The sequence below is a fragment of the Nicotiana sylvestris genome, chromosome 10 (assembly GCF_000393655.2).
Source record: "Nicotiana sylvestris chromosome 10, ASM39365v2, whole genome shotgun sequence".
Lineage (NCBI taxonomy): Eukaryota > Viridiplantae > Streptophyta > Magnoliopsida > Solanales > Solanaceae > Nicotiana > Nicotiana sylvestris.
The window spans coordinates 131,526,096-131,598,184 of NC_091066.1; the positions used below are offsets into that span (position 1 = coordinate 131,526,096).

General features: G+C 35.9%; 2 protein-coding genes and 1 pseudogene across 2 annotated transcripts; 2 read left to right on the forward strand and 1 right to left on the reverse strand.

The window, feature by feature from the left end:
• The first annotated feature begins 18,666 nt into the window (after positions 1–18,666).
• Positions 18,667–34,639, forward strand: LOC104241332 (protein FAR1-RELATED SEQUENCE 11-like; annotated as a pseudogene).
• Positions 34,640–36,939: 2,300 nt separating this feature from the next.
• On the forward strand, positions 36,940–47,459 carry LOC104241330 (threonine--tRNA ligase, mitochondrial 1). Its single transcript, XM_009796273.2, has 20 exons — positions 36,940–37,254; positions 38,106–38,343; positions 38,476–38,535; positions 39,116–39,205; positions 39,902–39,976; positions 40,081–40,209; positions 40,294–40,383; positions 41,161–41,249; positions 41,327–41,423; positions 42,340–42,426; positions 43,356–43,440; positions 43,924–44,018; positions 44,213–44,245; positions 44,323–44,409; positions 44,710–44,802; positions 45,277–45,369; positions 45,503–45,724; positions 45,837–45,908; positions 46,563–46,634; positions 47,141–47,459. Exons 1-20 carry the CDS (start codon positions 36,980–36,982, stop codon positions 47,234–47,236), a joined length of 2,178 nt encoding a protein of 725 aa, XP_009794575.1. The 5' UTR covers positions 36,940–36,979; the 3' UTR covers positions 47,237–47,459.
• A 1,411-nt stretch (positions 47,460–48,870) lies between these two features.
• LOC104241328 (protein RICE SALT SENSITIVE 3-like) lies at positions 48,871–51,294 on the reverse strand. Its single transcript, XM_009796272.2, has 7 exons — positions 50,909–51,294; positions 50,719–50,772; positions 50,482–50,640; positions 50,247–50,352; positions 50,101–50,142; positions 49,953–50,009; positions 48,871–49,582 (listed from the first exon to the last, which is right to left on the reverse strand). The coding sequence occupies exons 1-7, from the start codon at positions 51,043–51,045 to the stop codon at positions 49,001–49,003; spliced, it is 1,137 nt and encodes a 378-aa protein (XP_009794574.1). The 5' UTR covers positions 51,046–51,294; the 3' UTR covers positions 48,871–49,000.
• Positions 51,295–72,089: the final 20,795 nt, after the last annotated feature.

Consider the following 72,089-nt stretch of genomic DNA (forward strand, 5'->3'; position numbering starts at 1 on the left):
ATTTTTAAAACACTTTTAAACCTATGTGCATTTTAACTTTAAAACTACTTTTAATTATTTTAAGGAAGATTTCAACGTCATCTAAAACATGACTTTGAACCACACCACATGAAATGCACCCGCAATCCACGATATATTTTATTTAACGTTGTTACAATTTGGATTTGGGTCGCATGAAATGCACACCCGAGTTTAAGGAAATTAATTATTAAAATAACGCGCCTAAAGCGACTACGCATTTTTAACTTTGCGAGGGCCATGGAAAATTCACTAAATGGCGCACCTCGATTTCTAAAGAGCAAACACATCAATTAACTGAGGGTCGTGCATTTGAAATTTTGTTTGTCACGGCACACCTCGATTCCAATTTTTAAAGAGGAAAATAACTAAATTAAACTATGTGAAGAGCTTCTAATCCTAATGTGAGTTCTAATCCTAATGTGAGAGTTTCAAACTCAATATTAAAAATCATATGCTAGCAGAACACGACATTAAGCTGAACATATTAGAAGAGCACAGGCAGGTAATGGCCCATCGTCCAACCAGCCATTCTGCCATTAGGCAAAAGGACACAAATGGGCTCTCATATGAAGCCCAAACTGAAATATTCCCAGCGGGGAAAATCGGCATCACTGGGCCCGTACTATAGCCCAATTCGTTACTTTAGCGTTAATCGTTGCAGGAAAACACATTGTCATGAGAATTCAACCTTGGACCATTAGCTATTAACAACTTGTTCAGATTGTCTTTATGGAGAAAGGAGCATCACATGAACAGGGGGTGGAAATTTAAATGACGATTTAAGCAACAATGCATTGACTGACTTTGAAACTCTCAATCAAGAAATACCCAAGACCTCACACCACAGATGCTTACAGGAATGTTGAATCAGAACAAATCGGCTTATGCTAATTAAGTAACTAATCTAAAACATGGTTTTAAAAGGCATTTATGCAGAAGAAAAGAGACAACACTACCATTTTCACAATTTAAGAAATACAGAAGAGCGTTGACTGCTAATACATGCAGTAATAGCTATATCAACCAACATGCTCAATAGTAGTTCTTCAAGATTTTACATCTATTGTTTAATCAGTAGCAAATCCCAACAACCATAATAAACAGTGGCTTAAACTTTACTTCTATTACAAGAAACTCCTGGCATGCATATGTTCAACCTCAGGCTCATGCCCTTACAGAATCAAGTCAAGGATACTAACATGCATAATCTAAGATTTACGTGCATCATAATACAAAAAAACAGAAGAAACAGAAGAAATAAACTGAAAGAGCAACTTGTATCCAAAGTATTTTCTGTTTGAAGTGTAGATTCACATCTTTACATGTGGTTTGTAGTTCTAGAAGATATCTGGAAATGAAAGAAAAAGAAGAAGTGAGGGATCAGCAGTAGCGAATAGCAGAAATCAGAAGCAATGCAACAGTATTAATAAGCTGAGACCAATCCTAGCTTCAAACCAATTCCAAGCAGATTCGAACCCAGTTTCTAAACCTCAAACTCAAATTAAAATAGTATCCCAAACACAAATTTAGCTCGAAATCAGCTTTTAACAACCAAATTAAACCATCTTCAACCCTATTGAATCAGAATTTGTTTCAGAAATTGAAGACCTTGATGAAATTCATTGGAACAGTGATTGTATTGGAATTTTCAGTCGTTGTTTATTATCTAGATCTCATCTTTCCTCCAGTCTGCCTTGAATATCAAGGTAGAGTGCCTTTATAGGCAAGACATTTAGGGTAGCCCTAATGATTCAATTTTGCACCTAAAACTTTTTCCAATTCTCATTTTAGCTTAGGAGCCCTTATCCAATTTTCCTTTTTGTTTAACTACCCCTAGTTCAAATTTCAGTTTATTAGGCAGTCCCCCTCCCTAGCTTCCTATAATCTTCCCAATTCTATTACGCATAGATTCCCTTCCCCAATTTCCTAAACTACCCCTCGAAACTCTGTTAATTAGCCCCCCCCCCCAGGAACACAAATGGGTTATGGGTCAAGTTGACCCATAACTAGGTTAACGGGCTGCCCTTCTTTTGCAAATGGGTCAGACCTAGAGCCCAAACAGCTAAATAAACTCAACCCAATCAGTAACAAAAGAAAACACAAACGATTTCCAAAACCTAAACTAACTGACTGATTAACTAACACAAACAGGCAAGGAATCAGCTAAATTATTAAATCAGAATATCCTAATTATACTAACGAAGCTAACATAAAAAGGGAGATACTCAGAAACATAACTATAACATTGATAAAAACTCGACAAGAAAACATTAGTAAGTTTTCAACCAGAGAAAAGGAGAAGCAAAGAAGAGGGATGAAAAGTGAATAAAAACCATGAATGGACACAAAGATAGATAGAAACTCACCAATCAAACTCGAAGTTACACTTGATGCCCTAATTCACACGAAACTGATGTTAATCACTTGTTCTCTGTTAAGAACAAACGAACAGCATCAGTTTTGTAGTGAATCAACCTTTTAGTCATGAAAAACAAAGGCTTGAGTCGATGCATGCCACCAGATTCGACAGGAATTGGTTTTGAACTTTTAGGGCTCGAACTCGGATTTAAAATTCAAGACGTTCTAGCAAGAGTCGAGGGAAACGGAGTGGGGATTTGGAACAAGGGGTTCATGGTGGTTATGTGGTGTAAATCTAGGGCGGTTTGGGAACGGCGCCGTCGGCAACCAGCGGTGGAAACTAGGGCGGCGTCTCTAGGGTTTGGTTAGAGACGAAGAGACTGATGGGGTTCTGAGGGGGGGTCCATTTCAGACACTAATATATTTACTGGTGCCTAGTTCAAAGCCGTTGGATCACATGAGATAAACGGCTGTGATGGAAAGAAAGGAAACGGCGTTGTTTGGTTACAGTGGGGCTTGGATCGGGTTAAAGAGTGGACTTGGGGCTCAGTTTGAACGGGCGTTTGGGCCTATAAAATTTAAGCCAAAAATGGCCCAAACCAAGCTTCATATTCAATTTCCTTCTTTTCCCTTCTTTTCCAAAATATTTTTTTTTTAATACTTTTCTTTTTTCCAAAATTAGGAATTAAAACCTAAATTAAATCCTAATATAAATTATCCTACCATATTGAATTAATTAATTCTAACTAATAATTACCACAATTAATTAAAAACCAATTTAGAAAAATTACCAAAGTTCCAAAATTAAAATTAAAAAGTGCAAAAATAAACTATTTTTGTGATTTTTCATTTTATAAAACAACTAATTTGCTAATTAGTCTAACAAATGTAAAATTAAATCCTAAATACAAATGCATCATATTTTTGTATTTTTCATTAATTAGACAAAGTTAACATGCGCAGACAAATGCAAACAATTAACGAAAAATGCGACAAAATCTACAAAATTGCAAATAATGGAAAAATTATTTTATTTTGAATTTGTGGGAGTAATTCATATAGGGCAAAAATCACGTGTTCACACTTCTCAAGCACAAGTTGACCACCATTCCTATCTTTACCGCACCTAATTGGAGCTTACCCTTTGAGCTCATGTGTGATGCGAGCGATATTGCGATTGGGGCGGTTTTTGGTCAAAGAGTGAATAAAATGTTTCATCCGGTATACTATGCGAGCAAGACAATGAATGATGCTCAAGTGAACTTCACAGTGATTGAAAAGAACTTTTGGTTATTGTGTTTGCCATGGAGAAATTTCGGCTGTATCTTATGGGTGCCAAGGTCATAGTCCATACCGATTATGCTGCACTCCGGCACTTGATGACGAAGAAGGATTCTAAAGCTAGACTGATGCGATGGGTCTTGTTACTTCAAGAGTTTGATTTGGAGATTGTGGATCGGAAGGGTAGTGAAAACCAAGTGGCGAATCACTTGTCCCACTTGAAGGAGGAGGGGAGGCCTCGTGATGGCCTAGAGATCAATGATTCATTTCTCGACGAACAACTCCTTTCGGTGTCGGTGAATGGTATGTCATGGTTTGCAGACGTTGCTAATTTCCTTGTGACTGGTATAATCTCGTGTGAGCTCTCTTCTAACCAAAGGAAAAAGCTCAAATGGAATAGTTTGGATTTCTATTGGGATGAGCCGTACTTGTTTAAGATTTGCACGGATGGTGTGATCCGAAGGTGTGTCCCGGAGGAAGAGCAATTGAGTATCCTGGAGGCTTGTCATTCCTCTCCCTATCGTGGCCATCATGGCGGGGTGAGGAGGACTTCCAAAGTTCTTAGTTGTGGGTTTTATTGGCCAACTTTGTACAAAGATGCAAGTGAACTTATGAAGAGGTGTGAGGAATGTCAAAGAGCAGGTGGAATTTCGAAGAAAGATGAGATGCCTCTCAATACCATCCTTGAAGTTGATATTTTTGATGTATGGGGCATTGATTTTATCGGCCCGTTTGTTAGCTCGTGTAGGAACACATACATTCTTGTGATGGTCGACTATGTTTCAAAATGGGTTGAAGCCGTGGCTTTACCCAACAATGAGGCCCGAAGTGTTGTTGCATTTATCAAGAAGAGCATTTTTACAAGGTTTGGCACTCCACATGCAATCATAAGTGATAGGGGGTCTCATTTCTGCAATAGAGCTTTTGACATTTTGCTTGCAAAGTATGGTGTCAACCACAAAGTTTCTACTTCTTATCATCCTCAAGCGAGTGGCCAAGTTGAAGTCTCAAATTGGGAAATCAAGAGCATATTGTCAAAAATGGTCAATGCAAATAGGACCGACGGGTCAAAGAAGTTGGATGATGCTCTATGGGCTTATAGGACTGCTTACAAGACTCCGATTGGTATGTCTCCGTATCGGTTGGTGTTTGGAAAAGCATGCCATCTACCGGTTGAGTTAGAGCACAAGGCCATGTGGGCTTTGAGGAAGCTGAATCTTGAATGGGATGTGGTAGCAAATCTTCGTGTGGAACAGCTTAATGAACTTGATAAATTCCGATTCCATGCCTACTCCAGTTCGTCCTTGTACAAGGACAAGATGAAGTACCTTCATGATAAATATGCTCGTGGTAAGGAGTTCAAAGTGGGGGATTTGGTTCTCTTGTTCAAATTTCGGTTACGTCTGTTTCCGGGAAAGCTTAAGTCAAAATGGAGTGGGCCTTTTGAAGTGGTGTTTATGACTCCGTTTGGTGCACTTGACTTGAAGAACAAAAATGGGAAAGTTTTCAGAGTGAATGGGCACAGGGTCAAGCACTACTTGGGCAAGATTGATCACAGCAATGTTGTGGCACTTCTTCATCTCAAGTGATTTGATGGTAACCTGTGTCGTGCCGCGACGTTAAATCAGGCACTTCTTGGGAGGCAACACATGTGTCATTCTTCTTGTTTTTCTTTGATTTTTATTGTAGTGTAGGATTTATTTTTGGACTGACTGGTGGTGAGATGTTGTAGGATTGTGTTGATGCATTGCAGGAACAAGTTGGAAAATTCTCACTCTCTAAAGTTGGCAATGCAGACCGCACTCATTTTGTGCGGCCACAAAGGCCTTTGTGCGGGGGCAAGAAATCAATACAGATTGCAGAAGTGATTTGACAAAAGTAGGGAGTCTCTGAAGTTTTCCACCTTGGACGCATTACATTTTGTGCGGTCCGTGGTGGTCCATTGCGGCCGCATTGCATTTTGTGCGGTTCGCAGTGGTCAACTTGCCAGTGCCTCATGGTTTTGAGCACCGCGGACCGCGGTGCCATTTTGTGTGGTCCGCGGTGGGTGGGTGAGCTGGGGTTGAGAACCTTTTTCTATAAATAGGACCTGAGGCCCTACATTTAAACTTTTCGATCCTTTTCATCTCAGAAGCATAAAAATCACTATTCATCATCATTGCACGAAATTAACTGCTAAGTCTCTTCAATCTTCAGTAAATCTCATTCTGGTAACTTTAACTCCTTCTTAATTGTTTAATTTTATTATTTTCTTTGAATTTTTGTTTTTCTTAGTTCTTCTTCCTTCCCTTCCAGTTTTTCTTTCAATCTTGTAGCTTAGGTTAGTTAAATACTGTTTTAATTAGGACTAGGTAGTTAAAACACTAGGGCAACACTTAGGGAATCATTAATAGGTGAATAATTGGACTAAAAATGAACAAAACATGAACCCTAGGTTGGTATTGCTGCTAGGCACTCAGTGCAGACCGCGGTGGATTTTGTGCGGTCCGCGGTGCCTCTGTGTGGTCCACAATGCTATTTTGTGCGGACCGCAATGGACAAAGTTCTTAATGCTGACATTTGAGGACCGCGACCGCAATGGATTTTGTGCGGTCTGCGGTGCCTCAATGAGGAACGCAATGCCTTTTTGTGCGGTCCGCGGTGCATAGATTTAGAGAGTGAGTAGTCTGAACCCCACCTCTGTACGGACCACAATGAATTTTGTGCGGTCCGTGGTAGCCTCTTTGCGACCGCACCTCATTTTGTGCGGTCTGCATTCTGCAACATTTAAACTATTTGCAACAAATTTGTCAGCAACTTTGCACTTCATTATTTCTACTGATACTAACAAAGCATAACTAAATGTTGTTTGCAGACAATGGTAAAATCTCGAGGCAAAGGTGGTAAACAATCAGGAAGAGGAGAGTCCTCCCGGGGTAAGGGACAAGGAATGCTAAGGTTGACCCTACAAGTTCGACAAAACATAAAGAATATAAGGAGGATCATAAGAGTTGCTGACAGAGGCATTAACCAGTTGGGGAGTGAGTATGAGCCTTCCCGGGAGGCATCTTCAAGCTCCGTGCCAGAGTATGTTCCTGACTGGCCGGAGAGGAACAAGTTGAGGGATACACCTCCAGGCTCTCCCACTACCCAAGCATCAGTGCGTATATCTTCTGAGTCGTCTGAGGGCTCAGCTGCCGGCAGTGGAAATGAATACTCTACCTCTCCTACAGCTTCACTATCCGGAGAGGGTCCAGTAGTAGAAGATGGGGAAGAAGTAGAAGGGGGTGAGCCCTTAGTAGGTGGGGTAGAGAGGACTAGAAATCTGGAGGCATGGCAGGACCGGTTTGTAAGTGAGATTGCCTACCACAAGTTCAGAGAGTGGTGGCCCGAGAGAAAATTGATACCTGAGTGTAAAATCATCACCCAGGACCTTTTGCCTCACAACCCCAATGTGTTGAGTCAATTCAGAGATAGTGCTGGATAGGACTACTTCATAGGCCATGTAGAGGACGCCAATGAGCATTTGGTGAAAGAGTTCTACACTAATGTGGCCCACGTCAAAAGGGGTACTACAGTTACCAAAGTGCAGAATTTAAAGGTGAAATTTGATGGCATGACCATAAATGACTACATGGGCTTCACAGAGGAGGATGGGTCCTTATACTTGGAGAAGATGAAATTGGGTGAAGAAGCCCGTCTTTGGTTGGCGGAGTACTTGGCAATCCCAGGTACCACCCCCGAGGTTGACTGCAGGAGTGAAGATATTGAGAAGAACTTTGAAATTTGAGGCTAAGGGGTGGGAGACATTTGTGTGCAGCAGGCTAGACCCCACCACCCATGACAACTCATTCCCTATTCACGGCAATTTTGGTAGCATCTATCATGGCAGGGTACCCGATTAACGTCGGGAATGTGATGTCCCGGGTTATTACAAGGGTAGTGAATGAAGGTGATAGATCTTATCCCTTCCCTAACTTCTTGACCATGTACTTGGAGGATTTAGATGTGGAGAAGCGCAAATTTGATATGAAAGTGAAGGCAAAGGCATATTTCTCATGGTACAGCCTGCAGGGTGATGACAACCCTAAGGGCAAGCACTTTAAGGGCAAAGCCACTACTTCAACTGGCCAGTCTGAAGAGCCAGTAGTGGCAGTGGCTCCTACTCAGCCTCCTTCCACCTCAGCAGATATGGCCCCAGGTCCTTCCACTTCTACAGTTTCAAAGATACCCTCCTCCACTACATACCCATTGACTGCCCACCGCTTGAGCTAGGCCCTCGCCAGCATCCACAATTGGATGCAGACAGCTACTTCTAAGTTGTCTATACTATCTACCATGGTGGCAGCTCAGTCAACACCTCCTCCTCCATAGGTCCTACGGTCCATTAAGAAAACACTCTCAAGGATCTTATGGACAACCAAAAGAAGATCCTAGAGAACCAGAAATTGCTTACGGATGTTGTTGATTCATATGGAAAAGCACTCAAGGAACTTGCTAGGGAGGGGAAGAAAATGAGGAAGACTCGGGCTTCAAAATAGTCGGTGAAGGAGCTAAGGGTCGAGGTTGAGAGATTGAAGGTGGATCGTATGTCTTTAGATTTGCTATTGCGTGACCCAGCACCAGTAGCCCAGCCCCAGCCAGAGCAGGAGTCCGAGAGGCCTCCCAAGAGGAAGAGGGTGATCACCTGGTCTGACGATGCAGTTATTCAGTTGGAGGACCCGCAGGAAGGTTCCTCCAGCCAGCCCTAGGATTTAGCCCGGGACTCAGTCCAGGTCTAGGACCAGATCCCAGCAAAGCCACAGATCATAGAGAGCTAGTCACAGGTTCCCAAGCAGACAGAGGACCCAGGGACCCAGACTCAGAATCCCATGTAGACGGAGGGCCCATAGGGAGTTTCTTTTTCCTCTCTCCTCTATTTTTGTGCTTATTTTGGTTAGTTGGCATTGAGGACAATGTCAGCTTTCATTTGAGGGGGTAGCCCTATTTAGATATTTGGATGACTGTACATATGACAATATATTATGATTTCTTTCCTTTTTATCTTTGGTATGTATATAATTTTAGCATTTCATTGTACTTTTAGTACTTTTTACTTTGGGTTTGTATATAAAAGCTACGTTCTTATGTAAATATTCATTCCCCCTATTGTATATTCGATTAAATCCCCTCTTGTACATATTCATTTTACTTTCCGCATTTTCCTTTCTTAGCTTCTTATTTTATGATTTGTAGCTTCTTGTTTTGAGTTTTTGCAATAAGCCTTTGGTTTTCTTAATGCCACGGTTCTTTCCAAAGGTGGAATTTGTGTGAATCGGGTGGCTCTTCCCGATGATGGATAGCATGACAACCTTCTTAAGAGTTTGAGTCTGTTTTCCTTTTTGCTTTTTAGTAGTTAGTTGGTAAGGGTTCCTCAAGAAAAGCTTCACTTGGACCTAACACATTTGTCTTTGATCCTATGGTAAAAAACAAATCGTTGTGTTTAGGTGGTGAAAGTTGTGACCTTGAGACTCTTGTGTTGGCCGATAATCATCAAGTGGTTATTCGGGACCATTGTGTGCTCAAATATTATCTAAGGTTGTTGTGGGCCCCCGACTCTATGTTTTTAGCAATCTCATAGCTTGAGTGGTGAGAACTTGAATTGCAAGTCCAAGTCCCGAGCCACTGGTCTAGGATTTGCCTTGAATGTTTGTCTAGGCGAAATCCTAAGTGTAATTTGACTTGAGACATGATTATAGGCTCTCCTTGATCCGGATGATAGTTTGAACACTTCTATAGCCTACCAATGATAAAATCCCTAGCCAACCCTTTTGAGCCTTAGACCTTTTTCCTTCAAGAACCACGATACAAGCCTTTACCCGTTCTAAAGATACCCTCTCTTGGCACCCGATCTTTCCTTAGCACATGGCAAAAGTATAAATTTGGGGGGAGAGACGAGGATTGCAACAAAGTGGTAAAAATGTACAAAGTGAAGAAAAGAAAAGACAATGAAAAAGAAAGAAAAGCAAAAAGACAAAAAGAATATTCAATGTAGAAAAGAATGAAGGGATTCAATAAAAGCAAAGAATTAAAGGTGTCTCTCTAACCCCTTAGAAAGAAGTGAAATGACTTAAAAAGTTAAGTGAATGCGTGCCAAAATGAAGCAAAAGAAGTGCTAAAGGGAAGATGGAACCTACCTAGACCAAACATTTCCTACCCTAAACCAAAAGCCTTCACTATGTCTCCACAAAAGCCCTATATGATCTTGAGTTGAATGAAGCTTACATTAGTGGTGACTTACATAAGGGGCAAGAATATTGTACTTAGAGCCAGACTTGTGACTTTTCCTTGAGAGAGATTAGTGTATTTCCATTAACCTCGTTCCGAGTGCTACTATCCTAAAGGTGAGGTTTTCTTAGGGAGAGTCGAGGATGTGTGAGTTTGGGTTCCACAATGACCAACGTAATAGAAAGAGTTTCTTTGATGTGTTGAGTCAACTCTTGAGGCTCTTGTATCGCACTAAATCCATGATGTTTAAAAGAGGGAATGTTGTTAATGATTCATTTGAATTGAGGGAAATTGTTAGTCCTAATTGATGCTAGATGAGGTCACTTTAGGTCGGCTGAATTTTCTTGGATTTACTCTTAAGGGGTGGGTCTTATTTTGTTTGCTTGAGGACAAGCAAAAGCTTAAGTTTGGGGGAGTTGATAACTAGAGATATGATGCATTTTACCCTCCTTCTTGCTTAAGTTCTGATTAGAAATGTGTACAAAATAGTCTCAAAGGCTCACATGTTGTACTTGATTGCAGGGTTTGGTTAACAAGGTGACAATTTATCAAAACTGGATCAAAAATGAGTGAAACATGCACAAGTACCAAGAACAAGGCCAAGCTCAGTATAACAGGACTAGAGCGGGCGCACACTATTTTGTGTGGTCCGCAAAGAGGAGGTTCAGAGAGTGTTCATTTCAGGCAGCCAAGCAATGCGTCCGCAAAGTATTTTGTGCGGACCGCATTGACTTCATTGTGGCCGCACTCGACTTTGTGCGGTCCGCAAATCCCAAGATCAGAGAGTTTCCAAGTTGGAGGAATATGTCCAGTGCGGTCCGCGGTCCATTTTGTGCGGACCGCAATAGAAGCCACCGCGGTCGCGGTGCATTTTGTGCGGCCCGTGGTGGCCAACTTCAGATAGTAGATTATTTCAGCCAAGAGCCTTAGTGTGGGCGCACTCGGTTTTGTGCGGTCCGCACTAGCCCCACAAGGGTATTTTTGTCCAAAATATTTGGCTAGTATAAATAGTTTCTTTTCCCATTTTTAGGTCATCAGTTGTGTTTTGACGATTAGCTGTTCTCGTGAACAGTACTTATTTTCTATTTTGAGTAATTTTAGCTTAGTTTCATTATTGAATCTTCAAGTTTTATCTAGTAATTAAATATAATGGGTTTTTCTTCATTTATTTCTTTATTTTCTTCTATAATCATGAGTAGCTAGACACATTAGCTAGGGTTGTAGCTCAACCCTAGTGTGGGTAATTGATTGGTCTTGTGTTTTAAGACTTGATTGTATATGGGTGTTTGATATTTGGACTAATTAAGGGTTTTAATGTGGAATTAGTGGATGCAAACACTAGTTTATGCCTAGTTGACTTTGGCTCTTCTTGAGAAAGAGAGCCTAGTTGACTTTGGCTCTTCTTGAGAAAGAGAGCCTAAGTCTATGAAATTGGTCCAACAAGGAATTGGGGTGTATTCAAGAGATTGATAGCCCCAATTAAAGAGTTAAACCTAGAGATAGTAATATCCGACTTGAACCTCAATTGCTTGCACAAATTATCATACCCAATTGGTCTTGAGAAAGTCAATTAGGGCAAAATCACTCAAACTACCGAGAGGTGTAGAGTGAGTAGAATCGTGCAATGGTTATATCATAATCCCCAAATTTGACAATCTAGCCTTAGACTCGAGAATCCGTCAATTATCCACCTAGGAGAAAGTCACTTCCCTATTGCATTTTACCTATTTAGAAAACCTTCAATAGTTTACTCTTAGCTTCACTTAGCCTAATTTAGCATCTTAGTAGTATAAAATTAGAAGTAATATCAAAACCAATTATGAATAGAAGTGCAATTAGGAACAATTACGCAACTCCAATTTAGATAGAAACTCAACTCCAATCTCTAGCTCCTTGTGGAAATCGATCCCTACCTTCTTGGGTAAAAGTTGTTTCGACCACTCTTGCTACTTTGTATTAGTACAGGGTTGGCTTCGATCAATGAGTACAATAGGATTTCAGCATGTCAATCTGCTAAGGAGATTTGGGAAGCTCTCCAAATAGCTTATGAAGGGACAACACAAGTAAAGCAGTCAAAGATTAACATGTTAACCACAGAGTATGAGCTTTTCAGGATGAAGGACAATGAGTCTATTCAGGATATGCACACTCGCTTCACATCTATCATCAATGAGCTTCACTCTCTGGGAGAGATCATCCCCATGAACAAACTTGTTAGGATGATACTTAGTGTATTACTTGGTTCCTGGGAAAGAAAAGTAAATGCTATCACAGAGGCAATGGGTCTGCAGAAGCTAACCATTGATGAACTTGTGGCAATTTGAAGACTTATTAAATGAAGAAGAAGAAGAATGATAATGAGAGAAGATATCCCAAAAGGGAAAAGAACCTGGTTCTCAAGATGGATAACAATGACTTAGGTGGTGAAGATGCTAATATGGCCTACCTCACAAAAAGGTTTCAGAAAATTGTTCGCAGAAATAGAGGTATTCCAAAAAAGGGCAGCTCCAACAAGACAAAAGGTTATGACCTATGTCATAAGTGCAGTAAGCCAGGACATTTCATCAAGGATTTCCCTTTCCTCAAGCAAGATTTTACAAAACACAACATAGACAAAGCAGCAAAGAGGAACTCGATTCCTGACAAATGATTCAAGAGAAAAGATGTTGCTGACAATGTTGTGAAACAAGCTCTTGCTGCATGGGGAGACTCTTCCAATGAATCTGAAAAAGATGATGATCAAGGTGACAGCTCCATGATGGCAGTGGAAAGTGAAGCAGCTGAGTATGACTCAGTCTTTGCACTGATGGCAAAATCTGACGATGATAAAAATGACGATGATGATGATGAGCTAAACTTTCTAGATGTTCAAAGAAATCTAAAGTCTTATTCTCCGAGAAAACTCTTGTCTTTGGCAAATGTTTTAATTGATGATTGTCATAGTCTTATAAATGATAAAGATGTGTTAACTGTGGAACTAGAAGAAGTAGAACATAAGAGAGATGACTTAGTAGTCGTTGTGGTAGATTTAAAGAAACCATTGAGATTTTAAAGAAGGAAAAAATGACTTAATTGAAAAAATTACAAACATAGAACATGAGAAATATGATCTATTAGTTGTTGTGGTCGATCTAAAAGAGACCATTGAGTGTGTTAAAAAGGAGAAAGAAGTTTTAACTGAGAAGGTTGCTAACATTGAGCACGAGAGAGATGATTTATTAGTAGTCGTTGTAGACCTAAAAACACAATTGAGCAACTAAGAAGGGAAAGTAGGCCTAGGAACACTCAAAAAGGAAAGGAGGTTGCAAGTGAGGCACACCTTAGGCTTGAAAATGAGTTATAATCAGTGAAATCTAGTATTGTGCTAAGCTTGAGAAAAAACAGACAACTTCAGGAAGATAAGGCAAAGTGAAGAGTGATTTAGAAAAATCACTTAAGTGGACCTGGTCCTTTGATGCAATAATTGCTATATATATAAACAATAGGGGAAAAGGCATAAAATCGGGTTCCAAAGAGAAAAGACTCCCTACAACCCTCGTAGAAAGTACGTTAATGTACCTGATAACTGGCTCTACACTCACTGTGGTAACACTGGGCACTTTAAGAAAACCTGTAAGGCTAGATATCAATCTCAATAGAAAAATAAAGTTTTTGCTGAAAAAGTAACTACTGTTAGGGAACCTGGTGCCTCATATAAAAAATGTGTGATGCTTGCTTGGATCAAAAGAGCCCTCATTCACCCTTTTCCTTATGACAAGGGACCAAAATTTGTTTGGGTTCCTAAGTCTAACTCTTGATTTCCTTGTGTAGGAAGAAGTGAAAGGGAGCAGCAAACGGCTGCTCGAAGCATATGACTGGAAGTACAAATGATTTCCTTTCACTGAAGGACCTGGGAAGGGGTGTACCCTTTGGAAATGGCAAGAAGGGATACATTCTGGGAGTTGGAAGGATTGGAAGTCTCTCTCTCACTCAATTGAAAATGTGTACTATGGGAACGGGTTGAAGTACAACTTGCTGAGTGTTTCCCAAATTTGTAACAAGGAAAACAAAATGAAATTTGTATCAAAGATATGCACAGTCACTAATCTTGTGACTGGTGAAGTGGTATTAGTAGCCAAAAGATACAAAAATATCTATGTTGCTGACTTTGAGTCCTTGCAAAATGGGGATCTCACCTGTTTGAGTTCTATTGATGATGATGCTGAATTATGGCATAGAAGGCTGGGTCATGCAAGTTTTACGTTGCTGAACAAATTGGTTAAGAAGGACCTGGTTCGTGATTTGCCTAAGTCAAGTCTCAAGGATCACAAGGTGTGTGATTCATGTGTAAAAAGAAAGCAAGTCAGATCCTCTTTCAAGCCCAAAAAGGAAGTTAGTACCTCAAGGCCCCTTGATCTCCTCCATATGGATCTATGTGGAACTATGAGGGTGCCAAGTAGGAAAGAAGTACATTTTCGTTATAGTGGACGACTATTCCAAATTCACATGGACTCTATTTCTCAGAATCGAGGATGAAACCTTTCAAGTATTTTGTGGCATTTGTGAAGAAGATCCAGATGTATATGAGCCATAATGTAGTATGTATCAGGTCTGACCATGGGACATAATTTGACAATGCCAAATTCGACGAGTTCTGTGTTAAAAATGGCATCACTCACAAATTTTCAGCTCCAAGAACACCTCAACAAAATGGTGTTGTGGAGAGGAAGAACAGGACTCTTGAAGACATGGCAAGAACAATATTAATTGACAGTGGTGAATGGTAAACAGGTGCATGATCAGGTCCCTTCTGAACAAAACGCCATATGAACTGGTGAATGGAAGGAAGACCAAGCTGACATATTTAAGGACATTTGGCTATAAATATTTTGTTCTCAACAATGGCAAGGAAGCACTTGGAAAATTTGATGCCAAAAGTGATGAAGGAATCTTTCTGGGCTATTCATCACAAAGCAAAGCCTACAAAATATACAACAAAAGAACTCAATATGTTGAGAAAAGTATACACGTAATCTTCAATGAATCTCACCACTCATGTGGAAAGGATTCAAATGATAAAAGTGATCAAGATGGAGAACAGTCAATTGTCCCTAGTGAAGTCATTGACATGGCAAATGGAAATGCTAATATGATGAGCCACGTCGAGGAATCAAATGTGGATGGTGCTACCATATCTCCAATTGATGCAGAGGAACCTAGTCCCTCAATCACAACAGTTGAAGCTGAGAACAGAGCTGTCATGTTGTCCAAGGCACCCCACATGCTAAGATGAGAAGCAACCAAGGATCACAGTCAGAAATACCTGGACGTTCTCACAATGAGATTCTGGTGTCTAACTGGATGCACAAAAGTTCACACCCTCTTGAAAACATAATCACTCTTCTAGATTCAGGAATTCAAACCAGATCAAAGACAAGAAACTCACTTGCCTTCTCTGCCTTTCTCCCTTAAATTGGGCCCAAAAATATTAAGGAAGCATTGAAAGATGTAGACAAGATTACAACTATGCAAGAAGAACTCCATCAATTTGAGAGAAACAATATATGGCACCTGGTTCCACGACCTGCTGACCGAACCATTATTGGAACCAGGCGGATATTCAGAAACAAACTTGATGAGTTTGGAAACACAACAAGGAACAAGTCAAGGCTAGTAGTTCAAGGCTACAATTAGGAAGAATCAATTGACTATGAGGAAACTTTTGCTCCAGTTGCTCAAATGGAGGCCATCATAATCCTTATTGCCTTTGCATCTCATATGGAATTCAAATTGTTTCAAATGGATGTCAAAAGTACATTTCTGAATGGTTTTCTAAAAGAAGAAGTTTTCGTCAAGCAACCACCTGAATTTGAGAATCATGAGCATCCTGAGCATGTCTTTAAACTTGAAAATGCTTTATATGGGCTAAAGCAGGCTCCTCGCATGTCAAAATTTCTTCTCGAAAATGTCTTTACAAAAGGAAAAATTGACAACGCCCTTTTTCTAAAGAAATGAGGGAGGAACCTACTCATTGTGCAACTCTATGTTGATGATATCATTTTTGGAGCAACGAATGATTCTCTGTGTGAGGAATTTGCAAAACTCATAGGGAGTGATTTTGAAATGAGCATGATGTGGGAATCAAATTTCTTCTTGGGTTTACAAGTGAAGCAACTCCTAAAGGGGCAATGATAAGTAGATTTGACATGGAAGGATAAAAAATAATTGACACTCCCAATGCCATAGCCACTCGTCTGGACATGGATGAACCTGGTTCCTCTGTGAATGAGACCATGTATAGAGGTATCATAAGGTCACTCCTGTATCTCACTGCAAGCAGACCAGATATTGTTTTTAGTATGTGACTTTGTGCTAGGTTTCAATCTAATCCAAAGGAATCTCATCTGAAGGTAGCCAAGAGAATCTCGAGATATCTCAAAGGAACATAGGACCTGGTTCTCTACTATGACTCAGGAGATAATTTTTATTTAATTAGGTATGTCGATGTTGATTATGCTAGCTATCTGGTAGACAGGAAAAGTACTTCTGGCATGGCACATTTTCTGAGTTCATGTCTGATTTCATAGGTTACAAGAAAACAAAATTTAGTGGCCCTCTCAACTGTAAAAGATGAATATGTGGTGGTTGCCTCTTGCTGTGCTCAATCGTTGTGTATTAAACAGCAACTGGAAGATTTTGGTGTATTTTCTGATTGTGTGCCCTTACTATGTGACAATACCAGTGCTCTTAATATGGCCAAGAATCCAGTCCAACATAAGAGAACAAAGCACATTGATATGCGACATCATTTTCTCAGAGACAATGTTAAAATAGGCTTTATCTTCATGAAATTTTGCAGAACAGAAGATCAAATTGTAGACATATTCACCAAAGTACTAAGTAGAGAGCACTTTGACAAGAATCGCTTGGCACTAGGGTTGATAAAATCAAGCTAAAGGTCTGGTCCCTCGATGATTGGCTATGAAAGAAATGTACAGTAAAATAGCTAAAAAGTATTTTCTGGCAAAGTCTAGCTCATCTCTATACCGTTACAGGTAGACACATATGATGATTACAGAGCAAACAAGTAGCAAATACATTGCACGTTGGCAAAGGATGAGGCTTACACTTGCAAAATCTGTTAGGGAACCTGGTTCCCTTGACACAGGTTAGTAGTTCCTCTGTACTCTCATGCACAATTTTTAAACGGCTGAAACGATGCCACATCATTAAAGTTGTTAGTTTCTCTCTTTCCCATTTTTTGAACCCAATCTTCTTACCTGTTATGAAGCGACACGACTACCCAAAATTGATACCTACTCCTAATCAGTTCCTCACCCCTCTTAAATGCATCCACTCACTATCACTCTCGTAACTATTAACATCACAAACCAAAAATTCCATTTTTCTTGTACCTAAACACTTTCTTCTTCCAATAAATCTCAGTATACTCCACCATGTCTAATAATTAAGAAATCAAGACTACTCCAAGCGTTGTCCCTATTGTATCTCCATACATTGTAGCACCAGTGATAGAGGCCACACTCCCTAGTCCGACTAGTCCAAACCCTAACCTAGAGTCACAACTACACTCAGCTTCCTCTCCAACCCAATCGAGTACTAGTTCTCATCGGAGTCGCAAAACTTCAACGCCCAAGAAATTTGTGGTTGCGACCTCTCCTTCTGCCTCGCTGGAAAAAATGGTCAAAGAAGTTACAATGGAGGAAGTAGAAAATCAAGAAGTTTCTAGCCTACCAGTAGAGAAAAGATCTAAGAAATAACAGGGTGTGGATCATACCAGTGATTAATCAACAATGACAGCCCCAGGCCTTATTTCTACTGGTAATGCTCCTCTTATACCTTCTGAAGTTACTTTGGAGTTACAAGAACAAGAAGCTATAGAAAATATGTTGTCTATAGCTGCTGAGGGAAATCTGGTTGGAGGTTATGAGGGTGTGTTAGAGTTTTAGGGGGAAGATAATGGTGCAGAGGGTGAGGGTAGGGAACTGGTGCCTGTTGAAACTTTGGCACCTAACAGTACTACTGGGGAACCAATTGAGGGACCTGTTCCATCCTCCCAAAAAGATCCCCCTGGTTGTAATTGGGATAAGAGCCCTAGTTCTTCACAAGAACCCTAGGTCACTACTGATCTTGCCCCCTCTCCTCATTTCTATGCTGAGCCATTATCAATTGTGGTTCCTGAGATGCGATCTCTGTCTGAGGAGGAGAATGAGGATAGTGAAGAAGAAGATTATGATAATGTGGCTCTGGCGAGCTTTACTAGTGCTAGGAGTAGAAAGGCACCTCCCTAGGGGTCAACTTCTAAGAGGCCTATCACGAGGTTGTAGAAGAAGGGAGAACTTGAGTCAGTTTTAAGGAAAAGCAAAAAGGAAAAGAATAAGAGGAGATTGGTGAAAGATGGAAAGGTTGTCAATGAGAAGGTAGTACTTCTTGCACTAGTCGTGGATGTTGATGATGAGGTAGAAGAGGAACCTGGTTCCTTAGTTCGTAAATTCTCAAATAACCTTACTGTTCCAAAGTCCAAAAGGGAGTCATTTGTGAGTGAAAATGAGTTGAGGAAGGTGGTTGAGGGTGAACATCTGGTGAGAAAGAGAGTGAGAAAGTGGTTGAGCAGTCCTGTGAAAAAGTGGCTGAGGAGTCTGCTAAGAAGATCTCCAGGAAATCTACAGTCAAAGGAAAGAGTGTAAGAAAATCAGTGAAGCGAAAGGCTGGTGCTAGTGAGGAAACCAGTTCCTCCAAAAAGGCAGAGTGAATGTGGACATGGATGAAGAAAGGGAGAATTTGAGAAATCAGAAGGTGCTTTGGGGCCACACATTTGCCCATGATATTCTTGATATGTCAGGAATGCACCAATTGGCTGACATCTGTGAGTACCAACAATGGACGTATTTGTTCACTGGTGATAGTCCTAAGGTTTATGAAGCAGAAGTGCAGATTTTTTACGCTGACTTCTTCGCATTGATAATATTTGTCTGAAAGTGAATGGTGTTGATTTCGTGACGATACTGCTGTTCTGGGAACTATTTTGGGTGTGCCTACTGATGGTATATCTTCTGTTGAGAGAACTTGCTCTTCTAACTTCAGAAATGCCATCGTGAAGGATAAGGCCATACAACACGGGGAACGGGTACACAAGAAGGCCCTCCTTCCAGTTTACCAACTGCTGCTTCAATTGGTGAACAAAGTTCTGCTCCCACACGCAAAAAGGAGGTCAATAACTTCACGAGCAGACCTAAAACACTTGCACATTCAAGAATCAATCAAGCATTCTCTCGAGTGATCAATCAATCTGGCAAGTTATTCTCAAGGGCTTCAAGAACAAAGAACAACATAACAACGGATCATTCCCTGTATCGAGTTATTACATGTCATTAGTTGTATTGCACCTTTATTAAAGTAATTTACTTGTAATTCCTACTTAGTTTAGTTAGAAGCATTGTGTAGGAAACCTTTGTGTTTGTGTCTTGGCTAGAGTTAGTTGAGTTGTAAACCTTTGTAATAGAGTTATGACAAAGTGGCTTCTAATAGAGTTTTTACAAGTTAGTGAGGCATTAAGAGGTTAATTCTTATATTGCAATAAGTTGTAATCTGAAGTTTGCTCAGCTGTAAAGTTGAAATCCTACAAGGGTAGGTTGTGGTATTTAAATGTTCACATTCGTCAATCTTTAAGCTTATTCTGATGTGTGTGTGTGTGTATGTATATATATATATATATATATATATATATATATATACACACACCCTAGTAATTACATAGTTTATAATTACGATGACATGTTTGTTTGTCATAATATAATTATTTTGTAATTACAAGTACTGCTTAGTTGCACAAGTGTAATTACATAATTAGATTAAATTTTAAATATAAAGTTAATTATTAAAAATTAAAGTTAAGATTTAACAAACATTTGCCTTTATAAGTAATATTAAATTTACATTTAAGACAAATACTATTTATTGAAAATATTTTAATTACTAATCATATTATATTTGCAACTAATATTGTAAAAATACTTGATATATATTTTTCAAATTAATAATATTTTACTTTAATCAATTATAAAAACTAAAAGTACATATTTTGTAAGAACATCATGGACTTCATGCTTAATAAAATAATATTTATAAATATAATTCCATAACATTACTCAAATGTTTTAGTAAAAAATAATCTATCAATTCTAATTGAAAAATCAATGGCATGTAATTTTGTCATGACCCAAAAATTCATCTGAAGGAGTCGTGATGGCACCTAGTCTCTAAACTAGGTAAGCCTAACATTAACTGAGATAACATTTGTATTTGCTAACTTTAATTTAAATAACTCTTAACAATTTATAATTCTCAAAACCGGTGGTACAAGTTACAAGACTTTCTAAGAGTAGTTATACAAAATAAATACATCACTGCTCCGAAACAAAAGGAACAAATGGAAATAGGTACAAATGAAAGTGACTCTGAGGCCTGCGAACGCTGTAGCAGCTTTACCTTGAGTCTCCACCGCAACGACCCACATAGCTACTACCGATCAAATGCCTGGATCTGTACACAAAAATGTACAGAAATATAGTATGAGCACACCACGGCGGTGCCCAGTAAGTATCAAGACTAACCTCGGTATGGTAGTGACGAGGAACAGTCCAGACACCTACTGGTTAAATAAATTGAATAGGATTTGATAATAAACTATCAACCTAGAAATGACATAGTAATATCAACAGCAGGGAAAGAACAAACTACAATAAGTACAAATAATAAAGAAAAACACGAGTGGAAACGAAAGATAACCAAATAATTAACACCAGCATAGCTGGACACAGACAAGTAAAAATGTACTCAAACAAGGAAGGCGATGCCAGCTCAATAAATCATATCATTTCTGATGTACAATTTCCAACTATCTCAAACTCGATGTCTCATATCAACCTCAATTACCAAATTTTTAGCACAACCCGGCACCTTGTGCCCACATATTTCTATCTCACTTTACACAACAACGTTCTCATGTTACTCAGTTCATAGGGTCCATAACTAATGCAATTAAGACGTTTAAGAAGTCTGATTTACATAACATAAAGTAGAGTACATCTTCTAAACCAATTAGGAACTCAGCAAGAAAAGATGAAGTTATTTTTAGAAATTATTTGAATAAAGAAAGTACCATTTTTAATTAAAGTACAACATCGAATGAATTATTAACTTTAACAAGGAATTTAATAAATTAACTTAGTAGAAATTCCATTTTTAAGTAAAATACAACCTCAGACGGTTTAAGAAAATTTAATTGAGTAACTAAATGAATTGAAGATGAAACAATTATTGAAATTTTAAAGTATTGAAAAATATGTATATAAATACAACGAAGTATTGAAAACACGATGGGGTTCCTTCACCAAAGATCACAGCGGTAAAGGAATCTGAACAGTTAAAATACTTGAATTGGTAACAATAAATAAGCATAGCAAATAGAAAGTGCACGGCATCACCCTTCGTGCTTTTATTCTCGTTCTCACCATAAGAATCAATATTCACTTTTATTCTTTCTTGTTGCAGGCGTGCAACCCGATCTCATTTCAAATATTATTGTGGTGGCGTACCACCCGATCCTATTTCATATATCATTGTGGCGGCGTGCCACCCGATTCCATTTCATATATCTTGTTGCAGGCGTGCAACCCGATCCAATTTCATATATCTTGTTGCAGGCGTGCAACCCGCTCTCATTTCATATATCTTGTTGCAGGCGTGCAACCCGCTCCCATTTTAAATATCACCGTGCGACGTGCCACCCGATCCCATTTACAAATCAACATCAATCATAAAAGAATCCCGGCAAAGGAACAAGAGCATAAAAATAACATCCCGCCAAAGGAGACAAAATCGTAAACCACAACATCCCGGTAAGGGAACAATAGTATAACAACAATATCCCGGCAAGGAAAACAATTTCATAAGCAATAACATCCTGGTAAGGGAACAATAGTATAACAAAAATATCTCGGCAAGGGAAACAATATCATAATCAATAACGTCCCGGTAAGGGAATCAACAAATACATATTAAGGGTCACAGAAAAACCAAGAAGCACGATAACCTCAACAAAACAACAAGACATAATAAGCACGTGATAACTAAACCGGTAACCACAACAATTGGACAAGTAACATATTTGCACGAAGTAATAAAGGAACTCACAATCAAGAAGTATCAAAACAATAAGGAAGATAATCACTTCAATTAAGGTAATTAAGGGTCAAGGTAACACGTAAGAATTAGAGGAAAGCTAGCAACGTCATATGGAGCATATAGAGGCAATTTAAGCAATTAGGAAACACAATCATAATGGGATACTTTCCACATAAGGACCTAAGAACCCTAGAGGCAAATTTCCCACAAATAAGTCTGAGCACACACTCGTCACCTCGCATGCATGGACTACAATTAGCATAGAAGACTCAATTCCTAAGGGGAAGTCCTCCACACAAGGTTAGCCAAGATACTTACCTTAATCCGTCCACTTCAATACTCAATTTAGCTTTTTATTTACCAATTCATCAATGCTCGGCTCAATCTAGCCAAAAACGACTTGAATACATCTAACAATGCAAGAGAAAATAATTCCAATTAACAAAACTATGATTCTTATACAATTTGCAAAACGTCAACTCTCAGGGCCCGCATCTCGGAACCCGACAAAATTTACAAAAATCGAATACTCATTCCGATACGAGTTCAGCCATACAAAAATTATCCAATTCTGATACCATTTGATCCTTCAAATCATCATTTTATATTTTGGAAGAACTTTACAATTTTTTTCCCAAATTCTATCCCAAATCACGAATCAAATAATGAATTCAATGATAGATTCATGTATTTTAGCCAAATACGAGTTAGAATCAATTATCTCGATGAATTTCTTAAAAAACCTTCAAAAAATCGCCAAGATCCGAGCTCCCTAGGTCAAAATATGAAATAAAACCCTAAATCTCGTATTTATAGTGCACCTCCTAGATTTCCATCACTGCTGACCACGGAAAAACTACCGTTGACCGCAGTAAATCCACCGCTATAGCGGAAAATATTGACTACAGTGAAATATCACCGCTGACAGCGGTCCTTTTGGCTGCTGGGGTGAGGATTTACCTCTGTCTGCCCCCCTCCCCCCCCCCCCCACGTCTGTAACAACTTCCGAGTGAAATGTCTGAACTCGCTCAAAACTCACCCCGAAACTCATCTGAGGCCCCCGAAATCTCAACCAAATATGTCAACACATCTCATAACATCATACGAACTTAACCCCACTCTCAAATCTCTTCAAACATCGCTAAGACGACGAATCAGATGCCCAAACGCATGAAAATCACTATGAATTTCAAGAACTGCTAGAATTGCAACCAGCGTCCGAACCATATCAAATCAACCCCAAACGACACCAAATTTTGCAGGCAAGTCCCAAATGACATAACTGAGTTGTTCCAACTTTTGGAATCACATTTTGATCTCGATAACATAAAAGTCAACTATGGGTCAAACCTCTCCATTTTCCAACTTTCACCAAGATACCACAAATTACCCTACGACCCTCCAAACCCAAATCTGAACACACGCCCAAGTCCAAAATCACCATACGAAGCTACTAACACCATCCAAAGCTCATTCCGAAGCCGTTTACTCAAAAGTCAAATTCTGGTCAAATTCTCTCTGCTTAAGCTTTCATAACCATATTCCTTCTTTCCCGTTCGACTTCGATTCATCCGAAAACTGAATCCAACCATGCACACAAGTCGATATACATAATGTGAAGCTGCTCTTGACCTCAAACTGCCGAACCGGGCGCAATTGCTCAAAACGACCAGTCGGATCATTACAAATTTGAATTAATAAGTGAATACTACTAAAGCAAATAAAATAGAAGCGAAAATATATCATAGATTCAAGATCTAAAAAAAATCAACATAATACTCTTATATAAAATTACAACATGACGTAAAATAAGTTTCAACACAATTTAAGTAAATATAATTCAAAAGAAAAGAAAAATACCACATTCAACGATGCGATTACTTTAATGACATTACTTGTTATATGCTAAGTTTATTAATGGTTCATTATTTCTAATACAAGAAGTAGTTTCAAAACTAGAATAATAGCAAAATTATGCTAAATAAGGAAAATAAAGAAAATAAAATAAAATATGAGCAACTACATGGAATCACAAAAAATAAAGGTTGGAAAATGAGCATATTATTTAAATACTAAAAATTAATCTATTATTTTAATATAGTTAAAGTTGCATATAACCTCATCCAATAACAAAGTTCAACTTTAATGCACCACTCATTACAAGTCAAGTTTATGGATGACTTATTCTTTCTAAAATTACGAGGTACAATTGTTTTTAGAAAAAATAGAATAATAATATAGCTACGTGTAATAAAAAAAATAATAATGAAGAAAGAACTAAAATATAAGAAATTATGTAGAAACACGTCAAGTAAATATTGGGAAATGAGAAATAAGGAAATAACAAATAAATAATGTAAAAAATGATATTTGAAAAAAAAAGAATTTAAAAAGATAAAAACAAATAAAAATAAAAAGTAAATTAAAAGAAAAGAAAAGAAATTCAAAAAATAACCTGGTAATACACCATGTAATTACCATCAATTTGGTTAGCATGGAATTTGGTTAGCATGGAATTTGGTGTAATTGGAGGGGTGTAATTACACTCTCCAATTCTCAAAGGAAAATGTGAGAATTGGTGGTAATTACACTGTATAATTATAAGGTTATTTTTTAATTTCTTCCCTTTTTGTTTTTATTGTAATTTATTTTCTTTATAACTTTTTATCTATTATTTTATTTTTTTAATTTTATTTTTACCTTTTTTTGAAATTTTAAAATATATTTTTCTTTGTACATTATTTATCTTTTATTTTCCTATCTTACTTCTTGTGATTCCATGTAATTACTTAAATTTTATTTTTTTATTTAGTTTATTATTCTATTTTTATAAACTACACATCCTAATATTAGAAATAATGAGTCATGAACAAACTTGACATATAATGAGCGATGTATTTAAAGTGAAATTTCGTTGCTGAATGTGGTTATAACTTATCATGTTTCATAATCTTAAGTTGCAGCGGAACTTATTATTATTATGTTGGAGTTTGACATATGTTAAACAATTTTATTTTATTTTGAATTTTGACAATGTATTCATGGTTCCAATTTGCTTGTTTTAGTAGTATTGACTCACATTGCATGTTGTTCATTTTTTAGTTAGAATTGATAGATTAGTTTTGTCAAACATTTGAATAATGTTATGACATTATATTTACAAATATTAATTTATTTTATCAAACATGAATTTCAATGTTTTTACATAACGTATATTTTTAAATTTTGTAAGAATCTAAACTAAATATTATTAATTTAAAAAAATATAAATTATTTTTACCATATTAATTATAAATATATGATTAATAATTAATGTATATTCACGAAAAATATACATCTTAAATACCAAATATAATATCATTTATACTTATAAAAATTTATAGGCATATATTTATTATATTAGCTTTTAAATTTTGTTAATTACTTAATTTAACATTTAATCTAACTGTGTAATTACACTCGTGCAACCAAACAATAAGCTTTGAATTATACTATAATTACACTATGACAAACAAACAGTTCGTCGTAATTACACAACTGTATAATTACTACGCTATGTAATTACTACCCTAGTAATGACACTAATTCTAATTACAGGGTGGCTTGCCAAACGGACCCTAAGAGTTGCAGAGTGTAATTACACCCAAATCTAGTGATAGGGTGCCTTTTCAAACAACCCCCCCCAACACACACACACACACACAATATATATATATATATATATATATATATATATATATATATATATATATATATATATAAGGTAGATTTACCAAGGTTGATACTATAGTAAATATTGTTGAAAATTTGAATTATGGAGAATAAAAATTAGCAAAGCTTGAGACATGTCTGAACTCGCTGATGGGGTGAGGATTTACCGCTATCTGCCCCCCCCCCTCACGATCCGTAACAACTTCTGAGTGCCGAAATGTCCGAACTCGCTCAAAACTCACCCCGAAACTCATTCAAGGCCCCCGGAACCTCAACCAAATATACCAACACATCCCATAACACCATACGAACTTAGCCTCACTCTCAAATCACTTCAAACAATGCTAAGACGATGAATCAGATTCCCAAACGCATGAAAATCATTATGAACTTCAAGAACCTTTAGAATTGCAACCAGCATCCGAACCACATCAAATCAACCCCAAACGACACCAAATTTTGCAGGCGAGTCCCAAATGACATAACGGAGTTGTTCTAACTTTCGGAATCACATTCCGACCTCGATAACATAAAAGTCAACTATGGGTCAAACCTCTCCATTTTCCAAACTTCATCTTTTCCAACTTTCACTAAGATGCCACAAATTACCCTACGAGTCTCCAAACCCAAATCTGAACACACGCCCAAGTCCAAAATCACCATACGAAGCTACTAACACCATCCAAAGCTCATTCCGAAGCCGTTTACTCAAAAGTCAAATTCTGGTCAAATTCTCTCTGCTTAAGCTTCCATAACCATATTCCTTCTTTCCCGTTCGACTTCGATTCATCCGAAAACTGAATCCAACCATGCACACAAGTCGATATACATAATGTGAAGCTGCTCTTGACCTCAAACTGCCGAACCAGGCGCAATTGCTCAAAACGACCAGTCGGATCGTTACAAATTTGAATTAATAAGTGAATACTACTAAAGCAAATAAAATAGAAGCGAAAATATATCATAGATTCAAAATCTAAAAAAAATCAACATAATACTCTTATATAAAATTACAACATGACGAAAAATAAGTTTCAACACAATTTAAGTAAATATAATTCAAAAGAAAAGAAAAATACCACATTCAACGATGCGATTACTTTAATGACATTACTTGTTATATGCTAAGTTTATTAATGGTTCATTATTTCTAATACAAGGAGTAGTTTCAAAACTAGAATAATAGCAAAATTATGCTAAATAAGGAAAATAAAGAAAAATAAAAAACATATGAGCAACTACATGGAATCACAAAAATTAAGGTTGAAAAATGAGCATATTATTTAAATATTAAAAATTAATCTATTATTTTAATATAGTTAAAGTTGCATATAACCTCATCCAATAACAAAGTTCAACTTTAATGCACCACACATTACAAGTCAAGTTTATGGATGACTTATTCTTTCTAAAATTACGAGGTACAATTGTTTTTAGAAAAAATAGAATAATAATATAGCTAAGTGTAATAAAAAAATAATAATGAAGAAAGAACTAAAATATAAGAAATTATGTAGAAACACGTCAAGTAAATATTGGGAAATGAGAAATAAGGAAATAACAAATAAATAATGTAAAAATGATATTTGAAAAAAAAAGAATTTAAAAAGATAAAAACAAATAAAAATAAAAAGTAAATTAAAAGAAAAGAAAAGAAATTCAAAAAATAACCTAGTAATACACCATGTAATTACCATCAATTTGGTTAGCATGGAATTTGGTGTAATTGGAGGGGTGTAATTACACTCTCCAATTCTCAAAGGAAAATGTGAGAATTGGTGGTAATTACACTGTATAATTATAAGGTTGTTTTTTAATTTCTTCCCTTTTTGTTTTTATTGTAATTTATTTTCTTTATAACTTTTTATCTATTATTTTATTATTTTAATTTTATTTTTACCTTTTTTTGAAATTTTAAAATATATTTTTCTTTGTACATTATTTATCTTTTATTTTCCTATCTTTACTTCTTGTGATTCCATGTAATTACTTAAATTTTATTTTTTTATTTAGTTTATTATTCTATTTTTATAAACTACACATCCTAATATTAGAAATAATGAGTCATGAACAAACTTGGCATATAATGAGCGATGCATTTAAAGTGAAATTTCGTTGTTGAATGTGGTTATAACTTATCATGTTTCATAATCTTAAGTTGCAGCGGAACTTATTATTATTATGTTGGAGTTTGACATATGTTAAACAATTTTATTTTATTTTGAATTTTGACAATGTATTCATGGTTCCAATTTGCTTGTTTTAGTAGTATTGACTCACATTGTATGTTGTTCATTTTTTAGTTAGAATTGATAGATTAGTATTGTCAAACATTTGAATAATGTTATGACATTATATTTATAAATATTAATTTATTTTATCAAACATGAATTTCAATATTTTTACATAACGTATATTTTTAAATTTTGTAAGAATCTAAACTAAATATTATTAATTTAAAAAAATATAAATTATTTTTACCATATTAATTATAAATATATGATTAATAATTAATGCATATTCACGAAAAATATACATCTTAAATACCAAATATAATATCATTTATACTTATAAAAATTTATAGGCATATATTTATTATATTAGCTTTTAAATTTTGATAATTACTTAATTTAAAATTTAATCTAACTGTGTAATTACACTCGTGCAACCAAACAATAAGCTTTGAATTATACTATAATTACACTATGACAAACAAACAGTTCGTCGTAATTACACAACTGTATAATTACTACGCTATGTAATTACTACCCTAGTAATGACACTAATTCTAATTACAGGGTGGCTTGCCAAACGGACCCTAAGAGTTGCAGAGTGTAATTACACCCAAATCTAGTGATAGGGTGCCTTTTCAAACAACCCCCCCCAACACACACACAATATATATATATATATATATATATATATATATAATATATATATATATATATAAGGTAGATTTACCAAGGTTGATACTATAGTAAATATTGTTGAAAATTTGAATTATGGAGAATAAAAATTAGCAAAGCTTGAGACATGTCTGAACTCGCTGATGGGGTGAGGATTTACCGCTATCTGCCCCCCCCCCTCACGATCCGTAACAACTTCTGAGTGTCGAAATGTCCGAACTCGCTCAAAACTCACCCCGAAACTCATTCAAGGCCCCCGGAACCTCAACCAAATATACCAACACATCCCATAACACCATACGAACTTAGCCTCACTCTCAAATCACTTCAAACAATGCTAAGACGATGAATCAGATTCCCAAACGCATGAAAATCATTATGAACTTCAAGAACCTTTAGAATTGCAACCAGCATCCGAACCACATCAAATCAACCCCAAACGACACCAAATTTTGCAGGCGAGTCCCAAATGACATAACGGAGTTGTTCTAACTTTCGGAATCACATTCCGACCTCGATAACATAAAAGTCAACTATGGGTCAAACCTCTCCATTTTCCAAACTTCATCTTTTCCAACTTTCACTAAGATGCCACAAATTACCCTACGAGTCTCCAAACCCAAATCTGAACACACGCCCAAGTCCAAAATCACCATACGAAGCTACTAACACCATCCAAAGCTCATTCCGAAGCCGTTTACTCAAAAGTCAAATTCTGGTCAAATTCTCTCTGCTTAAGCTTCCATAACCATATTCCTTCTTTCCCGTTCGACTTCGATTCATCCGAAAACTGAATCCAACCATGCACACAAGTCGATATACATAATGTGAAGCTGCTCTTGACCTCAAACTGCCGAACCAGGCGCAATTGCTCAAAACGACCAGTCGGATCGTTACAAATTTGAATTAATAAGTGAATACTACTAAAGCAAATAAAATAGAAGCGAAAATATATCATAGATTCAAAATCTAAAAAAAAATCAACATAATACTCTTATATAAAATTACAACATGACGTAAAATAAGTTTCAACACAATTTAAGTAAATATAATTCAAAAGAAAAGAAAAATACCACATTCAACGATGCGATTACTTTAATGACATTACTTGTTATATGCTAAGTTTATTAATGGTTCATTATTTCTAATACAAGGAGTAGTTTCAAAACTAGAATAATAGCAAAATTATGCTAAATAAGGAAAATAAAGAAAAATAAAAAACATATGAGCAACTACATGGAATCACAAAAATTAAGGTTGGAAAATGAGCATATTATTTAAATATTAAAAATTAATCTATTATTTTAATATAGTTAAAGTTGCATATAACCTCATCCAATAACAAAGTTCAACTTTAATGCACCACACATTACAAGTCAAGTTTATGGATGACTTATTCTTTCTAAAATTACGAGGTACAATTGTTTTTAGAAAAAAATAGAATAATAATATAGCTAAGTGTAATAAAAAAATAATAATGAAGAAAGAACTAAAATATAAGAAATTATGTAGAAACACGTCAAGTAAATATTGGGAAATGAGAAATAAGGAAATAACAAATAAATAATGTAAAAAATGATATTTGAAAAAAAAAGAATTTAAAAAGATAAAAACAAATAAAAATAAAAAGTAAATTAAAAGAAAAGAAAAGAAATTCAAAAAATAACCTAGTAATACACCATATAATTACCATCAATTTGGTTAGCATGGAATTTGGTGTAATTGGAGGGGTGTAATTACACTCTCCAATTCTCAAAGGAAAATGTGAGAATTGGTGGTAATTACACTGTATAATTATAAGGTTGTTTTTTAATTTCTTCCCTTTTTGTTTTTATTGTAATTTATTTTCTTTATAACTTTTTATCTATTATTTTAATTTTTTAATTTTATTTTTACCTTTTTTTGAAATTTTAAAATATATTTTTCTTTGTACATTATTTATCTTTTATTTTTCTATCTTTACTTCTTGTGATTCCATGTAATTACTTATATTTTATTTTTTATTTAGTTTATTATTTTATTTTTATAAACTACATCTCCTAATATTAGAAATAATGAGTCATTAACAAACTTGACATATAATAAGCGATGCAATTAAAGTGAAATTTCGTTGTTGAATGTGGTTATAACTTATTATGTTTCCTAATCTTAAGTTGCATCGGAACTTACTATTATTATGTTAGAATTTGACATATGTTAAACAATTTTATTTTATTTGAATTTTAAAAATGTATTCATGGTTTCAATTTGCTTGTTTTAGTAGTATTGGCTCACATTGCATGTTGTTCATTTTTAGTTAGAATTGATAGATTAGTTTTGTCAAATATTTGAATAATGTCATGACACTATATTTATAAATATTAATTTATTTTATCAAACATGAATTCCAATGTTCTTACAAGACGTATATTTTAAAATTTTGTAAGAATCTAAACTAAATATTATTAATTTTAAAAAATATAAATTATTTTTACAATATTAATTATAAATATATGATTATTAATTAATGTATATTCACGAAAAAATATACATCTTAAATACCAAATATAATATCATTTATACTTATAAAAATTTATAGGCATATATTTATTATATTAGCTTTTAAATTTTAATAATTACTTAATTTAAAATTTAATCTAATTGTGTAATTACACTTGTGCAACCAAATAATAAGCTTTGGATTACACTATAATTACACTATGACAAATAAACAGTTCGTCGTAATTACACAAGTGTATAATTACTAGACTATGTAATTACTACCCTAGTAATTACACCAATTCCAATTACAGGGTGACTTTCCAAATAGACCCTGAGAGTTGCAGAGTGTAATTACACCCAAATCCAATTATAGGGTGCCTTTTCAAACAGCCCCCCCACATATATATATATATATATATATATATATATATATATATATATATATATATATATATATATATATATAGAGAGAGAGAGAGAGAGAGAGAGAGAGAGAGAGAGATGCTAACCTACTACACAGTTGTAGTAGGTTAGCATTGTATGCATATTTGATTTCCCGAAAATACCCTCATTATTTAAGGGCCACCAAATTAAGCTTAAGGCTTTTTTGTCCTTCCCCAAATCCTAAAAAATAAACCCAAATAAATATGATCTTTATATCTTCCAGCTAGAATTGTGGCGGGAAATCTTTTCATTATATTTTCCATCTTCAGTCATGGTTCTTCCCAAGTTCTAAAACGGTTTTCTTGTTCCACTAACTTTTCTTGCCAGATACCTTGATAAATATACTAATGAAGGTAAATGTTTAATATTTTTATGTCTCATTTTTTGCTGTTCAAAAATATTGTGTAAACTTTTATAACTTTCTTTCTTTCGATTTGTTTATGCGCCCAATTATTCCATTTAGATTTGTCCTAGTTCTGAATCAAACAATCTGTATTGATAAAGTTTTATACTTTTGCTGGCTTTGAATACAGGTGCTTAATAATACTTCAACTGATTTTACAGTAGGTGTCTCAAGAAGTCATTGTCCATGTGGTGATATTGAATGTTATATTAATGGAGAAATTACTGAAAGATCAGGTGAAGAACTTAGGCATGAAAATATTGACATGAATAACAGTGATTTATACAAGGGCAAAGTGTTTAATAGTGATGATGAAGCTTATAATTGTTATATAAATTTTGCTAAACAAATTGGTTTCTCAGTTAGACGCGATCGCTACTTTGGAAGTACAGAAGGTCCTATGGGAATTTATAGGAGAGATTATGTATGTCATCGAGCCGGTAGCCCTCGTCCTCAGAAGGTTGTAGAAAAAGAGCGACAACGAGATCGAAAATCTTCTAGATGCAATTATAATGCTAAGATGTGTGTTGCTAAAGAAATCATTGATGGAGTCACTCATTGGATGGTGGTGTATTTTGATAATGTCACAACCATGAACTATTGAATGATAAGGAAGTGAAATTTCTTCATGCTTATCGAAATATTGATATTATTGATCAAAAGAGGATTACACTTCTTGCAAAAGCTGAATGTTCAATGAGTTTGATCCGAATAGTGCTTGAACTAGAAAATGGTGTAATGTAGGCCAGTTGCCTTTTACAGAAAAAGATATCAGGAATTTTATTCAATCTGAAAGTTCTACCAATATTGAATATGATGCTTTGGAGCTATTAAAAATTTGCAAGAGTTTCAAAGACAAAGATGTTGATTTCCAATATGATTTCACAGTTGATGCCTGTCAAAGACTTGAAAATATCATTTGGGCATTTGGGGACTCTATTCGTGCTTATGAGCTTTTTGGAGATGTAGTTATTTTTTATACTACTTATCGATTGAATCGTTATGGGATGTCGCTGGGAGTTTGGGTTGGCGTGAACAACCATGGACATACTATTTTCTTTGGTTGTGTGCTATTACGAAATGAGAAGGCACCTTCCTTTTCATGGACAGTAAAGGTGAATATCATTGTATTCTAAAAAAAAATATTTTTAATATTTTTTTTCTTTATTGCTAATGTCTATTTATTTTACGAAGTTTCTTACGGCTTATGAATGGAAAACATCTACAAACCATATTAACTGATCAAGATCTTGGTTTAACAGAAGCGATCACTAATGAATTGCCTCTCACAAAACATGCCTTTTGTATATGGCATATTACATCCAAGTTCTCTACTTGGTTTTCTTTTGCCCTTGGTTCAAGGTATCTGCAATTTAAATCTAAATTTCATCGCCTTTATGAAATTGGTAGCATAGAAGAATTTGAGTGTCAGTGGGACAAATTGATTACTAAATTTGATCTTGAATCAGATAGGCATATCAAATTACTATATGCAAATCGTGCATCATGGGCATTACCATACTTGAAAGGATATTTTTTTGTTGGAATGATAACAACAGGACGCTCACAATCTATTAATGCATACTTGAAAAGATTTTTACATGCAAGAACTAGTTTAAAAGAATTTGTTGAGCAGGTTGGTACAACGGTCAGCATAAGAAACCATGCCAATGAAAAGGCAACGATGCGACAAAAGTATTACAATCCTCAAATTAAGACATTTATGCCAATGGAGAAACATGCATCAAAAGTCCTCACACCTTTTGCCTTTAAGTTATTACAGGATGAGATAATATTCTCTATTGAATATGGTTTATTTTCAAATAGTGATGGATCTTATATTGTGCACCACTACAACAAAACAAATGGTGGACGTTTTGTTTATTGGAATCCACTAGAAGAGGTTGTTCAATGTTCTTGCCAAGAGTTTGAATTTTCAGGAATTTTGTACAGGCATTCTATTCAAGTACTTAATGCTCATAATTATTTCATGTTACCAGAGAAGTACTTGTTGGCTAGATGGAGGCAAGAAAATTCATTGGTACTAAAATTTTCTCATATGATGAATCTCAATAAGGATGATAATGAGTTCCAAAATCTTCAATCTATAGTTAGAGATTTGACTCGTGAATCAGTAAAGACGAAATGTCGTCTTGATTGTGCCAAAAGAGAATTAGAAAGAGTATTACAAGTTGTTCAATGTCTTCCTGAAAATGAGCACATCATTGATGAGCATGAACATGTTGATATTAGTCAATCTATAGAACATAGTTCTCCAAATGAAGATTATCATATTGAAAATCCCCAACAATCTCAAACAAAAGGAAGGAAGAAAGGGAAAATGTTAATTGGTGGTGTTGAAGCTGCTAAAAAAACAAGATACTGCCATGTTCCTAATTGTGGTGGAACTGGTCATGACTCAAGAAATTATCCACTCAAAAGAAAAATAACTGAAATTCCAATATCTCAATCTCCCCACAAGTAAGTGTAGTTTCATTATATTTAACTCTTATTAAATTGCTAGATATTCATAATGTATATAAATTAAAATCAAATTTTTTTGTGTTGTAGGCTTCAAAACGGATGGACAAGGAAGCTATGAGGCGATCCAGTTGTTATGGAGTCCTTTTGCTCATTGAAAAAAGTCAATGTAGATTGTCATTGTTAATAGACAGTACTGCAGAAATCATAAATTGCAACAACTCATTTTTTGATTATGGATAGAAACATTTTTGGCAACTGAAAGAATCTGTTCTATATTTCTTAAAATGTTTAAGATGACTACAAGACGAGGGGAACTTTAGGCCTAACCTCCAATACTTACAAAATTCATAAATAAACTACTAATTTCTACAGACAACAATATTAGAGGTGACTCTCCTCCCTATTTCAAGAATTACAAGTGCTATAAATTTGAAAACTTGTAGAGCTTCTGTAGTATCAAATGTTTCTGCAGTCGCGCCCTCCAGCTTCTTAGTTTCATGCTTTGTACAATTTTAACCTTGTAAAACTTGAGACAATCAGTCCATGGATAAAAATAAGTTGCAACTTGAGAATTTCTGCAGATGTTGGAAAGACAAATTTTAGTTTGTAAAACATAGTTCGTGAGAGCATATAACAGATCTTAATGTCTTTGTAATATACAATCACAACTTAAACAATAATCCTACACTGCAAATCATAATTAACATTGCACCCTCCAGCTTCTAATTTATGATTTGTACAATCATAAGCTTGTAAAAGTTGAGACAAACAATGGGTAATACCTGTAGAGGTTGGAAAAAAATTCTAGTTTGTCATCACCCTCAATTTGTATCGCAACTACCCTGCAAAATACTTGATTATCAAAATGTTCTGTCTCGATAACTTCAAGAGCTTGCAAATCAAAACATTTGTGAGAGTAAACCGCTACGTGAAATGTACATCTTGATTTAAAAAATCTATTTTTGATCCAAGATTAAAACTTTACTACAATTAAAAAATTCACTCGGAACTTATCTTTAACCCCAAAATTGTGAGACAGATGCAAATTTGAGGAGTGCTTACAGTGACCCAACACTAGAACGTTGTGGTACCACCACCAGTGTCGATGTCTCTATGTTTCCCATCAATTTTACTTGTATAATATCAAAAATCCTGAATCATGGATGAACTTGCAGGAAGATCTATAACAAAAATCGACATTAAGTTGAAAAGAAAAGGGAAAATTTGGGGGACTATAGAAATTCTTCGAGATTTAGATTGGACTTACAAAATTGATATTGTAAGTCGAAAATGAAGTTTAAGACTTCAAGGAATTCATCTCTGCCAGCTGATTAGGAATAGAATGAGAAGAGGAAATAGTTAAATGGATTTCTGACGGGAGAGAGATCAGATTTATTTGGGTTTATTTTTTGGGATTTGGGGAAGGGCAAAAAAGCCCTTAAGCTTAATTTGGTGGCCCTTAAATAATGAGGGTATTTTCGGAAAATCAAATATGCATACAATGCTAACCTACTACAACTGTGTAGTAGGTTAGCAAAACCCATATATATATATGCATCCGGAGAGCCTCCAGGACAAGGAGGCGGCGATCAACCATCCACTCTCGAGATTCATATTGATCAATAGATCTCCGCGTCCTGCTAGTTCGCTAAGTAGACTCACTCTATCGAGGGGCAACATTATATATATATGAGGTAGATTTACCAAGGTTGATACTAGAGTAAATATTGTTGAAAAATTAGATTATGGAGAATAAAAATTAGCAAAGGTTGAGACATATGTATATTTTGTCCACACAGTGATGAATAAAATTAGGTGTATCCCTCAAAATTTAACAAGTTTTTCTAGTTGTAAACTGAGAACAAAACGAGCAGAAAATTTGATAAAAAATCTAGCACAGAAAGAAATGAAATAGAAAGGAGAGTCAAAAAAAAAATTGGCATTGTTCACAAGAGTGCCATGTATAGGAGGAAGAAGAAGTTTGAGAGAAGTGTGTCTTTAGCTTTTCAAAAATTATTTTTATATAGGTGTTTCTCCAACAATTAATTTCCGACTAGTTAACGGCTAATTTTAATAGCTAATTTGATTATTGATTATAATATAAAACATTATGAAACGATAGGATAACACCATCGAAACAAGCTGTTAGGTTGGACAGTACTTTAGTCTAAATTTTTTCATTATTAAACTTCAAAAGTGTCATTTATGCACAAATCGCTACAGTGGGGACAGCAGTTAAATAGCGACGCGAACTATCCTATTCGTGCAAATCATCCCAAAACTTTCATCAAGTCCAAAACGAACAGAGTCCAATATTCTTATGAGCCCAACCATATACCATACCACAACTCAATCAGGCCCATTGCTTGCCCCCCACGCTACCGTCAACTAATTTTGACCCAATCCTTTTCAAAAACGGAAGCCGAACTCCTAAAACCCCAGTAATTCTTCCGTCTATATGCTACTGGCTTCCCCACTCTATTGGCGCCTCTTCACCCAATCTATCTGCCGCCGTCCTCCGCCGTGTAAACAGTTTCTCCTCCTCCGCCGTTTCTCATCAGAACCACCAATGGGAAAAGCTGCGAAAGGTTCCGAAGCTAATTCCAGCGCCGTCTCCTACCCTAAAGACGAAAGTTATCTACAAAACGTTATTCCTAAACGTATCGCTCTCTTCCAGTCTATTCAGAATGAGCAACACCTTCAGCGCCTTTCCCTCTCCCCTGATCCTATCAAGTAAAACTCTAATTGTTTACTACTTAATTCAAAGAAGAATGACATTGATACTATTTGCATAGTCTCTTAATATTTTCAATTGCGAATTTATCGAACATATTTTATTGTAATAGACTGTGATTTTGTAGTACCTTTTTATGTAGTTAAAGATGTAAGTTTAGTTTCAAATCATTAGGATATGATGTCCCGTTTCACACTGAAAATTAATTTGAAAAAAAAATGGCATTGCTGCTCTTTGCATAGCCGGTTAATGTTTATTTATTGCGAATTTATCAGACGTATTGTGGTTCTATAGTACCGTTCATTAGGATATGATGTTCCGTTTCACACTAAAAATTATTGCAAAAAGAAAAGAAAAGAAAAGAAAAAGAATGGTGTTGTTTCTATTTGTATGGTAACAATTTTATGTAGATTACAAAGTTCTATTTTTTTTTTTGGATTTTTTAATCATAAAAGATGTGATTTATAGTGTCATTTATTTGATTTATAGTATGTTTATGCAATTAAAGATGTTTTCTTAAGAAGTATTAGGAAACGATATTGATAACAATACAGGAAATAATGTTTCTATTCACCCTGAAATTTAGTTGAGGAGTATGGTATTATTGTTATTTATGGAGTCACACAAAATTTTTAGTAGAAATATAATTTTCTCCTATGTTTTTTGAAATATTTCTTAACTAAGCAGATTGTGATGTATCCTATTTTTATATGTAATTTTTAAGTTTCTCTCTCTCTCTCTCTATGTATATGTTGGAATGATGTTTGATTTACACGACATTGATTTATTTGGTAATAAGTTTCTATTTTAGTTAAACATTTGAATGTGGGGTATGATTATGTTTAATTAGGATCGAGTTACCAAGTGGGACAATGAAGGAGGGGAAGAAATGGAATACCACACCATTGGATATAGCAAAGGAGATATCGAAGAGCTTGGCTTCAAACGCATTGATCGCGAAGGTGAACGGGGTGCTTTGGGATTTGTTGAGGCCATTGGAAGGTGATTGTAAGCTAGAGCTCTTCACTTTTGACAGTGACGAAGGCCGCGACACATTTTGGCACTCGAGTGCTCACATTCTTGGCGAGGTTTCAACCTTTTGTCTACCACATTTTGGTTGTGTCTTCATCAAGTTATGATCTTTAGAAATTTGTACAGCTGAAATACTTGCTTTGCTCATTCTTTCACTTTTGTTTATGTTCTTTTTGTGGTTTTGTTAGTCGTTGGAGAGGACATATGGATGCAAATTGTGTATTGGACCGTGTACAACAAGAGGAGAGGTATAATATGTTTGCCTAATCTTTTGAATATTTAAGTTATTCTTTTGAGAGTTTCGCTGTGATCTGGAATGCGAGAAAAACTATTTAGTGTTGCAATGAAATGAGCTTGAAAAGAACAGGATGGATATGGAGGATTTATAGTCGGCAACTTCGAGTCATACTTGATTAGTTAATCGATTAGTTCTTGGGTCTAAGTCGTGATATGGAATTTCTTATTCTCCTTACATGGCTTTTGGTTACTTGGCAAAGTTATGTCATTTTTTTCTTGGGAATAGATAAAACTGAAAACGTCCAGCTAGCTGGCTAATGATATGATTAAGTAGTTTCCTAAAAGTAATTTAACTGAAGCTGGTTATTGCCCGACTGCTTCATTTGATAGCTGATATCCTTGTCAAACCAATGGGACAATTCTTCATCCTACCATATCTTAAAGTTGTTTCTTTTACTGCAGCCACGAGCTCACAATGTGCCCTCCTCCTAGGCCATATAGCCGGCAGGGCCCTCTCTTTCATTATAGCTTATTCTTAGTCAGTTCATATTGCTTCCAACCTGTTCTGACATGTCTAAACTGCCACTGCAGGGTTTCTATTATGACGCCTTTTATGGTGAACTGGGATTAAATGAGGATCATTTTAAACGGATCGAGTCGGAGGCAGCAAAAGCTGTTTCGGTACTACTCTTTTGTCTCTCAGAACTGCCTTGATTAAAAGTGCAACTGCTTGTTGCCTCTTGTATTTTACATTTCTGCTGTTTTATTTTTTTGTCTCTTGGAATTTCTCTGTTCTGGTTGTTTGTAAAAGGGATTCTATGTTTTATGGTTGAGTATCATGTTTCTCTTTATTGCTACGTGATTTTTAACATAGTAAAAAGTTTCATTTTTCTTGCTGTATGATTAGGAAGTTGATGAAAGGAAAATACACATTCGACAGATTTGAATGTTTTGTGCTCGTCTTTTTTCTAGTAAATTCATGTAATAATAGAGTGTGCTGAATTAGAAGGAACTCTTTAGTTAAGAAAATCAGTGGAGCCTTTCCGACCCAGTTGTAGTATATTCACCAGATCAAGGGTCTAGACCACTATCTATTAATGTGGTGGACACAACTATACACAGTCAAATACTTGTATTGCTCTTGAATATACTCCTATCTTAAATGAAAATCTTCTTTCTTCTATGATCCTTCATACATGCCTAATCAAGAATGCAACGCTAAGGTTGTAGCAAGTTGTAGGATATAGCGATATAAGACTGATAGGGGTGTTTAGATCTTTCTCATCACTTAGCTAAGGCACCATTGGCTGTTGCAAATTTTTGTTTACTTCTCCTGCATTGTATTCAACATGCAACTAACTTCCCTTTATTTCTCAGGAGAAACAACCTTTTGAACGCATTGAAGTTTCACGGCAACAAGCTCTTGATATGTTCTCTGATAATAGGTTTAAGGTTGAATTGCTATGATCTGCAGTCTTGATCCTTCAATGCTTTTTCTGTGTGCAACATTTTCAGGAATCTCGCATCTTAATTTATTTTCCCCATCTTTCAATTAGGTGGAAATCATTAAGGATTTGCCTGAAGATAAGACAATCACAGTATACAGATGTGGTCCCTTAGTTGACCTATGCCGTGGTCCGCATATACCAAATACTTCTTTTGTTAAAGCATTAGCTTGTACAAAGGTGAGTTGATGCATATCCTCATAGAAGAAAGAGTCGGCCTATGTGTGTTGATGTGATCTTTTCTGATCAATCTTATGATTCTAGGCTTCATCAGCATATTGGAGAGGAGATAAGGACCGTGAAAGCTTGCAAAGAGTTTATGGAATATCTTATCCAGATAAAAAACAGTTGAAGGTGACTTTGAAAGCTGGTTACATCATTTAGGATTTGACTTTGATCTTTTGCCACTATGCCTTACTGATAATAATCAGAACCAAAAAAAAAAAAAAAAGAATTGTTAAACTGCTTCATGAAAAGAAGAGCTTATGAAACTGCAGACTATTTCCTGTGCTTCCACACCTGCCCTCCCTCTAAAAAAGAAAAAGGAAAAGAAAATGGATAGAGAAAGACAGAGGAAATAATCCCTTATTTTACAGGTTTAGATCTCAAAGTTGTTTTTGAGTGGTAATCTTTGAGATATGCTTTGCTCAATTTTAGAGTACCCAATGTTTGCCTTTACTCTTTAGCCAGTTTTTTGGCCTTTTCTTGTTTGTGTTCCGATGTATTTACATATCCTTTTTTAAGCATGGAGAACTTTTCTTTTTTGGATAGGTTTTTTAAGCTTGGAAAACTGGTGCATTCAGCTTTTTCTGATTATATGAAATGAGAGAAATATGAGGATATATTGAGAAAGGAATTTAATAAAATCCTTTTTATTTCATCCATATTTTTGGTGTAAAGAAATAACTCTTTTTTTCCATAGATAGCTGAGTAGGCTTCATAGGAGATATCGAGAGTAGACCACATATAATTATATGTTATTTGAGTTCTAGCCTGATGAATTGATGAACTAATATTTGGTCTATCAGTAAAAGCAGAAGATGTCGCTTTTAGTCCTGTCCTTAGGAAGGAGAAAAGGTCACAGAACTGCTTCTTTTGAGGAATATTTAATAAAAGAATGTCTATTTATAGGAATACCTAGCTATGATCGAGGAAGCAAAGAAATATGATCACAGAGAGCTGACTAAGAAGCAAGAGCTTTTCTTTTTTCATCCATTAAGGTATACCTTGAAATTATTTGTACTTTTCACTATAGCTCAAATATTTCATAATACTTAATGAGATTTATGCATTTCAGCCCTGGAAGTTGTTTCTTTCTTCCACATGGTGCTCGAGTTTGCAACAAATTGTTGGAGTTCATAAAGAGCCAGTATTGGAAGAGAGGCTATGAGGAGGTAATTTGCTTGTGCTTAAGTATATTGGTTGCAAGAATGTTTTGAAATGCAGATTGGAACAATGGAAGTTTAGTTCGTACTGCACGGACTATTTGACTGGCTGGAGTTCAGTCGGGACATTTCTGTTCTTGTTAAAACTGCTTTTATTTCTTGATTTCATTTGAGATGAATAGTTTACTCCTAATAATGGACTGAATTCCTTCTGCCCACTGGACAGAAGAGATCCTCATCTGGTGTCTTGAAATTCTTCATTAACAATCAATTCAATCCTTAGATTAGATCAAAGCAGCAAGGATACTGACATATGTGTAATGTCAGGCGCAAACTATGGTGGAAATACACCATAATTTTAAAAGAATGAAGTGGGCAAGAGCCGAGTCAAACACTATTATAAGAAGTTTAATAGTATACAGGAATGCAAAAATAATAGCGAGGGAAAAGGCAAAAGCAGCCATTAGAACAAGGCAGGGAATGTGCAAAACAGTCATAGACTGAAAAAGGGCACTAACTTTGAGAAACAACAGAACGACTTAGCGGTTCTTTTTTGTATTCTATATCATATAGGCATAGTTGGTGTCTGGAACCAGGCACTCATTACTCAATCAAGGGACATTTTAATCAGAGGATACACGTCCTAAAAATATAAAAATGCAGGCACTAAAATATGTGTCTGACATGCTCCTATATCCATGTAATTTTCAATTTTGGCATCCATGCATATGACGAGATATTATGTCTTCGTCCTTTTCTTTTTTCCTCTTGGCCTATGAGTTGCGTCTTCTTTTTCTCTTTTTTCCTTTCCCCCTCTCAATGTAGGAAGAGAGATAAAAGATTGAACTATTGGATTTGGACCTCAACTGATAAAGTTGTGTGCTGGTTTATTTATGAGTGCTTGTCTTCATACATGCTTATGCAGGTTTGGAGTCCAAATATGTACAACATGCAGTTGTGGGAAACTTCTGGGCATGCTGCAAATTACAAGGAGAACATGTTCGTTTTTGAGGTAAAATTTTCTGCACTTGTAGCTGCTTTCATATTGTGGTGCATTTGAATAAGTTTTTCATTTTTTTAACAGCCTAATTTCGGCAACATTGATGCTTAAAGTAGGAATATTTTATGTCAGTAAGAGTAAGAGGAGTATGTCTCAAATTTATACAGAATGAGGTGAAATTTCTGAGTATCCAAAATGGAAAGAGTGTCATATAAACTGGAAAAGAGGAATTACTTTCTTTTGTTAGCCAGTGATTGTTATATTGCATTGCTCTTTTTGGAGTATCCTCTTGCTTAGTTCTATCATAATAGCCATTATATTGGTCCCTAATGATAGTTAAGTTCTAAGATCATATTACATGCTTATAATATTTTGAAATCAGTTGTGTCGCCGAAAGGCTCAGAGTTATTGAATTATCTAGGATAAGTAGTATATAAATTCAATAAACATCAGTAGAATAATAGTATAATCTAGTTTAAAAAATGATAATACTAGTATATATGTTTAGAAAAATGAATAATAAGATAATTAGTAACTTTTTAATTAGTTCCAGTGTTTTCGATATGTTAAAATGTTTCATACAAAACTTTAGTAGTTCTATTGATGTGCTTACAAATTCCGAGTTGATAAGTGAGGAGACATGTATGTTTGCAAATATCTTATCTTGCTCACAAATTGACATGCAGGTTATTTAGTTAGGACAGGAAATGCCGGATTATATAGTAGAAACATGAAATTCCTTCACTTATTTGAGATATTTAGTTCTCACAAATAATCTAGATTTGTATTGTTGTACTCTTTCTTTCGTTTTGCTTAAGTATTCTGTTTATGTTTAACTTGAATAGGTTAGTATCTTGTTTTGTAAGTACTGCCTCTGGGTGAACATATTTAGCTAGGAGCTATCTTTGTTGTGTAATGGTTCTTGCTTCTTCGGGCTGCAGATTGAAAAACAAGAATTTGGGCTGAAGCCAATGAATTGCCCAGGCCATTGTTTAATATTTGATCACAGAGTTCGTTCCTACAGGGGTGAGCTTTTCCAATAGTTACTTTTCTTCTCTTGCTTTATTTGCATGTTTTTTGGTTTTACCATTGGTCTGGCCAGTTAATTTGGAACTAAGGCATGCCTGATCAGAAATTCTCATGATAACATAGAGATGCTTGACCATAAAATGTTGGTGCTACTAGTAACTGCAGAGGTGCTATTTGGTTGTCTATGATGTCATGCCGAATCAGATTGTCAAATTACAAGGAATCTCAAGGGGTGAAATTTCATGAAATTTGTTGTCTAAAAGGGTGCCTGTTTATACCTGCAACATGCTCTCTGCAAATATTTGCCTTTCATGAAAATCCGTTGTTTCTCATTATTAATACCAGCCTGTAGTTTCTGCACCATAATTTTTTTTTTATATATATATATATACACACACACACTAACTAATAGCATTCTCATTCATGTTATTTTAACTGTAAGCAACACCTCAATGATTAACCAACAGTTCAATAATGCAGAGCTACCACTCCGTCTGGCTGACTTTGGAGTTCTACACAGGAATGAGGCCAGTGGTGCACTTACTGGCTTAACACGTGTCAGGAGATTTCAGCAGGTATTGTCACATTTTTTATTTCCTTTTGTCTTTTATAGATGATCATGTAAGCTTGTCCTTAAGGAGCGATAGTGGTTTGTTTCATACACTAAGTTTTTGCCATGTGTCATCCTGAAGAACCTCTTCCTATAAAACCTTTATTACTGTCTCTTTTGTGCTAAGACAACCTCTTTTCTAACCCTATTACTTTGCAGGATGATGCTCACATCTTTTGCAGGGAGTCACAGGTGGGTTATGATTTATGAATGTGCTATGAACCTACATAATTGGAAAACCTGTATGACCTAAATTATTCACGTTGCAGATTAAGGATGAAGTCAAGGGTGTCTTAGATTTCATCAGTTATGTGTATACGATATTTGGTTTCACTTTTGACCTGAAGTTATCAACGGTACGACTTCTTCTATTCCATTATTTTTCATATTGTTATAATTGATTTCGGCTAAATATCGGTCCTACATGCATTCGTTATTATAGTAATGATTACAGACAGTTGCCCTTGTTATGGAACATTTTTCGTTGTTCCATACTTTTTCTTGTCTGGAAAGTGAGCTGCAAGTGCAACTGTTTTTTCCATTGTTCTTATATTCGGATGTTTCTGTATATGGTCTAACATGCATTTTATGAGTGCTTTCCACATTTCTGTTGTACATTTCTCCATGTATATCCCACTCGTATTTCTGACTTGCAGAGGCCTGAAAAGTATCTCGGAGACTTAGAAAGCTGGAACAAGGCTGAAGATGCTCTTGCGGAAGCATTGGACGAGTTCGGAAAGCCCTGGGAGGTTTGCTATCAAATTTTCTTGGATCTGAAAATTAAAAAAAATTGGACTTAGACATCATTTATTACAATTCTACACCTTTTTTGGTGCTTCTTTTATCCCACTCTATTCCAATTTTATGTCAACTCAATGATGACACCATTCTACTATAAAGTTGTTGTATGGAGCTTTCACTTCTTTTTTAGTAATTCTACTTGACTTATATTTACTTTTTTACTATTTAAACTAATATTTTAAATTCCTTGCGCAATCAAATGTTGTCGTATAGAATGAGACGAGAGGTGTAGCTCTTTTTGGGTTACACCAACAGGAAAATCGGGATTGTTGTTTTGGGATTTTTTTTTTTTTTTTTTTTTTTTTGTGTGTGTGTGTGTATGGAAAACCGAGGTAGTCACCCGTTGTGTCTTCTTTTCTTGGTTGTTCTTTTTCTTAATTGCTTTAATCTTGACTTTTACTTAAAGAGTTCTGTTCAATCAGAAAAACGAAGGAGATGGAGCGTTTTACGGTCCAAAAATTGATATAAGTGTTTCTGACGCAATGAGAAGAAAATTCCAGTGTGCAACATTGCAGGTTAGATTTGGTCTTACTTTCCTTGGTTCATTCCACAAACAATTCCCCTTTGAAATTTCATTTACCTTCAAACTTTTCAGAAAGGTCTATTGCACCACATTAGAAGTATTCATCTGAATGCTTTCTTTTTCAGCTTGATTTCCAACTTCCTCAACGATTCAACCTTGCATACTCAGCAGAAGATGAAAATAAGAGGGAGAGACCAGTTATGATACATAGAGCTATACTTGGGTCAGTTGAGCGTATGTTTGCTATTCTTTTGGAGCATTTCAAGGGGAAATGGCCTTTCTGGCTTAGTCCACGTCAAGCAATGGTCTGCCCTGTTTCCGACAAATCTCAGTCATATGCTCTGGAGGTTAGTTTCAGTTATGTACTTTCATTAAACGAATAGCATTTCATGAATTATTCTTTCCTCTGTAGTTCATCATTATGAAATTGCCTTAACCTTTTGCTTGTCTTTTATTAAGCTCCGAGAGAGAATACATGATGCTGGTTATTATGTTGATGTTGATACAAGTGACAGGACAATCCAGAAGAAGGTTTGTGTTTAATGTCGTTTATCAGATAGAATGCCCGTCTGTTTCGCGCTAGTGCAGGCTCACTGAACAATTTTTATATGAAATTACTAATTTACAGTAAATATTTAGGTCTAAGGACGAAGTAACAACAAATTTCGCTGTTTCTTGGTTAGAGTTTATTTTATAAAAAGGAAATATAAGTTAGGTCTGTTTGGAGACTCACCTGGCATAAAAGACTGAGTTCCTTCCAACAATAACCATTATGTTTTTAAAGTCCTTTTGTTGATATATCAGCTAAAGTTAATAGTGGTCACCTCTTTTCTGATTGGTATTAAGGACTGGCAAGGACTGCCGTCCTGAATTTGTTAAGCTACATTTGGCTTCAGAAATGCTATTAGAGAAGTTTACTAGTGGATTAAAAAATAGAAAAAGAAGGATGTAACATACACCCACAGAATAATGGGAAATGTAAATTTTATATTGTATATCCATCCTGTACTCTGAAGCAAGCCATCAGAATGACATAGTGCTTTCAGCTTTGAAGCTAATATGCTATGAAGATTTGATGAAGTAACTTAAATAGTTCTCACGCAATAGAAGTTCAGTCTAAAAAAAAATTTTCTTGTTGGCCTGTTAAAAAGAAATGCTTGTTTATGGCTGTTAATGTATGTGCAGGTACGAGAGGCTCAAGTGGCACAATATAACTATATTCTGGTTGTTGGAGAGGCGGAAGCCAGTAGTCGGCAGGTATCTTTATTGTCCCCGACCTGCATCGTATATATCTTTTTGTGATTGCAACTGAACAAACTGAAAAAATAGTATCCAGATTACTTTGATCTGGCTCCATTATTTTAGTGACTTTCTAAGTTCAGACTGATAAGTTGGTTAAAAACCATCATTTTCCTTTAAATTTGAATAGTTGGAACATTCGGAACAGCAAGTCAGCATTCAAGTTTTCAGGGTACTAGATCTCGAATAGTTGGAACATCCAGATTTCTTTGAACATGATTTCATTTACTTTGCATTAAATAGTTGCAAGCTGCACAATAGCTCTTGCTATTGGGAATAGCTCTTGCTATTGGGAATGATGTAGTTCATGGTTTATGCTTCTCTCAGTTCTTGGTTTCTTTCTGTAATCCTTCATGCATTCTCCTCCATAGGATTTTTTTCTTTTCTAATTTTAAATCTTATAGTCAATATTCAACTGCTTATTCTTGCTGAAAAATCTGATCTATATATAAAAATTATTTCAGGTGAGCGTTCGAGTGAGAGACAAGCCTGATCATCAAGTCATGACAGTTGGTGACCTCCTCGCTCACTTCAAAGATATGGTTGCATCATTTCAATAGGAGACACTTGCTTCTTGTGCATTGTACTACTGAAGAAATGTAGCCCACAATCAATTTTCAGTTTTCCTACATGTAGGAGATGGAATGCATGCCAATACACTCAAGTCTATTTGTTTTTCAGTAATTGAAAGCTATTCTATTACAACAATCTGATATAAACTCAGTTGGAAATTTTGTATTATACTCGTGTTTTCTTACAAGCAGGTTGGTAATTTGTTTCTTATTAGCTGTTTAATCTTTTTCTTTCTTCTGATGTCTGAAAGTGGAATCGAATTGTGATTGACAGTAGGTAGCCCATATTGGTTTGTGAGTACTTGTTTTTCCCAAATAGGTTACTCCACTACGTGAACAGCTAATCAGCATTTACACTTTCATGGTACTAGATGCCGTGTCAGTCTTAGTTTACAACTGTGCTACTTTTTGACAAATACTATTGCTTTGATACTGGATGGAATTTCAGTCTTGCCAGAAATTCTTTATGTTAACAGTATATTATAGCATCTCTCCTGTTCAAACAAGTACTTAGTTTCAATTTTACAACTTCCTGATAAAAATCATATATTGTTCGTTCCATTAACTAAACAAGAAGATGAGGGATAATATTTTGGTTTTCGCTCTCAGTTATGGAAATCTTAAACTTGCTAATTCTTGTGAGTATTCAAATATCTGTCATGGACGAGATGGTGAATTGCTTCCCCTGACACCAAGAGTTGATACGAAAACTAGTTCCTACAACGCTTTTTGTGATGAAGCATGTTCGCTGTTTTGTTAAGTTAAATGAGCAAGTCAATATGAGAAGAAGGTTCAAAGATTAATTGGTAAAGGATAAATTCCAGGACGTTACTCTCATGCAAAGCCAACAAGTTTTTTTTACTAATGTATACAGGTTTTGGAGGAAGCTCAATGAATCTTATAACTCGTGGCCTGAAAGCGTATCATATTTTCATGCTGTAAGACATTTTACGTTTCGTTTTCTTGGTGAAATGATTGCTACGTAATATCATATGGAAGCTCTTTTGCCATTGCAATGCAATCACCTCCTTCAAAAGGTTCAATTCCTAATGAATCTTTTCGAATGGTCCCCTTGTACGGTTTATGCTCTTTCACCTACCACCATACTCACGTACAGGGGCGGATTTAGGGGCGGAAGGGGCCGAAAAATTACACTGTATATATAAGGCAAAATTTGATTTTTACCTATATATATATTAAGTTTTGAACCCCTTAATACAACCCGAAAGTGTAGTTTAGTGGTCAAGGGGGTTCAAAACCTTCATAAGGTTATAGATTTAATTCCCACTAGCTACAATTTTTTTTTTTTGAACCCCCTTCGTGGAGATCCTGTCTTCGCCACTGCTCACGTATATACTGATATTTCCCTTTTTCTTTTAAAGAAAGAATTTTTTGATCTTTTTTCCCTCCATTTGGTGATAAATACTTTTGAAAGTGATCAATTGGAAGCGCCAATGTCAATTCTTGACAAGGGATTTTACTTGTGATTGGAAATATATCACAGTTCGACCGTGGTAAAGGTTGATGCTATAAGCATGAGATATTAAAAGACGGGAAAAGTTGTTAGTAGACACAAGGAAAAGTAGCAAGGGAATATTTCCAAAATTCACCACAACACTGAGTGAAACAAAAAAGATAAAGAGACTACATTTACTTTGTTAGCTGTGGAGAAAGATCAATTCTTCCTAATAATACAATCTAAACATTACATTCCAAACAATAACCTTAATTAATTACCATAATGACTTCTAATTAATATCCATTATTTGGCATGCTGCTACTTACATTCAAATCAGGATGATAACCAAAATGCTGCTGATGATTATAATGGTGATGGTGATGACTATAAGATGACATTGAACTACTACTCTCTCCACCATGATGATCTAATTTCTCATTATTATTCCTAGTTTTTTCTTCATCATTATTGTCTTCCTCTTCATCATATTCTTCTTTAGCCACTTTCTCCAACCCCAACATTTCAACACTAGGCCTATATTGGGGTTGGTACTCACAATAGGTAGGTATTGAACCCGTCATTCCAGCAGCATCTGCTGGAACGACGGATGGCAGCTTAGAAAGTAATGCTTCCAAACTGCTCATTGAAGGCGTGATCTTCATGTGTTGATGGTGATTGAGATGTTCGTAGAATTCAGTTGGTGCCGGAGTTGCTAAATTGGCTTGTAAGTGCCACGCATCGGGTGGTGCGCCGTAACCGTCCATCCTGAAAGGATATGCTGAGGAAGATGGATGTGGCAGTAGAACTCCTGGAATGCTTTCTATGTAACTAAACTTCTTTCTTAGTAGAACCACATAGCTCAGGTCTTCTATGACCTATATAATTAGTCCCCCAGTAAATTTCAAGAATATACGACTACAAAAAAAAACCCTATGTAGTCCATCTATACATATATGTTCTTTTTAGCTGACGTGTTTATGTTATATACCGACACTATAAATAGTTTTTTAAGCTAGCTGTGCGATTTAACCAGTTATGAAAGGTTATTACTATGTTTTCAACTAACCGTATCAGGGTTATATGAAAAGCTACCTGTTGTTATAAGTCACCATAATCTTATTTGTGCTAAAATTCTTTGCACTGTCAGCGCACGTAACACAAACTTTTATATAGTTGATATAGTGTTGGTTTTAAGAGTTTTTGAGTGGGGTGGGTGAGTAGGGTAGAGGGATAAAGAGATTATACCTTATGAACAGCTCCTAACTGAATAACACCTTCTCTAACAGCAATCAAGGCTATAGTCTGAAAACAATAAAGGATAAAACAAACATTTGATCCAACAAACCTAAGTGAAATATAATTTTATGGAATGTGGTCATGAATTTTCTTTTACCTTTATACCAGAACGGAACTGAGCTTCCCAAGTTCTTGGGTGCTGTTGGAAAAAAAGAAAAGAAAAAAGAAAACATGGTAACAAAACAAAAAGTATTGAAAATTAATAAAAATATATAAATAGTTAAGCTTAGAATATGTGCTTACAGAATCAGCAGAGTTGTGCCATGCAGACAAGAAATTGATTTCTTGTTCATTAGGTTCTTTATAGATCCATTTATGACTGTGATCTGCTGCTACTTTTCCAATTATACTGCAAAAATAAAAAATAAAAAACCCATAAATTCAGGTAGAGAAAAACCTTGGAATAATTGAAAGGTACTAAACAAGTGGAAGGAAATAAAGTTTTGCATATATTTCTTTGTTATATATATATATATACCCTTCTCCATAGTTGTAGATTTCATGGGACATCTTGAAAAAAAGGTCAGGTTGTAATCCTTGATATTCTCCATAACTATTAGTAGAAGATCCTTCACATTCATTCATCTCTGCTGTTGATGCTGCAAAATTGCAAAAACCATCTTCCCATACCAATATCCTATATATCATTTAATTATACCAAAAATATTAAGCTAATTCCCATCTAGCAAAAAAGGTATATGAGCAAAACATTTACCAGTTTCTTCTATTCCCTCTTGACCTATCATATGCTCCTCCTTGGCTATCCCACCTAATTCAAAAGAAATACAATTAGCATTATATATGTGATTTGTTTTATGAAAATGAATTAATTCAACCAGTGGATTTCAGATATCGGATGGTTAAACAAAAAAAAACAGGTTATAACTGAATGAAAAGTAGTATACTTGGGAGGAGGATAGTTTCTGGGCAAGATTCTCCAAAAGACAGCATAAACCCATTGAGAGTTTTCATGAATACACAAACTTCTTAGAGAGTGTTGAAGAAGATGAGTAACTGCTAAAGAGCTAAGTTGTTCTTCCATTTAATTTGGAATTAACTTCTTTCCTTTGGCACTTGAAAGAAATAATTTGTGTTAAGAGAAGCAAAGACATAACATCCTTTACTTTATATAAGGACACCACCAAAGAAATAGTAGTAGTATCACATTTATACCTCTTCCCTTCTTTCTCTCTCTCTTATATAATGAGAGAAAAAGAAGAAAGTGTTTTCAAGATTTTACACTGCACAAGGCCCCACGCTTTTGCCTGCCCGGTTTCCAATAATCTCTCTCAATTTCTTCCTTCTTCCTGATACCAATTTCAATTTTATTTTGAGAGTTGAGGCCCCATTTGCTATATGCGGGAGTCTCTTTAAAATCCAGACCCCATTTGTGGGATTAGGGTGGGTGGTTGTTGTTGTTGGGAGTCTCTTTAAAATGGTTCTAGTGCTACTCTTTTTTCTCAACTACTTATATTCCAATTTCATTTATTTATTGAATTATGAATATTATTAACCAATGTGGAAAAGAAACTTCATTTATATTGGGTTTTCTGCAATTCTTTTTTTATACCTTGGGACCTACTAAGGCTGTTCACCAGGTTTTTTGAATACTACAATATTGTTTCTAACATTAGCAATATTCAATGGACCTATCCTATCTATAGTTGATTTTTTTTTTTTTTTTAAATGTATTTGGAAAAATTTACATATCAACGGTGGATGTCTAGTGCTAGGTTCATAATTAAATATTTACAAATATAGTGTCTATCTACTAGGTTCGTCAGAATCTATATATACTTAACATTTTAACTCCGCACTTGTATATGTAGTTAGCAAAATTCACGCCTTAAATGATAATAGGTGTATTGACATATCTCTATCTGATGATTTAAAATCTTGAATTTACCTCCACTAATAGAATGGCCTCAATCATCCTTTAAAATTAAAATTGGTCAACATAACATGAAATGTTAAGGTTGTCATAAAAATTAGGCCGTTCAAGTCACCAATCATATTGCCGAAAAAACTAAACATGACGGACTTCGAATGTTGCACAATTGTGAAAGTAATACCTGTCAAAATTAAGAACCAAATAAAATAGCAACACCTGTTTATAACCCACCTCAAAAATTGAACACGCCAAATTAAAGAATTATGCTCTCTATCATAATAAAACTGTTTCAGTCCATGACAACGTAAAGAATTTTTACGCTGTCGATGAATTATATTTTAACGCGCTATAGCAGGTCATCCGCTTATTTTTACGGCACTAACCTCGATTATTAAAAACAAATCTATAGTTCTCTTTTAAATGACTTTACCGTAAAGGATTTTTGTAAACGGTCAGCGTACAGAAGTTAAAATATATTACAAACGATTGTTTATGAGATAATTTTGGAAGAAATACAGGTCAAAAAGTATAAACAAACCTAACACAAGATGAAGTTCGTGCATATGCCCAAGAAGTCAAATCTCCAAAACAAGGAAGTCGAAGTGAACAGCCTAACAACTTACTCAAGGTCCATAATCAAGGTAAAAAAAGAGGCAATTGCTGTACAATTCCAGTTATACTTAGTACCAAAAGTTGATAGAAATTAAAAAGTTCAATAGTCTCATGACATATAGGTGTCATGAATGCGTCTGTTTTCTTTGACCAATTCAATCTTCTTTTCTTTTCAGACTGTTCATTACAATTAATAGCCGCATTGGTACTCATAGTATACATCCAAAATTAAGTTTTTGTTTTTCTGTATTTGTACGTTGTGGTCCAAACACACAAGGAACAACAGATTCTATATATATATATAGAAAAATCTAATTTCATAAATACACAAAATGCATATTTCAATATATATGTACACTACGGCTCTCACATGGTGCTATACTTTCTGTACACATGATGCTATACTTTCTGTACACAAGATACTTTCATAATTTTAATCAGTCAAAAGATTAGGATTTTGGTCTTAAAATTTTGTAGTAGCTAGTATTCCATCCGGTGCCAAATATTAATAATTTGGCAGACTGAATTATCTTAAAATATTTGACGTTTTTTTTTAAAAAAAAAAGAAGAAGTCATTTATTACATTTTCTTCCCCTTCATGAGATCTACCCTTAATTAATTTCGATAATAAATTATTAATTAAGGGAGACATTTAAGGAATGATAAATTAAATACTACTCTACTACTTAGACAAATACTCAAATGATTAACGCTATTAAATAACTTTCCTGCTTTAAGAAACAAATAATATGGACAAAAAAATTAGCGTAACACTATTTAGGGTTTAATTAGCACATCTTGGCTGAGATAATGACGAGTTGAATTATGAACCCTTCTTACACTTTTTCAATCCAACACTCTGCGCAAAAGATGAAAAATTAATTTAAGTAGCCGCCTGCCCGCTTAAACTAAAAGGCCGACGGATATAAAATATAAATCTAATTATGTATAATATGTGTATGTCGACTAAAAAATATAAATAATGAATTTGGTTGGTTGCATAGGGAATGAATACCTAGAGAATTCATTGGGGCAACGTAAATAGGATAACTGATTATCGTACAACACAAACAATGAAAACTCAAACGGTTTTGCAGTTAGCGATGAATATATAGAAGCATTGATTACATATAATTGTAAGACAGAACAGTGTCTAGTCTTCTCAGTTTTGTACTCCTTATATTACAGTTTACACATCGCTCTCAAACAACATTCATAGTGTACGTATATATATATATATATGTGACAAAAATTTATGGACTAGACGAAATTATCGAAACTGTACTTTCTTCCTGTCTCTTTTTCTTATTAAAAGATAATATTTAAACTAGCTCCATTGCCAATGTCCATAGCACACTCGTAAAAGATTAGGAATGTGACTAAAAGGGCAGCCCGAGTCACAAGGTATCCCGTATTCACGTAGGGTTCGGTAAAAGGGTGTGATGCAAATAGTCTACCTTAATGCAAGTATTAATGGTTGCTTCTGCGGCTCGAATCCATGACCTATAGGTCACACGGAGACAACTTTACCGTTGCTCTAAGACTCCCCTTCAATCAGTGGCGGAGCCACCTTATAAGAAGAGTGTCAAATGACACCCCTTTGGGGGAAAAATATACTGTGTAGGTAGGTTAAAAAAAATTATATGCATATACGTATTGACTCCCGTTAATTTTCTGATATATTTACTGTTATTTATTTTGACACCCCTTAATAAAAATTCTAGCTCCATCATTGCCTTCAATGTTGTAATTAGCATAAAAATATTCAAACTATGTATGATGAAACTTCTGAACACAAGATATTAATTTAGTTAAGTTTAAGTTGTGAGCATGGACCTGATTTTATTTCAAAATCAAGCAAGTGGAAATTTTGTTTGTTAATGAGTGACGGTGAAACTCGAGCACAAAACCTCTGTATACTTTGATATCATATTGAATTGTGCGATCATGTCACGGCTTTACCTTTACAAAACAAACTGACAGGTAAATAAGTGTAGATACGTGCATACAAATACATGTGACATCTTTAGAAATTCCAAACTTCATTATTTTACTGTACTTGTATCATTCGTTGCTTTCAATTTCTACCAAGCTGACAACTATGGGAGTAAAATTTGACAAGTCTTTTTTCCTGACCCTTCATTTCAGAAGTTTAGTACTTACAGTAACACTATTTGATCACCTAAAATATAACTATTGTTAACTACCATAGTAATCAAGTCCAACAAACCATATAGTAAGTCGAACTAATAACCTGAAAATAGGACATTGAACCTTTTGCGACACTGATAGTTCAAAAACATTACTATAATGTGTATGTGCATATAAATGAAATCCAAAACTAAATGTACTCGCATATAATTGGCAGCTTTTCAAGATGGCTAGGTATTTAGTTCATTATTTGGCAAACAGCGTAAATATTTGTAACTTATTTTTCGACATGCATGTTTTGCAATATTTTCGTCTAGGAGAATGTACCTTTGGCTGTTTTTCTTTTTTCTTTTTCTTTCTCAAGTCTATCAGTAAAATGATTACTACATAAATATAAATATATTAATACAGATTTTTGGCCATCCTTTTCTTGATAGCGACATACATTGCTATCTTTTATTAAATTTTGTTTGGCACTTTCTAAATGTGACTCATTTTTAAAAGGTGAGTGTGGGGGTGGGACGGTGCTGTAGAATGGGATTCTGTTAATTGGAGTATAAATTTGTGTTGCTTGTGCATGAATGTACGACTGATATAAAAGGCAGGAAAAAAAAAAGAAAAAAAGAAAAAAGAAGAAAGAAGTAAGTAGAGTGTATTGGGGACAGAGTTCTGAGAGAGTGACATAAGCAAGAGAGTATTTGTTTGGGTTCAAGAAATTGGATGAATTTTGTATTTATTGATGGATAGTGATGGTGGTAGTGATGGCTCTAATCTTGTGGGGACTAATTTTTGGATTTCTCTTTTAAGAAAAAATTAAAAGGTATTGCTCCTTTTTTGTTTTTAAATATCCCACTTAATATTCAGTATTCGAATTCGTTCAAGAAAATCCACATTAATACCTAAGATTCGAACCAGAAATTTCTGTTAAAGAGATAATTGATACTTTTGTGCTCTTTTAACTAAAAGAGTCTAATTTCTACGCACCAATAGCGTAAAAGAGGTTTTGAAGCATTAGATCACATAAAAGATAAATATTAGTAACAATATATAAAAAATTATAACATATTCCCTCTGGTCCACTTTAATTAATTTTTTGACCCTTCTTTTGTGGTCTACAACATTTGATTTTTTCAAACATCAAGAAGGAGTTAACTTCTTTTTTTTAAAGTTGCCCTTGGAGTAAAAAAACCTAGGAGTATTTGTTATACTGTATGTTTAATGATCAAATTAGAGTTAATATGGTCAATTTTATTGTTAATTAATGCTAAAAGATGAATTCCTCAATATATGTGAAAACAACAAAAAAAACCAATTAAAATGGACACCTAAAGTATAAAATAGGGAAATTACCAGCTATGCCCATTTATAGGTAGCTCTTTACAACAATTGGTCAATTGATAAAATATTACTAATATTAGCCAAATTAGCCAATTACCTATTTGTAGCAAAAAAATATCAAATTTTTGTTTTGTTTTGAGTGGGTGTTATTAGAATAGATTGGGCACAACTTAAGGAACTTGAATCTCAGTTTTGGGATGATTTGGTGAAGTTTTGAGGTGGTTTGAATTGAAAATTCGGTAAAAACTGAACATGAAAAAAGGTATGTGTATCACATTGTGTATCACATATGTATCATATTTGTATCTATTATGTATAACATGTATATCCATGTATACCTATGTGTGAGATACATGCGTGATACATATTTGATACATGTGCTGCAGAAGACTTTTTTGAACTCGATTTAATTACGAATTTTGATATAAAACCAGTCCAAATCACCTCCAATTTTTCTCAAATTTTGTATATTGACTTATCTATATATTTTCAATGTATTTCAACTATACCCATTGAAAAAGTTTCTTTTTTGTTTAGATTTTTGGAATATTGTATATATTTTTTGTATATCATCACCTTATTTTGCTGCCTCATCCATAAAATTTCCTTTCCATCTTGTATCTAGTGTTGCTAATCACGCTTAAAAATATGGAAGGTGATTTTTGTATGTGATTTTTTGAGAGAAAGAACCCTATTATTTGGTTTTTCAATTTTTGTTGGCTAGTTTTGATAAGTCTATGATTAATGGCTAGAGGTTGACAAGTTGAGATTTATTTGGGACATTTGTGTAAGTTTACGTATAAAATAAGACACTAAAATACAATGATAATTAAAAAAATTCTAATACTATAGGTGCGTATAAGTTAAATCCTAGTAAAATACTCACATTAAATTAAGGAGAGATAGAAGAAGTTATCAAATATTAGGTATGGTGGAGGAGAGAAGAGTGACAGAGAAGACTTTGGTCAAGATAAACAAACATAGTGTGGATTGGAATGCATTGCCCCATCCCTTTCCTCCATATTAAGGAAAGTGGAATCTCTGCTATTCCCATCCTTCCCAATGTTTTATGTCTCTTATTTTCTTTACTCTTTTCTTTCACCATTTCAGTGTCTAAAAAAGTTAGTGACTTAAAAAGCTTACTTCTACTTCTTAGGAAATTTCTCTATACTCTATCACCACCTTTAATTTATTTTTTCTACCCTCTTTTTAATAATTTAATTCTACGTTTTTTTTGGGAAAGGTTGGTTAGTCGAACATATTGTTCTTTTTAATATATTTATTGGATTGTATTGTACCTATAGTACGAAACTTAAAAGCCTTTTCCGCTATTTAAATTATGTACAAGAAATTATAAAATCTTTGTTCTTGAGAAGTTTAATACACAATGGATATGTTAGTTTATGTAAAAAGTTAGAGAAATATCCTAGTGAACAAACAATATTCTTATTTATAAAGTAAACTTGTAAGAGGATTGAGTTGTGAGACCAATCAAATCCTTTTATTGAAATAGAAGAATATTAAATAAGAGACATTATGACATGATGATATCTCATACTGCACTGCACAAAGGAAGCAAATCTTGATTTCCTATTTTACTTTTTTCATGGAATAGATTCGGAATGTTTGACATGAATGTTTTTCAATCAGTTGATACTAATTTAATAAACATTCAAACGTTTAGTTTATTAGTGCACATTAATTTTATGTTCGAGTCTTTCATAATTTACAAAGAAAAGAAGCTTTATCAAATAGTGAGTATATTAATAAATAAAGAGCAGCCAGCCTAGCACTTACTTGTCGAATACCTATATAGCAGTGGATAACAAAGAAATAAAAATAAAGATTGTACGTTACGAACTTATGATGTCAAATATTATAAATTTCAGTGATTTCTTGGATTGATAGAACGGCGTATCTCTTAGTTAAATAAGATATCAAAGGTTTCTACAGTTTCCAATATAATCTTTGTGATAGTTTGGACCTTCCATATTCAGAAATTATAATATTTCACTTCGTTGTTCACATCTCAACCATGCAAACGTGCGTGGGATATTAATGCAATGCGCAGGCCTCCAATATTTCTTATTGCAAATCATTAAATCAATATTCAGGTCTAAAACCACTCAAATATCAATAGAGGGACCTCTGTGAGTTGACTTATTACACGTGTCACACAATGCATGGTACAACTGTTAGAGCACCAAAATGTACAGTTTTTAACTTTATTAATATATAATTTAACTGATTATAACATGTTACTTAATTACCTTATTTTTCAGGTTGTTAACTCTGTTTAATACGAACACCTACCTCTAGTTAGTTTCTAAACGATTAGTTAGTTTAAAAATCATTCACATTATCTTTGTATATAAGTTAAAATCCCATAATAATAGTACAATTGCAATGTATACCTATTTTTCCATAACATCATGGAGTTTTAAAAGACTACTTCAAATTTCATACTTCGCCCCGTGAAGAAATTTCTTCTTGCATTTTGGCCCCTGCAAGAGCTGATATTTCTTATCTGATTCTCTTTAGGAGAAGTTAAATTCATGAATAGTGGAATAAGGGAAAAAAAATAAGGAGAAAAAAGAGATAAATATCGATGAGATTGGAATCCTACGCCTAAATGATGAGATGTGTAATTTATGTAGAGCGGGTCAACTCTGCTTAAAGGTGGGAAGCTGAAGATGCTGCATTTTGCATGGTACTATAGTTTTGCTTTCTAGGAATAGTAAACAAATAGTCAAACTTCAAATAGATTACTACTAGTATTATACACCAAACATGATTTTTTTTTAAGAAAAAAGAAAGAACCTGGAGAGAATATTAAATTTTTGAGTAAAGACGGATGATCAAGGATGCAAAGTTTATGAGTTTCTACAACGACCTTAAGTTAATATCATAATGATCAAATTCATAGTTAAATACTTATAAATATTTAGTAAATTTTATAATATATATAAATATACAAGTTCGGGGCAAAAATTACTAAATTCATAACTAACCCTCTAGATATGTCCTTGTTTGTAGGTCAGGCTTGATGTTGGAGTAACATCACTTATTTTCTCAAGTCAATAGTTTGGCAAAAGTGGAAGGCAACTGGGTTGTCTGAGAAGAAATGTTAATTATAGGCCAGTGAAAATAGAGCTGGATGCCATATTTTCTAATCATAAGTCTAGCTAGCTCTCACTCAATATTATGAAAAAGCTAAGTGTAGGGTACCTGCAAAGTGGGAGATGATGAAGATTCTTATATACAACACTTCATTGCCATTGACTATTTAGTACCCATTTTAGGCTAGGATACCAGGTCTATATGCAAAGGTCCTATATTCACCTAACTCTATAATCTCCACTCTCGACAAACCAATATTAATATACACATATTACTTTTTAGAATATTATATATATATATATGTATACATATTGTGTGTGTATTCGTTCAATTTTCTTATTAAGAGGTACTAGATAACACCCCTCGTTTGGATGGTGCTCATTCACTGCTGGCTATACAGTTAGAAAATCATATAAGCTAGACTGTATTAGTTTGAGTGCCTTTATGGATTACTAAAGAACTTGGTTCGTTACCTTACTCCTTAAGCGTAAGCAAACATAAATAGTAAAGTAGATACATCAATTTTTACGTGAAAAATTATTCGGCTCAAAAGGTGCAAAAACCACGACCTACCACGTAGGAATTTAGCTTCAACTTCATTAGAACAATGAGCCAAATGTATCGTTTATAAATCCATAACTCAATACTCTTTAGTTCTCCTACTTTAACTATTTGACTGACAAGTTACTCCAACTTGCAAAATCAAATACCCACTCCAACTCACTGATTGTATATAACACTTTGATTGCGACTCGATTTCCTAAAACACATTTACTAGACTGACTTAAGAAGAACACATAACCGGTACTCGACTTGAGTATAGAAAATATAGTTCTTCAGTTGATGTGTAAAAAGATAATCTCAGCAGTCCAGAAAAGATAGTATTCAAATTTCTTAGACTCCGAGATCTTTTAGGAGTCCTATGCATTGTCAGCTTCTCGTTTGATAGGACTCCTACTGGTCCAAGGACTCCACAATTCTTGGTACTCTTATCTCTCGCTTATGCAGACATATTTTCTTGGACAACAACCCTTATCATATTTAGTAGTCCTCTTCCAGCAAACTCGGACTTGAGTAACTTTGAGATAAAGTTACTATCTTGAAAGAACATGCAATCAACAACCTTGAGGAGCTGGTTCTTAGAGTAGTTAAACAGCAACGTTAAGGACCTGGTTCTTAGAGCATTTTCTCTGAACAAACTTTGTTAATCATCAAAACCTCAATACTCAACAAATTTTTCCTTTTTGATGATGACAAACTTTGTGGACATAAAAAATAGGTAATCGCCTCATATCACTACACTATAACCCAAAGCACATACAAAATATATACAACAAGCACACAAACATGCACATCAACACCCTCAACTCTATCTTCCCCCTTTTGGCATCATCGAAGCAAAACAAAAAAGATGTTAGATAGACTAAGCACAGTTAATGCAAAATTCATGGCCATATAGGCAACATCACAAGCTCAAGAATTATCGAAACAAATAAACTATGCTGATGATATAACCATGTGCTAAACATTAAAACATCATAAGAGAATTCATTTAGCAGTACCAAATTAAGCCCAAGACCTTGTCTCAAAACATTAGAGCAAAATAAACTAAACATCCTGCAACCTACTCAGAACTAGAACAAAAGAAAAAGAACTAAAGCACCACTGAGTTAACAGAATAAGCTGAAGATATGGGGTGAAGGAACAGAGTCAAGGGTGAGAGGAAGAAGGGGTCAAGGCTCTTACAAGGGTGGCAATCTGTTGGGCATGAGCCTCTCTGTCCCTTCCGAGCTCCTTCTTAGTGAGCTAACTCCAACCTTTTAGTGAGCTCTATTGCCCTGTTGCCACCAGACAAAATAGCAAAACCAGTTGGTCCCCTACCCTTGATCTTCTCATAGCCACACTACTTGACTGTAATAACATCCATAACATCATTGTGGTTTCCAAACTTAAGCTCATGCAAGGAAATATTGAGCTTGTCAAACAACTCAGTTAACATGAAGCCATAAGGCATATCATGCTTAGGCTTGGAAGTGTCTACAACCCTTTCCATGTGCTGAATCATCAAGTTAGAGAGATTGATAGCATTACCAGTTATAAGTATTTCCATCACATCCATGTCCAACAGGGGAGACTCATGCCTCCTTTCAGATATCTACAATATATAGGAGTTCACAAAGTGAAACAACAGCTTGTGAAAAAAGTCATATCAGTCTTGTACACCTTCTAGGAACCATCTAACTCAAACTTCTGAGAGAACTTCCTTGTGACCACAATTCCCGTGTCCACATCATTATCTATGACTGACCACTTTTTCTTCAAGTAATTGTCAAAACCTAAAGAGGGAATATTCAGTAGCATCCCAAGATCTTCAGCATCAAACTCCATCTCAAATCTCCTAACAAAGCTTCTTGACCACTTTGCCATCAAATTGGAAGTTTGCATAGAACTCCAACACAATAGGCACACAGATAGGAGGAAATGCCTTAACAAACATGTGTCTCTTCTCTGTAGTTCAAGTTTTTCAAATAACTGAGCAATACCTTTCTCATAAGTGTTTGCAAGAATCTTCCCATTCAACTCTTTTTTGTTCTTGAATTCAGTAAGTTTGTTAACTGTAATAACCCAACCGGTCGTTTTAAGAATGAATGCCCCGATACCCTATTAACTGCTTTTTCCGTATTTGTTTATGCTATTGTGAGTTTCCGGGAGGATTCGTTTTGTATTTTGGAGTGTTTTGGGATACTTAGTCCTTTAATGAGAGCTAAGCTTTAGAATTTGGACCATAGTCGGAGCAGTATGAAGACAACTTCAGAATGGAATTTCGTCGATTCTGTTAGCTCCATTGGGTGATTCCGGGCTTAAGGGCATGTTCAGATGGTATTTTGGAGGTCCATAGCTTATTTAGGGTTGAAATACGGAAGGTTGAATTTTTAAAGTTTCTGGTTCGATAGTGAAATTTTGATATCGAGGTCGAAATCCAATTCCGAGAGTTGGAATAGCTCTGTAGGGTTGAATGTAACTTGTGTGCAAACTTTGGGGTCAATCGGACTTGGTTTGGCTGGTTTTATCATCGGGTGTAGGATTCTTGAGATTTCTAGTTCATAAGGCTTGGGTTGGAGGCTGATTCGTGGTTTTAGCGTTTTTGATCTGATTCAAGGGTTGAAATAAGTTCGTATGATATTTTAGGATTTGTTGGCATGTTTGGTTGAGGACCTGGGGGCCTCGGGTGAGTTTTGGATGTCTAACGGATTGGAATTTGGACTAAAGCAAAAATCTAAGCTACTGAACCTGTCATAACCGCACCTGCGTGTGTAAGACCGTATGTACGGCGCCGCAGAAGCAGTATGATGAATGCAGGTGCGGTTTGAGACCCAAGTGAAGCTGGTCGCAGATGCGGCCCAAGAACCGCAGAAGCGGACCACAGTTGTGAGTATAGGGTTGCAGGTGCGACTTATGGCCGTTTAATGAAAAGTCACAGGTGCGGATAAAAGGTCACAGAAGTGGGATCGCAAGTGCGGTAGAGCCCTCGCAGGTGCAAAAATTGCTGGGCAATAAAAGGAAAAAATGAGGGTTTGAACTCATAACTTGAAAAAATGATTTGGAGCTCGGTTGAGGGCGATTTCTCGAGGGTTTTTGAAGGAGAAACATTGGGTAACGATTTCTATCTTTATTTTGATCTTAGAAATATAATCTATTGTTGTTTTCCTCTTCTAATTAAGGAATTTGGGGGATAAAAGTTTGAAAATGAGAGACAAGTTCCCCAATTGAGAATCCGAGTTTTGAGTAAGATTTTGACGTCAGATTTTGGTGATTTTTATTCAAGTGTGTTCGTGAGTGATCGGGGGTTTTGAATTTATAAAATTTATCCAATTCCGAGATGTGGGCCCGGGGGACTTCTTGGGCGATTTTCTTAATTTCGCGTGTTAGCTTCGAATTAATTAGTTAAATTAGTTACTTGAAGTTATATTTACATTATGCAATTAATTTGAATAGATTTGGGCCATTTGGAGTCGGACACTCGTGACAAGAACGTGACTTCGAGTTGATTGAGCTGGTTCGAGGTAAGTGGCTTGCCTAACCTTGTGTGGGGGAACTCCCCTTAGGATTTTGGTGTTGTTTGTTATATGAGTTCTATGTACGTGAGGTGACGAGTTCGTACACGTGCTAATTGTTGAAAAACCCCATTTTTATTAAGTAAATATTTGTGTTTTTCTTGAAAGTGAGCATTTTTGTACTTGAAGCCTCTTGTTTAGCTTAGGAAAAGCATGCCTATGTGTTCTAATTGTTTTACCTGCTTAAACTGCTTAATTGTATCCTGTGCAGCATGTTTAGGGTAGAATTCCTGTTTATTCACGAATATAACTGTAGTTTCTTTCTTACTACTGTTGTTTGTTTACTTTGGGACTACGAAACGATATCCCGGGAGATCCCCCTGCATGTTTACTTTGGAACTACGGATCGGTATTTCGGGAGATCCCCCCTGCATGTTTATATTTGGGACTACGGGTTAACACTTGGGAGATTTTCCTATACTAGATATTTACTTTGGGACTACGGATTGGTATTCCGGGAGATCCTCTGCACATTTACGTTTGGGACTACGGGATGATATCCCGGGAGATCCTCTGTTGCTATTTCTGTGTACTGAGTTACATTCTCCCTATGATTTTATTCTCTATCAACTGTTAGTGCTTTAATTATACTGTTATATTTTATACTGTCTTACCTCGTTTTATGTATATAACCAGTAGGGCCCTGACCTTCCTCGTTACTACTCGACCGAGGTTAGGTTTGGCACTTACTGGGTACCATTGTGGTATATTCATGCCCTTTCTTGCACATGTTTTTTGTGTGCAGATCCAGGTTCTTCGGTGCAACCATATTATCAGTGAGGCGAGGCAACCTTCAGAGACTTCGAGGTATATCTGCCGCATCCGTAGACCGAGAAGTCCCTCTCTATTCTCCCCTCTAGCTTTAGCTCTCTTATATTTACTTTTGTTTAGACATTCAAGAGTTAGAACACTTTGTAGTTATTCTACACCTTGTGATTTCATGAGATTCCGGGTTTTAGGAGTGTTGTTATTGGTCGAGAGTGTTATTGTTAGTTTGTATGGATCTACCAAATCGTAGAGTACCTGGTTCTCTACAAGATTCTGCTGAGAGCACTTAGTAAAGTAGTAAGTAAATGAGGCAGAGGATTTTTTACGTGAAAAAATCCCACACAAGGGGATAAAAAAAAACCACAACCTACACCTGTAAGCTTTTAACTTCACTAACTTATAATCTTACCTATTAGAAGATACTTTATAATAATTTCTATTGCAAAGGATTTACTCAAGTAACTTGTGGTACCTTTACCACAAGCCACTTTGTGACTATCCTAGTTACAAAGGCTTTTTCTAACTTGTGATACTATCACCACAAGCCACCTTGTAACTCTACAATTACAAAGACTTTTCCTTATGACTAAATCTAGCCACAACATAAACTCAACGAGTTTACGGATTTACAAGAGGATTCCTAATCAGTATGCTTCTAGGTAAGCGATTTAGGATATATAGTAAGTACAATAACAAGGTTACAACTCAACTAGGACAACGACAATCAATTTTTTAAGAACTAGTCCACAGTGGCGTTCAACCTTGTTCTTCAAGCTTGTAAGGATGATTTCTCTGTTTTCGCAAGATGCTTGAACGAGAAATAGAAACCTTCCATTGATGTTTTTGTATAAAGCTCATTTGGTACATCTTGATCACATCACTTGAAATGATGTGAGTACTTTGTTTTGTTAGAGAATGAGTGGGCTGACAGTGTGGTGCAGTGCGGCAGAAACAGTGCCATCTGTCACTTCATTTCCAGTTGTGTCCAAATGACTTTGTACTGCTTATGAGGAAACTACAAGAGCATCATATCCTTATTTGGTTCCTAGCTCCTGAAGCTGTAGCAGTTCATCTTTAGCTGAAATCCATTAAAGTTTGCAGCAATCTAAGTAGGTCAGCTTCCCTATCTGGTTCTTAACAATAAGTTTGTTAGATCATCAAAACATTAGGCAAGAGTATTTAAGATCTTTCAATTTCTCCCTTTTTGATGATGACAAACTTAAACTTTGATGGGCAGTAAAAACCAAACCAGTTTCAAAGAGTTCCCCCTGAGACTATGCCGAAACGAAACCTTACATGGTCAGAGTAATAGAGCACAAGAACCAGTTCCCAATGTGTTTCCCCATGAGTCCTATATTAGTCTTTCCCCCTTTTGGCATCATTAAAAAGAACAACATCACAAAGAAGTCTAGCTAAGCTAACTCATGCCACATATGTGCACACAATCATAAGAAAGAATAGAACACAGAGAGAAAGTATGAGACATAATAAAAAGGATTCATATGAATAATTTTTAATAAGAGGCAACATTGGACTTGTTCACAGGAGCAGTAGTGGTAGTACATCCCCACCATAAAAAACACATCCACCAACCATCAACAAAGAAACAAGAAAAAGGAAACACATCCATCAAGCTGGTCACTGAAGGGGTTCTTAGGGGGCACTAGGAGGAAAAGAGTTGGAAGCTGCAGCAAGTGTCTGGAGAATAAGGTCTATTTGGGCATTTCCGGACTTTTGCTCGTTGAGCAGTTTAGCCTTCAGTTTCTCAACTTGCGCCTTGAGATCAACATTTTCTTGGGTTAAACAGACCACCTCGTCATTCGACATGGGAACCGCTCGGGATTGCTGACCTTCCAAGATAGCATTCCTGGCCTTCAGCCGACGTATTTCCTCAGCTGCATTGTTCTAGACATTGATGAGATGAGACACAGTTGAAGTACTTCCTACCCCCCATACTTCTCAATACACTCGCACTCTTCCAAGGTTGTCTGTGAGAATATCTGCTTGCGGGTCCCCACTTTACCTGTTCCCAGTGGAACCTTAAAGAATTTGAACACTTGAGTAAGCAAGAATCCATAGGGAAGCCCATGATTACCATACTTGAAATTGGCAACCTTCTGCATGTGTTCAATCATTATGGCATGCAGACTCACAGGGTTGAAACCGTCTAGTTGCTCTATTAGGAATAGATCAGATTTTGAAGTTACAAACCTTATTTCTGCTCGAGGCAACATGACTTTGTTAACCATCTCAAACAGCAACTGGTAGACAGGAAGTAGTGCTTTCTTATGGATCTGGTCCCCTTTCTGATTAGAATTATCTTACACCACTACATTTCTGAAGTTATACTGACAAACATCTCGTACATTCAACTTCCCAACTGTAGGAACTTGCAAAATTGCTCCAAGCAATTTCACGTCAAAGACGATGTATACCCCATTGACTAAAGCACAAACATGGTCAATATCGACTGGAATGAGACTGACGAAGAAACTCTGTACCTCCTCCTCATACACTTTAGGGGCATCAATGTAGAATAGAAGCATCTATTGTTGAAACTCCACCATTTCCAGAATTTGGCGCATTCCTGCCATCACTGAGATTATTTGGTCAAACGTACGACCTAGCAGAACGTTTTGATGCCTTAGGCTCTAAGAGCCAAGGTAGACCTCACTTCTTTCTTTCTTCCCAAAACTAGGTTCTTCAACTGTTTCAGACTTGCGTTTTCTAAGATTTTCTCCACTAACTTTGCCTTTCCCCTTGGACTTGACAAGAGTATCCTCATCACTCACTACCTACTTCCTCTTAGACTTAGATGTAGACCCTTTCTCTATGGAAACAGACTTAGCCTTTTTCGAGGACTGCCTAACAAGGGAACCAGGTTCCTCAGGAGTTCCTTCTTCCACCTCAACTACAGGGATAAGTTCATCACTTACAGGTACACCATCCCCCACCAACTTTCTTCTTTTATTGTTACTACTTTTCTTGCTCTTTTGGAGTGCAGAATCGTAGGCCACTTTGACTTGAAACCTGGTGGTAGGTCGCTTGATTTCAGACTCAGGGGTGAAGATAACCCTTCGCTTATTTATGAATGCATCAAGGGCCACGTTGTCCAGGTCTTCTTCATCACTAGATCGCATTTCTGGTGCTTGAATTTCTAGGGGCATAACATCGACTGCAGAAACAACACTATCTTGGGGATGAGAGTCCTGACCTGGGTCCTCCGGAGAGGGATCAGGTTCCTCATGTGATGCCCCAGTAGTGTATACTACTGCATCCCCTTCAATAGCCATAATGACCCCTTCTTCCCACACACTTTGTGACTCATGTTTCTAGGAAATAATTTCATGCAAGACCCCATCAGCGGATACCATAAACACAATCTTTTATTCTTCAATCGGTGCTTCCATAAACATGAAATCGATAGCAGCAATGGCAGAACCTTTTGTGAACTCAGTATTTTGACCTTGTTCTACACTTAGGGTTTGACTGGTGGGAACAACAGACGACGGAGAAAGCAGAACATCAGTTTCAAGGGTTTCTGAGTTGGGAAGAGATTTGGAGACTAGAGAAGGTGTGGCTGCAGTAGTAGGAGTGATAGAGTGTGAAAAAGGCTCAGTAAAAGCGAGAGGTTCCATAGATGGATTAGAGGTAGTAACCACTGAGGCAGAGAAATCAGAAGTTTTTTCAGCCATTAGGAGACGAGGTGTGACGATCCTTCACTTTTAGGTGAATCTAGAGTAAGGCTTATGGTCAAGAAGAACAAAAGAGAGGGTTTTTAAAAGGAGAGAATAATTATGAAGGGAGAGGAATAGGCACCGGTTCTGAAATGGCGGTTGGGCGTGGAGAATTGCAATGTTTCAGAGGGAGATGGAACGTTTGAATTAAAGGGACGTGATAGCAGGATCTGATAAGTTGATGATATGCTAGTTATATTTTGTACCTTTTTATGACGTGTATTAAAAGGGATGCACAGAACTACCAACCTTTAGTACAAGAACCTAGTTCTTGAAAAAAACATTTTATTCATCTTCTTTTTGAAAAGAATTAATCCTCTTTTATCAGTCATGCACTGCATCTACTGCTTCTATGCTTATCATGCGTGTTTACCTGCAACGGTATTGAATTGAGTTAGACAGGGCCAGAAAATACTTTGAATTAATTATTTCTTAAGAATACGAGCCAGCCAAAGAGGAATCAGGTTCTTAATTTGGCTTCAACAATCCCAGCTTTACTTTGTTTCTTTCAAACTGTTCCCTACTTAGTTCCTTGGTGAAAATGTCTGCAATTTGATCTTCTGTGCTACAGAACTTCATGCATATCAACCCATTCTCCACATTATCTCTCAGAAAATGATGCCTCACATCAATATGTTTGGTTCTTTTATGTTGAACTGGATTCTTTGCCATGTTGAGTGCACTAGTGTTGTCACATAGGAGGGGCATACTCTTAGTGAGAACTCCAAAATCCTCCAGCTGCTGCTTGATCCATAGAAGCTGAGCACAACAGGATGCTGCAGCTACATATTCAGCTTCAACTATTGAAAGAGCCATTGAATTTTGCTTCCTTGTCCCCCAAGAGATAAGACATGATCCTAAGAAGTGAGCCATCCTAGAAGTGCTTTTTCTGTCCACAAGATAACCTACATAGTATGCATTAACATACCCAATCAGATTAAAACTATCACCTGATGGATAATATAACACCAGGTCCTGCGTGCCTTTGAGATATCTCAGTATTCTTTTGGCAACCTTCAAGTGAGATTCCTTGGAATTTGATTGAAACCTTGTACACAGCCCCACGCTGTAAACAATATCAGGTCGACTAGTAGTGAGATAGAGGAGAGATCCAATGATGCCTCTATACATTGTTTGATTCACAGGAGATCCAGTTTCATCCATGTCCAGTCGAGTGGCAGTTGCAATGAGAATGTCTATCACTTTTGATGCTTCCATGTCAAACCTCTTCAAGAGTTCCCTGATGTATTTTTGCTGACAAATGGAAGTACCCTTTGGGGACTGTTTTACTTGAAGACCCAGGAAGAAGTTTAATTCCCCCATCATGCTCATTTCAAATTCGCTTCCCATAAGTTTTACGAATTATTCACACAGAGAGTCAGCTGTTGCTCCAAAAATGATATCATCAACATAAAACTGAACAATGAGCAAGTTCCTTCATCGTTTCTTTAAGAAAAGAGTGTTGCCAATTTTTCCTCTCTTAAAACCATTTTCTAAGAGGAATTTTGACAATCTTTCATACCACGCTCGAGGAGCCTGCTTTAGCCCATACGGAGCTTTATCCAATTTGAACACATATTTAGGGTACTCATGACATTCAAACCCAGGGGGTTGTTTCACATAGATTTCTTCCTTAATCAGTCCATTCAAAAATGCACTTTTGACATCCATTTGGAACAAAGTGAATTCCATATGAGAAGCAAAGGCGATCAGAATTCTGATGGCTTCCATGCGAGCCACTGGAGAAAATTTATATCATAGTCAATCCCTTCCTCCTGATTTTATCCTTGGACCACTTGCCTGGCTTTGTTCCTTATGGTAATTCCATGTTCATCGAGCTTGTTTCTGAATACCCACCTGGTTCCTATAATGGTTTTATCTAGGGGTCTGGGTACCAGGTTCCACACACTATTTCTCTCAAATTGATGCAGCTCGTCTTGCATGGCTGTAATCCAATTTGCATATTTCAAGGCTTCCTTGATGTTCTTGGGTTCTATCTGGGAGAGAAAGGTTGAGAAGGCAAGTGAATTTTTAGCTCTTGAACTAGTTTGAACTCTGGAATCTAAAGAAGTGATTATGTTGTCTATAAGGTGAGAGTTTTGATGTCTCCAGTTAGATGTCTGGGGTTCATTCTGAGAGGAAGAAGGTATGTTTGGCTGATTCTCCTCTATCCTTCTCTCAGATGCCGGTGGAGTTCCTTGAACTGCATCAACCACTCTTTCTTTAGCTTCAGTGATTATAATTGAAGTGATTGGTTCTATTGATGATGAGGCAGCGTTGTCTTCATTTGGCCTCCTTCACTTGACTCATCATGTTTGCTTTTCCGTTTGTCACGTTAATGACTTCACCAGGAACAAGTAAATGTTCTCCATCTTGATCTTCCTTAGCACTCTTCTCAAATGATGGATGAGATTCATCAAAAATAATATGGATGCTTTCTTCAACACATTGAGTTCACTTGTTATATATCTTGTAAGCCTTGCTTTGAGAAGAGTAGCCAAGAAATATTCCTTCGTCACTTTTGGCATCGAACTTACCAAGCCGATCCTTTCCATTGTTGAGAATATAACATTTGTATCCAAATGTTCGTAGGTGAGTCAGCTTGGGTCTTCTTCCATTTAGCGATTCATACAGGGTCTTGTTCAAAAGTGATTTGATCATGCACCTGTTCACTAAGTAGCAGGCAATGTTGACAGCTTCAGGCCAGAAGTTCTTTGCAAGTCCACTATCAATCAGCATTGTTCTTGCCATTTCTTCCAGAGTTTTGTTCTTTCTTTCTACTACTCCATTTTGCTGGGGAGTTCTGGGAGCTGAGAAGTTGTGAGTGATGCCATTTTCATTGAAGAATTCATCAAATTTGACATTGTCAAATTCTGTCCCATGATCTGATCTAATGCATACAACTCTAGACTCTATCTTTCCTTGGATTTTCTTCACAAAGGCCACAAATACTTCAACGGTTTCATCTTTTGTTCTGAGAAACTGAGTCCATGTGAATCTGGAATAGTCATCCACGATTACGAAAATGTATCTCTTTCCTCCTCTGCTTTGCACCCTCATAGGTCCACACAGATCCATATGCAGGAGCTCAAGTGGCCTTGAGGTGCTCACATCTCTTTTTGACTTAAAGGAGGACTTCACATGTTTTCCTCTAGCATAGGCATCACAGACTTTTTGAATCTTGAATTGCGACATAGGCAGACCATTGACCAGGTCCTTCTGAATCAGTTTGTTCAGAAGGGAAAAGATTGCATGGCCCAGTCTTCTGTGCCATAGTTCAGCATCATCGTCAACCGCCTTCAGACAACTTATATCAACACTCTGTAAGGATTTGAAATCAGCAACATAGATGTTCTTGTATCTTTTGGCCACCAGTACTATTTCACCGGTCACAAGGTCAGTGAATGTACATATTTTGGACAAGAATTCCACCTTGTTTTCTTTATCACAAATTTGAGAAATACTCGGGAGACTATACTTAAGTCCATTGACATAGTACACATTTTCAATAGAATGAGTGAGTGACTTCCCAACTTTTCCAACTCCAAGAATATACCCCTTTTTTCCATTGCCAAAGGATACACACCCTCATTGCAAGGCTTTTACTGAAAGAAAGTCTGTGGTACTCCCAGTCATGTGTTTCGAACATCCACTATCCATGAACCATTTTTGACCGCTTCCTTTCACTGTTCCCTACACAAGAGATTAGGAGTTAGTTTTAGGAACCCAAACAAGTTTGGGTCCCTTGTAGTAAGCAAGAGGATGAATAAGAGCTCTCTTAATCCAAACAGGTAATGTGCGTTTTTTGTGAGTGGAACCTGGTCCCTCTTTTGGGGTCACGGTTTCAGCAACCACTTTGTCTTTCTGTACTGATTGATTCTTGGCCTGGACACCTTACTTGAGGTGCCCAGTGTTCCCATATTGGGTACGAGGCCAGTTATCCGATGCAGAGGTGCTTTTACTGTGAGGGTTGTGAGGGGTTTTCTCCCTTTGGAACCCTGCTCTCTGCCTTTTTTCACTATCATTAGTGAGCAAGGCAGTGGTAGCTTCTAAGGACCAGGTCCACTTTAGAGACCTTTCAAGATCATTCATTACTTTTTCTAGATTGGCTTGGAGGAGCTCGTTTTTCTCAATTTCAGCACACATCCTACATCTCAAGGCTTTCACCTCATCTGCAAGCCTAAGGTATTCCTAACTAACTATCTCCTTTTCTCTTTCAGAGCTTTTAGATTTTGACTTAGTCAATGGCTTTACTATTATTTCCGTTTGGTCTGCAGTTTCTGCCAACAGATCTCTCTTTTCTAAGAATTTCCATGGTTTTCTTTTGTTCCGTAACTGCAGCCACTAAGTCTTC

Excerpts from the sequence above, each read along its gene's own strand:
- LOC104241330 (XM_009796273.2), top strand. The coding sequence starts at position 36,980 with ATGCTACTGGCTTCCCCACTCTATTGGCGCCTCTTCACCCAATCTATC. Across the intron at positions 39,977-40,080 it reads TCTCTGATAATAGGTTTAAG|GTGGAAATCATTAAGGATTT; the intron begins GTTGAATTGCTA and ends TCTTTCAATTAG. Across the intron at positions 44,246-44,322 it reads TCTTTTGCAGGGAGTCACAG|ATTAAGGATGAAGTCAAGGG; the intron begins GTGGGTTATGAT and ends TTCACGTTGCAG.
- LOC104241328 (XM_009796272.2), bottom strand. The coding sequence starts at position 51,045 with ATGGAAGAACAACTTAGCTCTTTAGCAGTTACTCATCTTCTTCAACAC. Across the intron at positions 50,010-50,100 it reads AGTTCCGTTCTGGTATAAAG|ACTATAGCCTTGATTGCTGT; the intron begins GTAAAAGAAAAT and ends TATTGTTTTCAG. Across the intron at positions 49,583-49,952 it reads AGTTAGGAGCTGTTCATAAG|GTCATAGAAGACCTGAGCTA; the intron begins GTATAATCTCTT and ends CTAATTATATAG.